The sequence below is a fragment of the Chanodichthys erythropterus genome, chromosome 12 (assembly GCF_024489055.1).
Source record: "Chanodichthys erythropterus isolate Z2021 chromosome 12, ASM2448905v1, whole genome shotgun sequence".
NCBI lineage: Eukaryota > Metazoa > Chordata > Actinopteri > Cypriniformes > Xenocyprididae > Chanodichthys > Chanodichthys erythropterus.
The window spans coordinates 10,674,679-10,745,089 of record NC_090232.1 but is presented as its reverse complement, the minus strand read 5'-3'; the positions used below and the strand labels follow the sequence as shown (position 1 = coordinate 10,745,089).

Below are 70,411 nucleotides of genomic sequence, written 5' to 3'. Positions count from 1 at the left end.
CTTGTCTTTGACAAGATAATGGGGAGTTTCTATGCCCCGCTGTCACAGTAAATACAGGGTTTAGTGACACATCCTCACACACATATGTGCCCACAAACACATTCATCAGATAGCAACCCTGTATTTTGAGGCTGACTCAGTGAGCATCTGACTTCCCCATAATTCTGTTTGAGCAGTTCAGTTGCTGCAGATTCAATTACCAGAGAAAGTTGCTCTAACAGTAACATTCTGCTCAGATCGCATCACCATCTCGTTAACACCCGCATCAAGTAATAGAAATGGAAGAAAGAAGCAAATCCGAGGAGTAATTTCACAGTGACACTGCAGTCACATCATTTAAGTTACATTGATGCAGGCAGCACTGAGACCAGTATTAAATGTCTGTGGTTTATTCTTCTTCATCTTCCTGCAGAGAAAGATTCTGGGTTCTGATTTCTTCAATAAGGTGTGTGGTCATCTAAAGCTGCTGGAGAAGGAGTACTTTGGCCTAGAGTTTCGTCACCATACTGGCAGCTATGTGAGTCCTTTGACCTGTCAGAGATGTCAATAGCAGCCCTTAAAGGAATAGTTCACCCTAAAAAATGAGCATGTTGTACCCTCATGGAGCACAAAAGAAGAAATTTTCAATAATGTTGTTGGTCGCTCTTTTTCATGCAATTATAATGAATGGGGTCTAGATCTTTCAAGCTTTAAAAAGGATGTAAAAGCACTTTGGAAATTATGACATTCGCCTAACTCTTTGTGGTGACTTCATGAGAGAAGTAGCGATGACCTTTTGAGTATGATTTTTTTAAATCGGTTTATTCAGTTCAGAAAACTAATCTGAATGGATTGTTCACAAATCAAAATCGATCAACTCAGAATAATTGATCTCATTATCTCATCAGAGTCCATGAGGTTGAACAATGACAATGTTTTCATTTGTGAGTGAACTGTCCCTTGAAATAGTTGCTTTATCTACACATGTCAATTTTTTTTTGCTGCAATAGAAAATAAAATCAATTAAATCATTAGGTCTTAATGTTTCTTCTACAGGTCTGGCTTGAACTCCTGAAACCAGTGGCTAAGCAGATCAAAAGTGAGTTTTGTAGTGGTCGTCTTGTGACAAGGTCCACTTGGTTAATTTTCAGTTGATTATTTGTTCAGCAAATGCTTGGTAACTTGGTGAATGGTGTGACAACTTTAGTTAAGTTTTATTGGCAAGGAAAAGGGATTTAAAGGTCAAATTGATACACTTAAAGGAATAGTTCACCCAAAAAATGAAAATTCTGTCACGTCGTTCCAAACCCGTAAGACTTTCATCTGATGATCTTTAATGAAATCTGAGAGCTTTCTGTCCCATTGACAGCTACGCAACTGGAACTTTGATGCTTCAAAAAGTTCATAAAGAGATCGTAAAACTAATCCATATGAATTAGGAGGTTTAGTCAAATTTTTCTGAAGAGACACAATCGATTTATATGATGAACAGATTTAATTTAGGCTTTTAATCACATATAAACCTTGATCAGTGAACAGAAGCTCAACCGTACTTACTTGATGCGCGAGAACAAACCTCATTGGCTTTTGCAGAAGCTCAAACGTGCTGCGTAACACATGAGAATGAACCTCATTGGCTTTTGCAGAAGCTCAAACGTGCTGCGTAACACATGAGAACAAACCTCATTGGCTTTTGCAGAAGCTCAAACGTGCTGCGTAACACATGAGAATGAACCTCATTGGTTCTCACATGTCAAGCAAACATGTTTGAGCTACTGTTTACCACAACTGATGTGTGCATTGAGAAATGTTTGTGAATAAAAGCCTAAATTCAATCTGTTTGAGATTGAGTCTCTTCAGAAACATTTGGACTAAACCACTCAATTCATATATATATTAGTTTTACAGTCTCTTTATGAACTTTTTGAAGCATCAAAGTGTCAGTTGTGTAGCTGTCAATGGAAGGACAGGAATCGTTTCATCAATTTCATTGATTTCATCAAAAAAGATCTTCATTTGTGTTCTGAAGATGAACAAAAGTCTTTGGAAAAAAGGGTTTGGAATGACATGAGGGTGAGTAATTAATGACAGAATTTTCATTTTTAGGTGAAATAAACCTTTAATATATTTTAGGCATCTGCAACATTGTGCCATAAAATCAGTCATTCATTAACCATTTCAGTCGTATCCCACTCTTGGTGATTATAAGGGCCATCTCTTGCCATATATGAGAGATTGTCCGTGAATTTTCTTGGCAATGATTTTTCCGGGATAGGTCACCAGGTCTTTCCCCAGCCCCATTACATGGCTTGGGACTCACACACACATGAATTCACACCTACAGACAACATTTAGTGTCTCCAATTCACCTATACTGCTTGTTTCTGGACTCCTGGGAAAGCAGAGCACCTGGAGGAAACAGACACAGGGAGAACATGCAAACTCCACACAGAAAAGCTTCCTGGCTCAGCTGAGACACGAACCAGGGAACATCTTTGCTGTGAGGCGACAGTGTTACCCGCTGAGCCACTGTGCCTTCAAAAAGAAAAAAAGTGATTCAGTGATTTAAAAAATCCAACTTGCCCCCAAAACTCTTTGACACAACACTCATTATACTGCCAATGTAGAAAACTCCATGAACAGCTAAAAAAATGCTGCTGACATGCTTTTTTTGCATGTCAGCAGCATTTTTTGCAAATGAACATACTTTTAAAAATACATTAAAATACTGAATCTTGAGAATGTACCCCCTGGCACATCTTACCCCACTTTCAACTACAGATGCTTTCTGTATCCCCTAATTTGAATATGTGGTCTCAGAAGTTAGTATTCACCAATTCCAGCAGTTCCCTAGATTGAACCTTTTATTTACCATCCCAGATGCTTAATTAAAATATCACTGTCTGCTTGATTCTTTAGTTAATATTAAGATTATTAATAAAGTAGTTCCCTTTCAAGGGAACTCACACTGCGTCCCGAAGGGGCGTTCCCATAGCGCCCCCTTCGGGACGCAGTGTCTCGTTCCCTCTCTCAGGGAACTATGGTTATAGTCATAACCTGAGACGTTTTAATGCTAGTAGGGTCAAATAAGTTTGTGCACTTCCCATAGATACCAGTGATGTGGCGTTCCATTTCATAGTGAAATTTTTCCCTCCTGACCCAGGACAACTGCAGAGAGGCTTAACCAGGTAAACCACAAGCACATGATTATCTGTTACATAGACCGATAAATAGATGGTGATAGGTGATATGCGTTCAGTCTGACTGCTGCCTCTTTTATACAGGTATCTGTTTGCCCTTCAGATCAAACAGGATCTGTCAAATGGCAGCCTCACCTGTAATGATAACAGTGCCGCCCTGCTGGTCTCTCATATACTGCAAGGTATCTCCTCTTATTTAAAGTTTACATACCATCTGTTTGATTATCATATACACTTTATCGTTTTCCCTCTCTGTCCCCATTTGTAGCAGAAATTGGGGATTATGATGACGAATTGGATGCTCATCATCTTGAAAATAAGCAATATGTGCCAAACCAGGAGTACTTGGACCACAAAATCATTCGCTTTCACAAAAAGCACAGGTAACACACAGCTACACACCGTATGAGCATACCAAAATTATAATATTCCCATTAACATGCAGCTCTTATAATGTACAATATGCCATGACAGATGAGTAATTGAACATCTTTAATTTTGTCCATTAACTTAATTTGGATTTTGGTGACAGAGGTCACACTCCTGGTGAATCAGATGTGCATTTGTTGGAGGTTGCCCGGAAAATGGACATGTACGGGATCCGTCCTCACCCTGCCCATGATGGAGAAGGCATGAGAATCAATCTCGCTGTCACACATATGGGGGTACTCGTTTTTCAGGTACTGTACAGATATAAATGTTTACACTTACATGCTCACATATTTACAACTACCTTAAATGCAGCTAAGAAATATAAATTCTCTCTTGCATGTTTAAATATTTAACATCTTATACCATTATCAGGGAAACACAAAGATCAATACCTTCAGCTGGGCCAAGATCCGTAAGCTAAGCTTCAAGAGGAAACATTTCCTTATCAAACTCCACACTGAAACTGGGGTGAGACACAAACAATCCCTCCATTACTACCACTGTTGGGAAACTGTGGGGAAAAGAAAACAATAGTTCCTCTGCAACAACTGAAATTATATTTCTCTTCATATATTGTATTTGGAACATTAGTGCTGACGTCTAGATTTACATTTAGTCATTTAGCAGACGTTTTTATCCAAAGCTGGCAGACTTACAAATGAGGAACAGCACAAGCAATTTATCATGAGAGACAACAATGAGATAGAAAAGAAAAGAAAGATAAACCACATAAAAAAAGAAGAAGGCAGATGCACAACTTTTGTTTATACTCTTATTAAATAATCAGCACCAATGAAATGGTAAAAATGTACATTTACGTGTATGCAGAAGCTTCTATCCAAAGAAACTTACATTGCATTCAAGGTACACATTTGATCAGTTAATGCATTCTCTGGGAATCAAACCCATGAACTTGATGTTGCTAGCAGAGGTCACTATTTTTGAGCTACAGGAAGGAAAAATGTTTATTGGAATGTATTTCTAATAAGCTAGCATTAGTCTGACTCTGAAGGCATTTAATTTGAGTCTGAAAATGCTTTAACAATCTTAATCTGTCATCCACTCAACTCTTACTGTGTTAGCCTTCGAGGAGGGACACTGTTGAGTTTTCTATGGCCAGCAGAGATGTGTGTAAGGCGTTCTGGAAAATGTGTGTGGAGTATCACGCTTTCTTCAGACTTGCTGAGGAGCCCAAGTCACATCAAAAGTCCATTCTGTCTAGCAAAGGATCCAGTTTCAGATACAGGTATGTGTGTGTGAGAGAGAATGACTTAAGATTTGTGGAATGCAATGAGAAGCCCCAGTTGTCTAATACTTTATGCTACGATGATCGTTCCTAATAATCTTCCATAAACCCTCTGAGAGGGTGTAATGAGGATATTAAACAGAGCAGTTCTAATCTCTCTTTTTTTTTTTCAACACATAACTAAAGACTACAGTCGTTGGTTTATATGTGTGAAAGTGCTTTCACACTGACAGCGATTTAGTGAGAGTTGACGATAACCGACGAAATGAGCAACAGTAACCATTGGCGACATTACATGACATTTGACTAGCAATTTGACAAAGTTGAGAGTAGTTTAACTTGATGCAAATGAGCAGTAATGAAGCGACATGATCAGATACTATAGTTGAATGAAGGCAAGATGGAGAAGTTAGTCACTGTGAGTGATTTTACTGTACAATATGAAATGTCTTTGCCCACATACATGAAAAATGATGGGTCAGAAACTGTCAGCATTGATTCATGTATTGACAAACATTCATCATGTTGAGGATATGATGCATCATGGACTGCTGGATTTTTTATACACACGAACATTAATTTTTAGCAGCATGAAAACTGATTGTAAAAATAGAATGTAGTCTTGTTTTTACCAGCAATATACACTACTGATCAAAAGTTTAAAACTTTTATTCAGCAAGGATGCATTAAAATGATCAAAAATGACAGTAGTCTTTTACATTGTTATAAAAAAATCTATTTCATATATAGTAAATGCGGTTCTGTTGAACTTTCTATTCATTAAAGAATCCTGAAAAAAGTTTCAGTCCCCACAAAAATATTACGCAGAACAACTGTTTTAAACATTGACAATAATGAGAAATGCACAAAATCAGCATTTAATTGTAATAATATTTCACTATATTACTGTTTTACTATATTTTTGACCAAATAAAAGCATGAGCATAAAGAGACTTATTTCCAAGATATTACCAACCCCAAATCTTTGAATGGTAGCGTATAACTCTGTTTTGCAAGCCACAAATAATGTTAGGGCATCCAGTGGCAGGAATTCCAAATATTCAAGAAAATCACTTTGAGTGTGGACAAGACTTGATGGGATTTTTATTTGCATATCAGCAATAATTGTCTTGTAAAAAATCTTTTAATGTTTACAATTGTGATATTGTAGTGGCAGAACACAGAAGCAACTTCTTGAGTGTGTGGGCTCTGGAGGCAAGAAACATTTGCCTTTTGAAAGGTAAGATGTTATGTTGGGTGTTGTGATTTAAAGAGAAAACATTTGTGCATAAATTTCTGTGGGACTAAAGGGAATAACATAAATTATACATAATGATTTCCCAAACACTCTTGCTGTCTCCTACTGGATTAGACAGTTAAGTAGCCTTAACTAACGCCAGCAGTTGGGTCAATGTTACTATATTGAGCCACTCAAGCACATTTCTGAAACCCACAGCGTCATGGATGGACAAATGATAACCAAAGTTGTCTCTGAACATTAACCTGGGATGCGTTTTAACATTTCCCCTTTAAGTCGCAAAAACAGATTCTTTAGTAAATTGGACAGTGCTGTAGGGGTTTGTTTTTCACTGCATCGACAGCCTGTTTTGCATTTTTATTTTCAGAAGTTACTGCAAGTCTGAATATGAGACTCGACAATGCAGATCCTCTCCTGACATACTAACTGACGTCTCTAAGCAGGTATTGTACTTGTTACTTACATTTCAGATGTGTTTTTGGATCCTGTTTCTCACATTTGTTTCTTTCTCACACAGCTGTACGAGCATCTACCTCCCGACCAAACTGTTGCCGGGCAACACAGCGAACAGACAGGCGTAGCAAAGCGCAGTCTATCTGCTGTGGAAGTCATGTTCACTAATGAGCTCGAGCGATCCAGGCCCTTGTCAAGAAATCCTGCCTTCTCAAGCAACTCTGCCTCACCCAAGCTTCGTTCCATGTCTACATCAGGAGTAGAACATCGTGGTAGAGGAGCCCAGAGACAGAAGGCAAAGAGACGATTGTCTCCCAACGCCCAGCATCTCGTGCTCCTCTATCCTAACACACCCCATCTCCAGTTCCACCCTGTTCTGCCCACTTTCCCACTCGCCACTCACCCGTACATACTGCAAGACCACACGTCTTCATCCCTAGACCGCCTCCCTCAAACCCATCACAACCATGTGCCTCTGCACTACTTGCCCAGACGAATTGCCCACTCGTCCTTGCCATCCTCTTGCTTGTCGCCACAACTTCAGAAGCAGCAGGAAAGGCTCCTTCCTGCTGGACTGGGATTAGCCGAATCGAGATACCCCAGAGGAGGACTAGGGCTGAGGGCTGGGTTGAATAGGAAACTGGACTTGAGTAGAGTTGAAGCAGGCCATTACAGCGACGACTCCACCTTTCAGACTGGCTTGCCGCGTCGAGCCTCAAGCCAACCAGACTTCAAATTCCAGCGACCTACACTTGCCTCAAACGCCGCTGCATATGCATCCGAGTATCGCCCGCTGGGATATTATCCACATCTTTCTCGGCACCAGGTTCCTGCCAGGCCCACCTACCTTCCTCTAAGTCCTGCCCCTCTCCCAGAAAGACCCACTTCTTTATGTGTACTTGGCACAAGTAGTTATAGTGATTCGGATTCAGACACCTTCTACCCATATTTTCCTGCACTGGGTAAAGTGGTACGTTCTGGACCACTGGCACGCATGCGCTTCTCTTCTGGAAGCCTCCAACTTGATGAAGAGGATGGAGAGGAAGAGGAAGAGGAATGCCCGAATGATCAGGAAAACACAACTCTCACCACTGTTAAGGTGATGAAGTTGTAGTAGCCATGCTCAGAATTTTGGAGCCCTAAATGATGGGGCTCAAGAAATAATATAAACAGTTAAAGGCACAATATGTAAGATTTTTAGGTTAAAATATCCAAACATTACTAGAACAATGTTATATATCTTGTTGACTTGTGTACTTACTTTATCCCAAACATTTCTAACAATGTTTAAATCCAGAGAAATCAGCCATTTTAACCACGGACCACGTCATTGCGTCGCTTGTCAACTACGTCATATCCGCGCTACCATCGATTTCAATTTTACAAATATCGATCTAGATTCCTGCAAAGTGCAACAAGTCTCTCATAGCTAGTGTTGTAGTCAAGACCACCTAATCCAAGAGCAAGTCAAGACCAAGATCAGTATGTGTTCAGACCAAGACTTTTAGGGGTTGAAACCAAGACAAGACCAAGACCAAGGTAGGGTGAAAGCGAGTCAAGTCCAAGACCAGGGGTGCGTTTCCCGAAAGCATCGTTGGTGAACCATTGAAATCTATTGGTAATGACCGAACTTGTGACCATAGTTCGCTTCGGGAAAAGCACCCCTGATTAGCACTCAAATTCACCTGAAAGATCCACATTTAATGCTTGAGAAATGTCTTATTTTTAATCAATAAATAGCTACAATTAGAATAAGACAATAAATAGAGCTGTTAAAAATCAAATGAAATCACTAGCAACAAAATGAATCATTGCACTGCAGAAGTGGCACAGAATCTGAATTGGTAAAATTACAAATGCCTAAACAATGGTTTGTATAAAATCAATATCACATTTGCAGTTGTGCTCAAATTTGTGAAAACAGCTCTTTTGCTCGTTATATTGCTTTTAAATAATTATATCGTATGTTGTTATATAAAAATCCAGATCTCATACAAATACTATTTTTGCAACAATGTCTTGAATTTTGTGGCCATTTGTATTAATCACTTATTACTTTCTTACCCAGCACAACAATAAATCAAATTAGAAATAATAAGTTATTGATTACATCTGAAGCAAGAAGTTTTACATCCAATCACATTAATGATGTTAATAAATTAGACAATTCACTGGCAATTTAGTGATATCCTCGCAGTTGTAGTCTTGACGGGTCTTGAAATAAAAATCCAGAGTCCTCATAGTCTGAGACCATGACAAGATTGAGTACAAATGCAGTCAAGACCAAGACAACACCTTCAAAAAAAATGGTCTTCTTAAGACTGGTCTGAAGATCAAGACTAAATAAAAGAATAAAAGCTCCGCTGAACTCGAAATCGGTGTGTATCGCAGGTGTCTTTCATTAGCATTTGCTCCAGCAGCCTCGTTCCACTCCCACAGCTCTCGACCCATCCTGCTTCATACTGTACCACAGTAACGTTAATAAAACTTTAATACATAATAGCTCATTCATGAATATGAATATGAATATAATTCCATGCTCATTTACGGCGTCATCAAGTTACACCTTTGTTTTGAATAAGTGAATTCTAGTGGCTAAAATGACATATTGTGCCTTTAAGAACTGCAGGCATTGCACTCTCAGAAGAAATGGTACAAATCTGTCACCGGGGCGGTACCCTTTTGAACCTTATTTAGCCCTAAAAGCCTGAAAGGGTACTGCCCCAGTGTACCTTTTTTTCCCTGTGTGGTAGTAACAAAAAAAGAGCGGCACATTATTAATCATTATTCAGGTGACAAGAGGTAATATTTTCTGTAAATAAAAAAAAAAGATAAATATTTCATGTCTTTTTTGCATCTCTGATCAAAAGTTATATTTTGTTGTAAGCTGCTTTTAATATATGTAAAGGTATAGTTCACCCAGATATGAAAATTCTGTCATCATTTACTCATGACCTCATGTCATTCCAAACCTGTTTGACTTTCTTCTGTGGAATACAAGAAGAAAAGGATGAACTGGCTCAATCGATACCTGAATGAATCATTCAGAATGGTTTTGTGAAGTGGATCAACTGATTGGAAAGATCTGAGTCAGAAAACTCAACACATGAATCAGACATGAAAAGACTTGATAGGATTTCTTTCAAAAGTGTGTTGCATGGAATTTGAAAAAAAAAAAAAAAAAAACAGGTTATGCAAATGATGACTAAAGTGTCTTGGGTAAACTATACTTTTAATTAGTCATTCTTTCTTAAAATGTACTGAGTGAATAATCATTCTGTGGTGATTCTGAGTAAATCTTAATTTTCAGGAAAAGTAAAGCCAAGTCCATGTTTATGTAACTAATAAAAATGGATTCTGTTAGCTGAAAATGAAAACAGATTTTCATATGTCTGTGTAATGGGGAAAACACTAGCAATTCTTTCTTTGACATTTGTGCTACCATAGTGAAATGTATTTAAAACATTTTTGCAAGGATGTGAAATTTTGTCAATAAATGAGATATGTAATTTATTGCAAAGTCAAGCTCATTTAGCACTACAAGGTTTGCATTTTAACCTTGCATTTTTTTTTAATCTGCCTATAATCACTTGCACACATTTCCTTTTGCTTAAAATACATGCTAAAACAAATTTAAATTGCATTATTTAAATGATTGGTTTGGCATTTTTAACCTAGAACCTTTTGAAAATGTTCTAAACACATGTCCTTTGAAAAGAACGTACACCCAATACTCAGATCTAAGAAGCAGATTTTTTTGAAGTGCATTCTCAATTAGTTTCATTCCTGTAGCTTAAACAGAATTGCATTAACTCATAAAATGTATACCCTGAATGCACTGCAAGTCGCTTTACATAAAATTAATAAACTAATTCAGCTAAAAAGAGTATCAGTTTTTAACATTGTACTCACTAAATCGCTGCTATAGCTTGGAACTTTCAACACAGTATTTCATTACGTTTTATCTGTTGTCATAATTGCGTGAATTGTCAGAACCCCAACACATACAAATACACAGAGATTGTTAAAACATTTTAGTCTCAAAGGAACATACAAAAATGATCAACAACAAAATCATGACACGGGTAGGATCGGTTAGCGCGCTAAAATGTAGTGCAACAATAAAGTTTTCAACAAATGCACAGTACAACTGCACAATCATGTAAACAAATCAAACTCCGCAAAAATAAAAGCTTACTGGTCACTTTTGTATTTCACAGAAAAAGTATTAGTATATCTATTAGTATATATCTGTATACTCCGTGAAGTGTGCAGTGCAAAGAGTACATTTCAGCTGGAAATGAGTCTATGCTATTGGTCAGCTGGTACATTTACATCTCATTACACTCAGAAAAAAAAAAAAAAAATAACTGTACCTTTAAGGGGTACCTTGTCACTGGGGCAAAACCCTTAAAGGGACAACTTTGTACCTTATTTATGCCTAAAAGGGTCTAGTAATACCTTAAGGGTACTCTAAGGTACTAATATGCACATTTTATAGGTAATACAAAGTACTGCCATTGGGGACAAGCTGTTATACCATAAAAGTACAAATTTTGCATATTTTTTTTTCTGACAGTGAAGATATAAGTTAATCACAGCAATTCACTTTGTTGAATATTTACATTCACCAGCATTTTAAAGTTTTTATATGCAGACTGTGTCAAGGAAAGAAATAGTTAAAATGAATAATCTTTGCCTGTACTAATCTACTGGGTAATGCTACAGTTATTAATAGTAAGATAGAAGGTTTGAATGCAGCTATATACATTAACTATATAACCACATACAGGTACAAATAATAAGCAGCAATGCTTGATTTAAAAACAGCATCAACAAAAGTAACATCAGAAATCTCTAGAATGTTTGTAATATTGCATTGTGTCAGATATTGGAACATTTTTTTAGTTAGAAGCAAAGCATAATTTGCTGCCTCAGCTGTTTTTGAGGGTCCAGATACACAGTAAGACATGCTGAATGCTGTAGGAAGAAGAAGAGGAAGGTAAGGGTTCGGTCTAAGCCTGGGCCACAGACATTCAGATCCACTGAATAATATCCATGAAACAGCAATAAAATAAACTGAAACAATAAATCAACTTCAGTGTTGTCTATGATTCAATCTATAGCACATTTCAATCATTTGTGACATTAAAGTGCATTGAAATGCACTTTCTAAAAAACAAAAAGATCAGCTTTTGCTTTTCCCCTTTTCCTCTAAACCTCCTAAATGCTTCAGTATGGAGTTTTAATTTCCTTTTTCTTTCTCATTCCTTTTACACCCTACAATTTTCAATAAAGCTAAAAGCTGCAATTCCCCTATATATGGCAATATTCGCTTTAGAAGTTACTTTTACCAGCTATAACAACTGACATATGAGGCACTTACTAGTTGTCAGCAATTCAGCCACAATCTAATGTTATAGTGCTTCCGTATATTTGTGTGATGCCACAGTGATGTCAATTCAAGGACCAAAAAAAAAAAAGCTGTTTCAGCAATTACTGATCCTGCAACTAAACTAGAAGTTCTACTCCTACTGACAATGCAGAAATATTTGTTTCTCTATGCGTTTTTTAATTGTGCAGTGTTTAGGAAGGAAGTTCCCATTAGGAATGTGGGTAGATTAGGTTTGAAATTTAAACTATTTGGGTGACAAGTGGGTCATACTTCATCCCAATATCAAAAGGAAGAAAATTAATTATTTAATTATTATTATCTAGAATAATAATATTTTTTTGCATTGATTTTAGGGTGAAATGTGATTTGAATATTTTACGGACAGTTCTTCACCCATTTCGACAGAGCTTCACACTATTAACATCCCTTTTGGCTCTGTTTTCTCCTTCACTTGGACTTATTCTTGTCTCTTACACTTCAGCTGGACCTCCTGCTCCTCATTGGTCTCTTCTATGAGTAGTTGTGCAGTGGTTCGCTGATTTTCATGCAGGCCCAGTGTAGGGCTCTGAACAAAGTGATGAGCACCAGGAGAATGAAGAATACCCATGATGCATAAATCCCCTTGTATTGCCGTGCATTCAACCACGTACCAGCCTACAGAGAAAGAAAGGGAACAGAGTAAAGCATTCTGAAATGGTGATGCTCTTTGAAATAATGAACTCTGAAACGCTTTTATTCTTACAATCAATCCCGCAGTCGATATGATGAGAATCAAACACAGCATAAAACATTTCAAACTCCGCTTTCTCGGGTACCTCTGGCCAATCGATGAGCTGTATGGATGAAAAGAATTTAATTTACTTGTAATCAATGTAACGGTGTGGTACTATATAAAGGATGGTCAGTGGATAGTATTTAACGTACACTTTTCTGCAGTGTGGACATCTAGCCAATGTACGATCTGTAAATTCTGTCCACTAAATCAACAACAGAGAGGCATTATGTTACAGATACAGTATTAAGGCTATTAGTAAGGCAATAAAATGAGCAATAAAATGTTACCTTGTATGAATAAGAAAAGTTCTTACCAGAAAAGTGTTTGCACAGTGGCCACATGAAACTCTGGCACCGCTAGGCTGAGGATTCGGACTTCCAGCACCAAGATGAACTGGACCTAAATTGATAATTCGCTTACTGATCCCCACCGCCCAAAAAAAAAAAAAAAAGACCCCATTAAATATCACTATTTCTGGAAACTCATAATTAAAACCACTGTTTGACTTTATCTATTAAAGTCCACCATTTTTTTTACACAACCATGGTGTATGAATACACTACCATTCAAAATTTTGGAGTCGATAAGATGTTTTTAAATTAATGCCTCCAAGCCTGCATTTTAAAATTTTCTATTTGAATATATTTTAAAATGTAATTTATTCCTGTGATGAGCAGTGTTGGTGGTAATGCATTACAAGTAATCAGATTACTTTTTTCAAGTAACTAGTAAAGTAACACATTACTTTTACATTTACAACAAAATTTCTGAGTTACTTTTTCAAAAAAGTAACTTTGTTTTGCCATTTATAGACTGACCTCTCTTGTCCGCATGTTGAAAGAAATCAGGAGTAAGGTTGCACTTCCTTCAGCCTGAGGCTTTTTCATTTCACTTCTGGTGTGAAAGGGACTTTACATTTGCCAAAAATAGAGCTTTTATTTATTTTTGTAAAAAAATCAAACAAGCAAGCCCAGCCCATGTGAGAAAAAGTACTAAAGTTACTTTTTCGCATTTTTTAACACATTACTTTTAAAGGTGCCCTAGATTAAAAAATTTAATTTACCTTGGCATAGTTAAATAAAAAGAGTTCAGTACATGGAAAAGACATACAGTGAGTCTCAAACATTGTTTTCTCCTTCTTATATAAATCTCATTTGTTTAAAAAACCTCAGAAGAACAGGCGAATCTCAACATAACACCGACTGTTACGTAATCATTAATATGTACGCCCCCAATATTTGCATATGCCAGCCCATGTTCAAGACATTACACAAGGGCAGCCAGTATTAACGTCTGGATCTGTGCACAGCTGAATCATAAGACTAGGTAAGCAAGAACAATAGTGAAAAATGGCAGATGGAGCAATAATAATTGACATGATCCATGATAACATGATATTTTTAGTGATATTTGCAAATTGTCTTTCTAAATGTACTGTTAAATGTGGTTAAAGTTACCATCGTTTATTACTGTATTCACGGAGACAAGAGCCGTCGCTATTTTCATTTTTAAACACTTGCAGTCTGTATAATTCATAAACACAACTTCATTCTTTATAAATCTCTCCAACAGTGTGTAATGTTAGCTTTAGCCACGGAGCACAGCCTCAAATTCATTCAGAATCAAATGTAAACATCCAAATAAATACTATACTTACGCGATTAGACATGTTGCATGATGAACACTTTGTAAAGATCAATTTTGAGGGTTATATTAGCTGTGTGAACTTTTTTATGTTGTTTAAGGCAAACGCGAGCTCTTGGGGCATGGAGCACGAGAATTAAAGGGGCTGCACACCCTGAATTGGCGCATTTATAATGATGCCCCAAAATAGGTTGTTAAAAAATTAATTAAAAAAACTATGGGGTATTTTGAGCTGAAACTTCACAAACACATTCAGGGGACACCTTAGACTTATATTACATCTTTTAAAAACATGTTCTTCGGCACCTTTAAAAGTAACTTTCCCCAACACTGGTGATGCCAAAACTGAATTTTTAGCATCATTACTCCAGTCTTCAGTGTCACATGATCCTTCAGAAATCATTCTAATATGCTGATTTGATGCTCAAGGAACATTTCTTATTATTATCAATGTTGAAAACTTTTTTTGAAATATTTTTGTGGAAACCATGATATTTTTTCAGGATTCTATTGCCACTTTTGAACAATTTAATGTATCCTCATTAAAAAAAAAGTATTCATTTATTATTATTACTTTTTAAAATTTGAATGGTAGTGTAGTTAAAAAAAACAGCTTCAATGTACCATGGTATGTTCCAAATACTATTGAAAGAGTCATGAATTATGGTAATGTCTCCTTTCAAATTCTCTCACCAGTAAGGTCGAGGGCAGGCGATCCTCTGTGAGGTAACTTTGCAGATGAGAAGACAGTTACACGGACACCTCACATACTTCTTTCCTGCTGGAGCATTCTTTATGGGCTAGATAAATCAGGAAGTGGTATCACGGTCTTTCACTCAAATCTAGTTCAGTTTTCATCACCTCACTAAACCATCAAACACAATCAAACATTATGCATGTTTGATGAAAGGAATCCTAAATGAATGTGCTTGTTAACTCACTGTAGCCTCATTGCAGACACCACATTTGACCACATGCTGGTGGATTTTGCCCTCCACACTAATAAGCGATTGACACACTCTGCAGCTGATGACAGGAGCACTGCCGCTCTCCGGAGAACCCAGCGGGGAATACGGTGGAGGAGCCTCGCCCAGCATCGACAAGGGAGGAGCTGACGGGAAATCTGGGATGGAAAGAGAGCATGAGAGAGGATGTAAGGTGGCGGCAGACAGAGAAAGTGAGGAAAAAAGAAAAGGACTGGCAGCTAAAAATGACAATGAAATATATAGACCTGGAGATAAACAAGATTTTGTTTCCTTATTTACTGTTTCCTTTCCAATATTATTATCCCTCTTTTGCATGCATTATCAATGCAAAGTTGAAAAGAAAAAAAAAGATTAACCTTTTTTGCACAAAATGGACCACATTACTAATAACATTATGCAAAAAAATTTAAATAAATCTCTGTGTGTCGCCAATGACAATGGGAAGAAATTAATAAATTATATATTTATTTAAATATTTGCATTGAAACACATTGAAGGCACTTTTTTTTACTAATATCAGAATGCAACGAGATAAGAATAATTTTATTGAACATTTTCTTTACAACATCATTAATGTTAGAAAATAAAATTAATATTTTAAAGAAAATATAAATTTTAGACTTAGTCTGACAATAAAGAATTATCGTATCATATCGTAAGACTTTACGCTATAGTAATGACATTTAAACTTAATTGTTCTCTTAAATTATTAATTAGGTTCATATACTGTAATTTATGAATATAATTAAATGTTAAATACAATGCTTAGAAAGTAAGATATTTTAATAATGGATAATACAAAAAAATCTGAATACATATTTAAATAGACAAAAGAGTATTAATAAATAGATGGATTAAATAATTGATTAAATAAGGGATATGTGGTTATTATATATATATATATATATATATATATATATATATAAATTTCAGACTTAGTCTGACAATAAAGAATTATCTTATATCGTAAGACTTTACGCTATAGCAATGACATTCAAACTTAATTGTTCTCTTAAATTATTAATTAGGTTCATATACTGTAAATTATGAATATAATTATATGTTAAGTACAATGCTTAGAAAGTAAGATATTTTAATAATGGATAATACAAAAATAAATCTGAATACTGAAAAGAGTATTAATAGATAGATATTCAACACCAATAAAAGGTTTATTCAACATCATCCCTTTTACTAACCATATTAACTATTTCATTGCCATCTTATGTTCATTGTTTGTGCAAAGTTAAGAAAATAGATTTGTTACCAAGACAAGCAACACTGTGTGTAGTTGGTTACATGATTACATTACCATTATTAGTCACACAGTTTCAGGTTGACCGTCAATAGTACTTGAACTGATATACTGATAAGCCTGAGGGCAAAAATCAGGATTCGTTCAGTCATGAGATTCAGGTGTACTGTCTAATATGGCACTAATCTATTAGTAGAGAGCTCAGATTACTGCAAATTAAATCACATGATCAATGTTGATCTGCCTACAGTGACATACTGTACGCTCTACATAAGTCAGATTCAAATTAATAAAATAAAGGGATCTAAATAGTTCACTGCCTGCCTAGACCGTATGTGCGCGTGGGCATCATCACACAGAAGCGTTTGAACGCTCCAGTCGAACTGAACTGAACAAAATCATACGGTCGAATCTGCTTACGATGCCATAAAATGCTGTGTAGGTAGACAGCTCAATAAGCTTTCAGACACAGCCGCTGTCATTCCGGATCAGGTTTGACTCACTCTGTGGTTTGGTCGGAGGTCGGTAGGTCTCATCTACCGGTGACAGCCCGTTCATTCCATCGCGACTGTCCGACAGCAAAGGCGATCGCTCACCGTCAGCCATGCCGTAAACGAGCACCAAAAAGTCCGCAACAAAAAGCCCGCTGTACGTTAGATGTTGGTGTTTCCTGCTGGTAAATGTTGTCACGGAGAGCAAAAGTGATACGTGAAAGTAAAGCTCCAGGAAGCGTCACATAATCACATGATTTTTGCTACCAGGAAGTGGACAACAAAAATAACAACACAAGCGCGTGATCGCGGATTGGGCCAATGAGAGACGAACTCACGAGGATTGAAAAATTAATATAATGCCGTTTTAATTAGCTCTCACTCATTTAGGCGTGCTGTGCTTCGAGTGAAATATTAATGTTCTCCGCTCTCTATACACAGCTTTTTAAAAGCTGCCTGTATTAGAGAATGTCATACATCATGAGCTTATGAACTAAATCCTTTTCATTAGTCATGTAATTTAAATTTTCTGTAATAACAAAGATGTGTTGTGTCATGAATATGTTTAATTGATTAAATAAGGGATATGTGGTAAAAATATAAATATATACACACAACACAAACACACCTCCCTTTACTAAACACACACATAAATGTGTTTATATATATATATATATATATATATATATATATATATATATATATACAGCTATGGAAAAAATTAAGAGACCACTTAACATTGATTTCTGAACTTGGAGTGGTCTCTTAATTTTTTCCATAGCTGTATATATATATATATATATATATATATATATATATATATATACACACACACACACACATACACATTTCTGCAACTCAAATCAATATCAATAATAAAAAGGAATTTTATGCATCATAAATGCATCTATTATTATTGTCGATTTCCTGAATAATACACAATGATCTATATTTAACACTATAGGTTTATTTCCACTTAAACTTATGATGTTAAAGCGAAAAAAAGACAAAATATGAAAAGATGTCTTTTACTTCACATAAGTCAGAGCAGCATTTAGACACAAAAATTCACAGATAAATTACAATAAATATCAATGTAAACATTATCAATATACATTTTCATATGTTATGTACACACATCCCTCAAGCTGTCCATAAAACAGCAAAAACATTAAAATTTCAAACAAACAAAAACAAGCACTCCAACAAGTAGTCCAGTACCCTGAAAATGCAGCAACACTTTTGTCAGAAATTAAAGTTATAAAATACATCTTTATTTACAATCCTTATGTAAAATGTACAGTCCAAAAACACACCATAAAAACAATGTATGATTAAATGAAAATTAAATCCATTAATTATCCTGGGTTATATGAAAAGAAAACATTTTGAACACAGAATGGAAAAATATCCAGGTTTGTAAAGCAAGTCCCTTTTGTAACAGTATTTATATCTCTGTGTGTGTGTGTTTTTATACACTGACTGCTCCTCTGTCTCTCTCTCTCTCTCACACACACACACTGAGAGAAGTGCCCTTCCTTCATAGCTGAAATTTGCACCTCAGTAACATAATATTCAGTGTCCTACACATGATGTGATACTGATGGAAAGTTCAAAGGAACCGATGAAAAACTGGTTAGTGTTACACATTGTAATCAGGAAGTGCTGAATAACTGATGCCACCAACAGAAGGAGGGGACGAATGGAGCGGGAACAGCCAACATAGTATAGAACCTGTAAATATGAGAGAAATACAAATGGAAAAACATTGAGCATTATATGCACTACCGTTCAAATGTTTGATTTTAATAAAAGCATTAAAAAAAAAATCATACTTTTACTCAGCAAGGAGTCATGATCAAAACTGACGGTAAATACATTTATAATAATCAAATCAGCATATTAGAATGATTTCTGAAGGATCATGTGACACTGAAGACTGGAGTAATGATGCTGAAAAAAATCTGCTTTTCCATCACATGAATAAATGACTTTTTAAAATATATTAAAATAGAAAAATGTAATAATGTTTCACAATATTACTGTTTTACTGTACTTTAGATCAAATAATTGTAGCATTGTAAAAAAAAAAAAATTAAAAAAAAAATAAACATTTAAAAATTCGTTTTAAAAAAGCATTTTAAAAAATCGTTTCGACCCCAAACTTTTGAATGGTATTATACATACAATTCCTCAATGCGTTGGATTTCTGACAGTGATGCGATTCTAACAACAAGCTAGAAGGATCAGAACAGGGGGTGTTCTAGAAAGCAGGTTATGTCACATAGCTAGGAAAGTTTAAGAATAAGTAAACAGATAACATAAATGTTTGGTTACAGAAAGGAAGTAACTTTCAGGGTAAGTAGCCATAGCAACTTACTCTCAAAAAAAACTTGCTCTGGAGCTGGAACTTACCAATAGGAGGTTGATTAAACTAACTCTTCACGGGAGCTTTGGAACCGTATGGAGCACCGCACATGACATGCATTAGTGCACGATTTAGCCTACTATTTTTTCCTGCATGTCATGCACAGGGCGCCATAGAACTGACATCCAGAGTAAGCAAGATTTGGGTGATCAGCCAAGAGTTCAGTGTGTAAGTTAAAGGGTTAGTTCACCCAAAAATAATTCCTTACATTTATATAGCGCTTTTCTGGGCACTCAAATCGCTTTACATATTGAAGGGGGAATCTCCTCAACCACCTATGTGCAGCATCCACCTGGGTAGCGTTTCCCAAAAGCATCGTAAGCCTAAGTTGATCGTAGCTCCATTGGTTTCAATGGAGCTACGATCAACTTAAGCTTACGATGCTTTTGGGAAACGCAGCCCTGGATGATGCGACGGCTGCCCGAATGCCCACCACACACCGGCTGATTGGTGGAGAGGAGACAGAGTGATGAAGCCAATCAGTGTAAGGGGATGATTAGAAGGCCATGATGGACAGAGGCCAATAGGCAAATTTGGCCAGGATGTCGAGGTTACACCCCTGCTCTTTTCGAAGGACATCCTGGGATTTTTAACGACCACAGAGAGTCAGGACCTCGGTTTAACGTCTCATCTGAAGGACGGTGCTTTTTGACAGTATAGTGTCCCCATCACTATAATGGGGTGTTAGGACCCACACAGACCACAGGGTGAGCACCCCCTGCTGGCCTCAATAACACCTCTTTCAGCAGCAACCTAGTTTTCCCAAGAGGTCTTCCATTAAGGTACTAACCAGGCCCTGCTTAGCTTCAGTGGGCAACCAGTCTTGGGCTACAGGGTGATACGGCTGCTGGCTATAAAAATAAATTTTCTGCCATTATTAGTCATCTTCATGTCGTTCCAAACCTTCGTTCATCTTCGGGAAACAAATTAAGCTATTTTTGATGAAATCTTTGAGCTTTCTGACCTCCCTATAGACAGCAAGTCATAAACAATATTTTGGAAATTGATATTGCTATTTACCCGTTTCAATGTTGTTATTTGCTTGCTTTTAAGTTAAGGCCATATAAGTTTGAATGATTATGAAATTAAGTAACTGCAATACTTCCTTTGATTGTTATAAGTTCAGATGACTAAGCAACAGTTGTGAAAGTTAAGTTTTTGAGTTTGATGTTTGTAACTAACCACAAAGGTTAACAATAAGGATGAAGAGAGCATGTTGCAACCTCAAGCGGAGGTGAGCCAGAGTCTTCGACTGAGGTGAAGAAGAGGAAGAGTGCTAAAAGAAGACAACAGCTTAAGTGAAGAGGAACTATCTGGCTTAGTAACTGATAAGCCTACAACATGAAGATTGGAGGCATTGATAAATTGATGAGTAATATGAATTTGAAATTTCACAAAAAGTATTATAAAAGTCTGGGGTAAAATGCCTCCTCAGACGCTGCCTGCATTAAGCGTAAAACTACACCTGATACCCTAACAAGGGGCGCTTAATAGCATCTCCAATATTGCTGGATAAAGCTAGATTATAGAGCTTTTATAGCTTAAGCTGATTTAAGTTTTATTTTGTTTTATTTTGCATTAACTGCTTTGTATTGTAACCAATAAAAGAGGTATTTTATTGTTACAATTGCCTTCCTAGAGACTTTACTTATAACTACAAACTGAGCCTCAATAAAGAACAACCACAAGGAAGTCTTCTACGTCATTCCTGAAGGACACACGAACAGCATCAGTTAATAATGAGCCGGCATTCTGATGTAGAACCTGGAAGCGCTGCACTGTGTTTTCTACATGAACAGCATAGGAGACTGACTGGGAAGAGAAGAAATTGTTGAATAAAGTCGTTATTTTTGTTTTGTTTTTGCACAAAAATTATTCTCGTCACTTCATAATATTAAGGTTGAGCCACTGTAGTCACATGGACTATTTTAACAATGTCTTTACTACCTTTCTGGGCCTTGAAACTGGTTGCTGTATATAGGAAGGTCAGAAAGCTCTCGGATTTCATCAAAAATATTTAAATTTTTGTTCCAAAGATGAACAAAGGTCTTACGGGTTTGGAACGACATGAGGGTGAGTACTTAATGACAGAAATGTAATTTTTGGGCGAACTAACCCTTTAACCTTGCTTTCTTGAATACCCATAAGTTGCTAAAAATAGTTAAACTCACCTCGTCCAAAAACCTCTCTCAGCAGTGCAATTTTTGGCTTTCTTGTGTGTGTAATGTGTGTCGGGTGGGTGTTGTTGGGTTTGTCTTTCATTAGTCTGTTCCTCATCTGCTCGATGGGCGTCTCATCCGTTATAATGGACACCAGCTTGGGACAAAAACAAAAGAGACAGGTGACAGATCATCGTGTTTAGAAAGCCAAAAGAGAATAGTGTTAGGGTTTTACACAGTGTCTACACAAGATGTGAGCTGCGGCAAAAGCAGATAGAAATCATTATAATCAGTGATGCTGTCTACACTCGATTCGATTCAACAAATTCCCTACAGCAAACTGATACCCCGTTCTATTTCTGATGTACTTCAAGCTCTCACACTACTCGTAGACAGCCTCAAGATGTTGTGTCCGGTGTAGAAACGGTGTTAGGCAAGCTTGTTTAGACTTTAGTTCCGCTAAAGAGACACTTTGCACTTAATCATCAATGGCTGTGCATGAGAATCAAGACACATCATCATCTTTGAAATTTAAAGGTGGATAAATGTTTAAATAAATGCAAAAATATCACAATGCAGAATTCAAATAAATGCAAAAATACCAGTAGCATTTCAATATGAAATATTACGATTATGTCACTGCTGTTCATTTGCTGAACATTCCATTAAGTCAATTCTAATATTCCTTAAAGTATTGAGTTAAAATTATTTAATTCAAAAGGACTACAAATTACAAATATTTGTTGAGAAGAATAAATATAGAATAATCTGAGAAATGTCTCAGTGTTTTTTCCCTCCTTCCAATGGAAGTTAATGGTAATCAAACTGTTTGGTTCGCACATTATTAAAATATCTTCTTTTTTGTTTTGCAAAGGAAGATTATGTATACATGTTTGAAGTGACATGAGGGTATGTAAATGATTTTCATTTTTGGGTGAACTATCTTTAAGGAATATTATCACAGCCTCCCCATGCAAACACTGCAACAAAGAATGTAAGTACAATACTGTGGCTGTATGCAAATTCACATTTTTCAAACTATTAGCCTATAATTTCAACATATGGTACAAAACATATGCTCCCACTGAAGCTATATGATGTTGAAGCATACCTGGTCATAAAATATCACCAAGACAAATACTCCAAAAAGTATTGACTCCACCAGCAGAATGATATAATGTGCCCTTCAGAACAAATGACCAAGAACAGTGTGAGAGAAGCAAAAAGCTAACAAAAGCAATATTGATAACAGTATTGATTATCATTATATAGTATAGTAAATCAGTACATAGTAACTTACACAATAAGATGTTTGCTGGGAGCTTCTTCTCCTTCTTTATCTCCATCTCCCTCTCTTTCACTCTTTATTCTCCACACCCATGCTGACACCACCAGCGCCATGGAATATAAGCTGGCCATGCCTACAGAGATATGGCATTACAGGAGAGAAATGGAAAATCAAATCTGCATCCAACAAGGCATCCTTATGTTCTTAAACAGGGGTGTCCAATCCAGCTCCTGAAGGGCCACTGTCCTGCAGAGTTTAGTGCCAACCCTAATTAAACACACCTGAACCAGCTAAACAAGGTCTCACTAGACCAGGGGTGCCAAAAGTCGGTCCTGGAGAGCCACTGTCCTGCAGTTTAGCTCTAACCTGCCTCAACACACCTGTCTGGAAGTTTCCAGTATGCCTAGTAAGACCTTGATTAGCTGGTTCAAGTGTGTTTCATTTGGGCCGGAGCTGAACTCTGCAAACACCCCATGTTATTAAAACTCACCTGTGTAGAAGAGGAACTGAATGAAATATTTCTGATTGAGCTCTCCAACACAGTTATTGATCCTATAAAAGAGCATACACATATGCAAATGCATTAATGAGAGGCATGACAAAAACTGTAATGGTCAAACATTATTATATGAGGTGTCTTTAATCACTTTGTACTTCCAAAAAAAAATAAAAAATCTTAGGTACAATGTACTTGTGTTCATGTTGGTGGTATGGGTAGGTTTAAGGCTGGGTTGATAGGTAAGGGAAATGAATTACAGCTGTAATTACATGCAGGTATTTTTTAATTAAAAGTTCCATGTGAAAACACGTATGTACACAGTAAGTGTAATGGGTTTTTATTAAAAATGTTTTTTTTTTTTTGCATTTCATTTTTTTAGTATGTAATGTAGCTGTTTGAGAAAGGTCTATTAAGTTACAAAGTCATTCCAAAGAGACTTATTCCTTTATATCAGTAAGCACTGTTTCTGAACAACATTCCTCATTTAAAGGTGCCGTAGAACGTCTTATTAAAAGATGTAATATATGTCTAAGGTGTCCCCTGAATGTGTCTGTGAAGTTTCAGCTCAAAATACCCCATAGATTTTTTTTTATTAATTTTTTTTAACTGCCTATTTTGGGGCATCATTAAATATGCGCCGATTTAGGCTGCGGCCCCTTTAAATGCTCACGCTCCCCGCCCACGGAGCTCACGCTTGCCTTTAATAGCATAAACAAAGTTCACTCAGCTAATATAACCTCAAATGGATCTTTACAAAGTGTTCATCATGCATGCTGCATGCATACATCGGATTATGTGAGTATTGTATTTATTTGGATGTTTACATTTGATTCTGAATGAGTTTGAGGCTGTGCTCTGTGGCTAACGGCTAATGCTACACTGTTGGAGAGATTTATAAAGAATGAAGTTGTTTATGAATTATACAGACTGCAAGTGTTTAATAATGAAAATAGCGACGGCTATTGTCTCCGTGAATACAGTAAGAAACGATGGTAACTTTAACCACATTTAACAGTACATTAGCAACATGTTAACGAAACATTTAGAAAGACAGTTTACAAATATCACTAAAAATATCATGATATGGATCATGTCAGTTATTATTGCTTCATCTGCTTTTTTTTTGCTGTTGTTCTTGCTTGCTTACCTAGTCTGATGATTCAGCTGTGCACATCCAGACATCCTGCCCTTGTCTAATGCTTGAACATGAGCTGGCATATGCAAATATTGGGTCGTACATATTAATGATCCCGACTGTTACGTAACAGTCGGTGTTATGTTGAGATTCGCCTGTTCTTCTGAGGTCTTTTAAACAAATGAGATTTACACATGAAGGAGGAAACAATGGTGTTTCACTGGAGACTCACTGTATGTCATTTCCATGTACTGAACTCTTGTTATTTTACTATGCCAAGATAAATTCAATTTTGAATTCTAGGGCACCTTTAAATAATTCCCACCAAAAAAAGGGACATGGCCTGGTTGAGTTGCATTGGTAGTGTGTTGAAACTCGTGGTTATGGTAAGGGGCGTGACATTTCCAAAACACACTTGTAGCGTTTGACCAATCACAACACACTGGTCCAGTCGACCAATAAGAGCACATTGTGCTTTATGGAAGGAGGGGCTTCATAGAGACTGAAACTAATGGAGTGTTACTGACAGACAAAGAAGAGAGGTGCTGCAACAATGTAAAATATGTAAAAGATTATGTGTTTTGAACATTCAAGTGTGAAAATCTATTCTAATAGACCCCAAAAACAAACTCAAGAAAAGTGCATAATAGGTCCTCTTTAAAGACACAATGTAATGTGGGACCCATTACACATGGCATATTTTATAGCACAAGTATGCAAAAAATGCTATTCTTACTTAGAATTTTTGTCTTGTTTCTAGTCCAAATATCTAAAAATTCTTAGATCAAGAAGCATTTTCTTGACAAATAAAAATTATTTTCTTGTTTTTAGGAAAAGAGTGATTTTTTTCTTAAAACAAGGAAAAAATAATCTGCCAATGGGGTAAGCAAAATAATCTTAATTCAAACTGAAAACAAGTTTATATATATCTTATTTTTGGTTTGAAATAAGATTATTTTGCTTACCCCATTGGCAGATTATTTTGCTTGTTTTAAGGAAAAACTCACTTAATTTTGACTTATTTTTCCTGAAAACAAGAAAAAAAAAATTACTTGTCAAGAAAATGCTTCTTGATTTAAGAACTTTAAGATATTTTGACTAGAAACAAGACAAAAACTCTTAGTAAGAACAGCATTTTTTTTTTCAGTGATATTACATACACTTATGCTATTTTATACACAGCCAGAAATGACAAAAAAATCTACATTCAAGTTGGCCAATGGAGAACAAGGAGAGACTGACCATGGGCAGTGATGGTCCATTCTCCTGATGCAGCGCTGACAAACTCTGCAGTGATGGGCTCGAGGAGGCCGATACGTCTCACAGCGACTGCACACTGTCCAGCCCTCACAGCCCTGATCAGAACCAACACAATGATTGAGACAAGTCACAGAGAAAATGTACTATGAAATAAGATATAATCATGTAAACAGAATATACACACTAAAAAGTTAAAAAAGTCTGCTCTGCACACTAAAAGTATGTGAACAAGCTGAAAGGGCCACTATGAAATCAATAACGACAACATAAACAGAAAAGTAGAAAATACCATTTGCAAAAGAGTTATATTTACACAATACAAATACAACTTAAACACAATTACAGTAATAAACAGATCAGTGACACTCACTCTGTCATTCATACGGTTGGACTGGGACCTCAAGTCAGAGAAGTCAATGGCCGTCTCAGGTAGAGGAACCATTCCTTTAATGGTAAATGGTAAAAGTTTTTGACTGATTTACCATGTAATACCTGGCATTTGAAATAGTCAGAATTTTTTTTATATAATTGGAACAGTTTTTTTGAACCTTAAAACTAAATATAAAATAAATAATATAAAAGTTTGTGTTTTAAGTTGTGTATCATTTTTGATGCATCTGGCTTTTATGGCTCATGTAGTATGATATAGAGAGCACAAATTCAAAGAGAAAAAAAAAATATGTAGAAGCACAAACTGAGCATAAATTTGCAATTTAATGCAGATGTTATTTATACAGCTTGCCATGTAAATCAGATTTCTTAACAGTTTAGCAGGTTATATACAATGCATATAAATATCAGTTGTCACTATATTTCCCAATAATATGTCTTAGATGATATTTAAATGATTGTTTGTATATAAGAAATTACAACTAGTATAGTTTTAATTGTGGGGGCAAAACATATAATCCAATGCAATTCAATGTTAACTGAGAGATTCAAATAAATATTCCTCAAGAGCCTGTGGGATGATATTTGATTCTTGCAATGTAACATGATTTTTCTCCAAAAATGTGTATGATAATAAAGTAAACCTAAGATACTTCATTCCAGTAAATGTTCATCTTGAAATTTTACAAACAAGATGAAAGTTATTATGTTCAAGAGTTGCAAAAAGCAACTAGCAAAAGAAACGTGCGTACCACAACCTGAAGAAACATTTTTACTACATTATACTACTTTTACTTACTAAGCATGAATTATCAGAGGACAGAAGGCAGGTAGAAGATTGAGCACAGCAAGTTTTACAGCAATGTTTTGATTAAGTTGATGATTTGGAGGGCTTTATAGGGTTAAAACACAAACAGTCTAGTGTAAAAAACAAACAGAGAAAACATGTTTGATTAACATTAAATAAGACAAAGCAATGTCAAGTTTCGGGACTCTCACCAGGGTCGGAGAACACTGCTTTTGAATGGCACGCCAGCAGTAGTAACAGAATAATATTGAACACAGATCCATGGAGAGTGCACCATACACTAAACACAAAGAAAGTAAACATACACTTTACACACTGAAATACCCATAAGCAAAAATTAACCATAGCGACAAAATATTTTGCACATCACATGTAGTCATTTTGTTTCCTGGTGTTGCTAGCTACTAATAGGACCTACTTAAAATTAACATTATCAATAAATATCAAACAATTTCTTTACATTGTGTTATGGAGTTGACATAATGGTTGCGACGGATAAGCACAAAAAAAGAAAAGAAAAAATGTAATGAGGATATTTTCTTCTATCAGGACGTGGTTGTAATGCTTATATAAAATGTGTATTGTTCCTTAAGGACAATAATGGAAAAATAAATTATGAATGCATCCCCACACGTGGGAGAGAGATTAAATTAACACTATTATTCGACTATGTAAATATTGATTTACATTAGTTGGAAAGTCTATTTGCAGTTACACTAAATACCATGCTTTAAATCACTTATAAGCTTTGTTAATTGACACTCGGTTTCCCCATGTTTGAGAAATACAACGCAATTCAGTCTACTTAATAGAACAGATTATTACTAGTAGGTAAAGATCACGTTATACTAACAAGTAGCGAGTCTAGAGACTAGGTTATACTCCTTTGCTAGACTATGCAATCATTAAATGCGTTTTACCGAATTCAGTGTATTTGTAACTTGCATTTTATTTATTTTGATCTGTCATTTTGACGTTTTCATCCAGTATGTGTAGCAAAATGCGGGACAGGTGGTCTAAAACAAAGACATAGGAGAGTGGTAGCGTTTATCATAATATGATTTGTTAATTTCAGGTGAGATAACCTACTGAAACCTGAGACTATAGAGTAACAGAGACTGAAAGTGTAGTAAACACCCGCTGAACGATGAGTTACAGCAGTCTGACGATTCTCATACTAGTTGCTAGCAGTTCGAACGCACTGTAAACACTTCTCGCGGTAAAACACCTCAGAACGAACACTTCTTTAGAACGGCTGTTGCTATGGGTGATTCTAAAAAGCCGTTGTTACAATTAAAAAGCGATGATCTCATGAGAAACGGGTGCAGTTACATGAACCAAACGCTGGCTCTTCCAAGCTTTGTTTACACGGTACTCACCTTCCAGAATACGCGGGGATCAGGACATACTGAATCACAACATAGTCTGCGTAAAAGACGCTGAAATAAGTTAAAATGAGACAAATAAAGCCGCACGGGTCTCGCCGACAGCGAAACGCAGCCATCTTTCCATCTGCGGTCTTCCTGATGACGTCATAAAAGGACGAGCGTTACGTAGCACGCGTTTTCCGTCATCCATTTATTTCTGACCACCTGTGAACGTTTGTGCATTTCTGTCAGGTTTCTGCTTATCCATTAAAAAATATACAATTTAAATAACACCACAAGCTTTGGGGTGGGTAAATAAATAAATAAAATTAATTAATTAATTAATATATTATTCACTCACAAGCTCTCAAATATTCAAGCACTGTTTTAAACAACTCATCACACAGATTGTTGGAATGACAAACATTTTTATTTATTTTATTTTAATTTCTAATCACAGAACAACTAGTTTCTCGTTTAGCGCGATCTGAGCTTGAGTGAGATTTGCCAGGTAGGTCACCATCAACAGATCCTGCAAAGAAAGAGAAGAGTCTGAGAACTTCAGAAGCACAGACACACAACTTTAGTTTAATCTGAAAGCCATTACAGGGTTCCTACTTTTTTATTTTTAATTTACCAGTTATTGGTGATACATTTTAAAAATAATTTTAATTTAGGCAGACTGGCTAAGGTATGCAAACACGGCAGCCTGCACTACGTTCACTACGTCAACTGCGTATGACAATTCAAATAGTTAGTTATTTTTGTTTTGTTTTTGCACACAAAAAGTATTTATCGCTTCATAACATTAAGGTTGAACCACTGTAGTCATGTTGACTGTTTAAACAATGTCTTTACTACTTCTTTGGACCTTGAATGTGAAAATTTCATTGCTTTCTAAGAGGAACAAAAAAAAAAAAAAAAAAAAAAAAAAAAAAAAACACGGATTTCATCAAAAATACCTTAATTTGTGTTCTGAAGATGAACGAAGGTCTTACAGGTTTGGAACAACATGAGGGTGAGTAATTAATGACAAATTTCATTTTTGGGTGAACTATCCCTTTAAGTCCAATTCACACTGCACTGCCAAACGCTGCCCAACAGCAACATACTCTTTGCCATGTTTTGTCAGATCAGTGTAGTACCCCTGACACTGTCCGTTACCGCTGGTCGGCGCTTATTTTCGCTGATTGAACATGTTGAATTGCTTTTTGGAACATCTGAGAAGTGACGTACTGTACTGTCACTGTCTGTGTTGGTCGGTGTCTGTCAGTGTGGTGTCAATTTGCCTTTAAAGACCATTTCTGACTAACTAGTTGATTTTTTTTTTTTTTTTTTTTTTAAATTGTACATTCATGTTCATTATAGGAATTTCCATGATCTTTCCAGAAATTGAAATCAAAAACAAAATTCTGTTATTTCCAGATTTTTCATGACTGTTAAAGCATGTCAAAAACATATATACTATCATATTGTACTGAATGTCACTCACATTAATGTTGGAGTTCAGCATGCTCTCAAAGTCTTCTGCTGTGATCTTGGGCACTTTGTTCACAAGATCCATCAGGAAACGACCAACACTGTTATCTGCCATCACTTTACCAGACTAGAAAAAAATAAAAATTACAATACTTGTCATATGTATAAAGAGTTTGTGAGAGTTTTATAATGAAATTAAATTACTCTATTAGGGCTTTTGCACCAGGTAGTTATATACAGGAACTTAGTTATAGGAACTTGCTAGTTCGCCAAAAACTAAATGTTTCCCAAGGGCCATTTTCCTGGTTGCATTTGCACCGTTAGCAGGAATTCTGAAGCGACGTAAGCCGGCTGATAGCGTTGCATTCAACAATGTCAACATGGATGCCGTGATCGGAGCTGCGTTTTTGTTTTGTTGTGGGATTCGTTACAATGGAGATGGAATGTGGATGTTTAAGTTATGCGATGGAAAGAACAAAACAGAGGACTAAGTGACTAAATATCCTACAACAAGGGTGTTGCAGTGCTACATATCATCGAGGCTCAGAAAACAATTCCGCAGACAAAGATGACAGGTAAAAGCCGTTGACATTAGCTTTCTGTATGTTTATTGTGGAGTAAACGGAGTTTAAAACGGCAAGTGTCAGTGTTTCGTATGGCATGCGTTCAACCTTTCAACATACACTTATGGCACTGGTAGTTCCTATTGTGCTGTGTTAGACCCTACTCTGAAGTAAGAGCTAATTTAGTCTCCCAAAAGGTGCTCCTAGAACTAAATTCATTCCTGCGGTGGGTAGATGCCAAAAAGAGGGTACTTCCATTATTAGTTCTAGGAATTATGAAAATGTTCCTCTGGTGCAAAAGCCCCTTATGAAGGTATAAGAAATTAATAATTCTCAAACCAAATAGGTCACCAAAAAAATTTATGTTATATCCCAAAGAGACACTCACCAGCACATCTTCGATGTATGCAAGCACTGTGGTCAGCATTTCTTGTATGCGTCCTGCTGCACCACCTACCTGGGCCAGGTCTGTGGTCAGTCCGTTGGTACGACTGGGAGATGCACGAGTTCTCTGTAGAAGGTCAACTATAGAGAGATCCATTATAAGAATGTGCTCAAAAGAAAATATGCTATTCTTAAATCACGTTCAAATCCAAAATATTGCGTCAACCAGTAAAGCCATTCAATTTAAATAACTGAATAATCCACAAAATGTTTATGAGAGGGGGAAAAATAACTGACCTCCAATGCGCTCTGTGTCGTAGTAAACGTACTTGACTGTCAGTGGGGTGAACATGACACCAACTGTCTTGCCCGGGACACCCATCTGTGAACTAACAGCACAAAGAAAAACTGTTATTGCAGCAGAGGACATCAGGTCAGCAGCCAAAAAATAATCTACCTTTGTCAAGATGACAATACCTGACATAGGCACGGATGTTCATTTTGTTGCTCTGCAGTGCTGTGTCCACGGTGAGGTGAATGGGGTTTGGAGCCTCTCGGCTGTAGTACTCATGGATCAAAACGGAGTGCTCTGTGATGTCATATCCTGTGGCATACCTGCAAAACAAAAGAACATTTATTATTGTTGCGTCCCAATTCGACAGCAAGCTTTGGGACATACTACTTTGTCATAATTTTGTCTTTTTACGGACCACTCTGAGGCTTAGTTACGTGTGCCCTGTCACTGTTTAAAATGCCATCAATCATCTTTTCACAGTTAAAATCATCCACATTTAATTTAACTTCCTGCCATATCAGAGAGAAATGTAGTAGCATGTTGATCTGCCAGTTGTGTCTCTCATGCGGAAACTCTCCCCATGTGTTTGCATAATTATGCATTTAAAAGTTAAAGACTAAATTTATCTTTATAAAAGTGCACAATGTTGTTGCAGATGTAATGTGGATAATATATTTTGACTGATTATTAATCAGTCAAACCCCTCTCTACTGAACCGTCGGTCTCACACATCTGCCATGTTTGTAGCTTTTTTCATTTTTAGTCATCGTGATAATTAAATGAAAATTCTGTCATTAATTACTCACCCTCATGTTGTTCCACATCCGTAAGATTTTCATTCATCTTCGGAACACAAATTAATACACTTTTTGATGAAATCCGAGGGGTATCTGACTCACCCATAGACAGCAATATAATCAACACTTTCAAAGGTACTAAAGACATTGTTAAAAAAAAAGTTGACATGAGTGCACTGGTTCAACTTTAATTTTATAAAAGCAATGAAAACACTTTTTGTGTGCAAAAACAAATCAAAACGAGTGACTTTATTCAACAATCTCTTCTCTTCGCTGTCATTATCCTTACGTAATTGCCACAGTAAGCAAAGTGAAGGCTTCCGTGTTTACATCCTAACGCTGGCTCAGTATTGGCCAAAGCAGATCACATGAGCAGCACGATGCATGCGTGTGATGCTGACGCAGGAGCTGGCCAATAATGAGTCAGCGTTCCGATGTAGAACCTGGAAGCACTGGATGTAAACAACGTATGAGAAAGACACAAAAGAGAAGAGATTGTTGAATAAAGTCGTTTTGTTTTTTTGCACATAAAATTAAAGTTGAACCACTGCAGTCACGTCGACTGTTTTAACGATGCTGTCTATGGACGAGTCACATACCTCTTGAGTTTCATCAAAAATATCTTAGTGTTCAGAAGATGAACCAAGGTCTTACGGGTGTGGAACGACATGAGGGTGAGTGATTGGTTGGGTGAACTAACACTAAGTTATACTAAAATAAAGTTTATCATATTTTATTTTAGTTAACATTTATTTAATTTTAAGTAACTTTTTTAAAGTTTACTAATAACATTGCTTTGAAATTAATCCTTAGGAAACCTAAGATGATGTTAAATTCATTAGCATGAGTGGCCACATACCATCCAATAATGACTTCACTCGGTGAAACCTTCTTATGAAGCTCATACATGTTCTTGGCGAACTCCATGTCAACAGCCACCTATGACACAGACATTATAAATAAGGATGATATCACTTAGCTTTGTATTTGAACGATGATGTTTTTGAAATGAATGTACAATGATATTTACATGGGAATTCTCTAAAGCATATCAAATAATACGTCCAAAAATATAGTGATAGATACCATGGTATTTTCTAATAATGTTTTCCAACTAATCTCTGGCATATATAAAAGTACCATGGTATACCACGGATACATCACTGTATTTCGAGGGGAGAGTGGGATGATGCAGTTTATCTCACCTCGTCTTCAGACTCATTGTGAGGAACGGAGAAGCAGTTGGTGACTTCAACTGAATGCTTGTCTGCTGTTCCTGTGACACACAAATTAAACCAGTTATTAAGTGATGCTGATCTTTTAGTGCGGATGCGCTCTCACCCACTCCAACCATCCTGCTGGACTACAACACATGCTTCACAAGACCAAACAACGATCCTGTTGTCTTTATTAAAACAACTGTCTCGAGTTTCACTCAGAGAAATTACACGACCCACCTAATAATGTTCCGATCACACGACTTGCTCCCTCATTCCTACGCTCGTATGAGTCCGCAATCGATGCCAAAACCACCGGGTGGATTTTCACGACCGGGCCGTGAACTGCCATGATTTCGTAGAGGAAGTGAAGGATGATGATAACCAGAGAAGAAGAGGGCGAGTGCGGAAATCACCACAGGATTTGTGCTTCTGCCCCCTAGCGGATGTAGGTCGATGACAACAAAATGACAATATAGTGGCGTGTCTGAGACCACATTGAAAATCTAGAATTTAAAGGGTTAATTCACCCAAAAATGAAAATTCTGTACTTAACGTTACCCTCATGCCGTTCCACACCCGTAAGACCTTCATTAATCTTCAGAACACAAATTAAGATATTTTAGTTGAAATCCGATGATTCAGTGAGGCCTCCATAGGGAGCAATGCCATTTCCTCTCTCAAGATCAATAAAGGTACTAAAAATATATTTAATTAGGTTCATGTGAGTACAGTGGTTCAATATTAATATTATAAAGCGACGAGAATATTTTTGGTGCGCCAAAACAAAACAAAATAGCGACTTATTTAGTGATGGCCGATTTCAAAACGCTGCTTCAGGAAGCTCAAATGAATCAGTGTATCGAATCTGCTGTTCGGAGCGCCAAAGTCACGTGATTTCAGCCGTTGGCAGTTTGACACGCGATCTGAATCATGATTCGATACACTGATTCATTTGTGCTCCGAATCTTCCTGAAGCAGTGTTTTGAAATCTGCCATCACTAAATAAAGCCGCGGTCACACTAGACTTTGAACATGCCAATTTTTTTCGGATGCTGTAACGGTCGTGATATGACGTCACGGTCTACAGCGTCTTTTTACATGAATTCAACGAAAGTTTTACGGGTGTGGAACGGCATGCGGGTAAGTAATAAATGACAGAATTTTCATTTTTGGGTGAACTAACCCTTTGAATACAATTTATTCCTGGGATAAACGCATTCTTAATAATTTTTCCTTATTTCTAAGCTGCAAATCAAATGCTTAAACATTTTCATGTGAACTCCAGATTTCCTTGCTTCCATGCTCTTTGTAACAGCTATAAAAAATAAAAAGTGTACACTCTAAATCCAACAACCTTTAAATTCAAGGACAAAGACAGACAAAAAGTGACAGGTACGTGCAAGAAATGAGAAAAGCAACAGTAAAAAACAACATAATGTTAATTGCCCAAGTATTAATTGAATATTTGACGATGCTAGCTTATACTAAAGATTCGGATAAAGATGAATTTCCCTTTAAAATCATCCACAGCTAAATTCAGCCAGTTTATTCTTGAGGCTATCAGAAGTTGCTGTGCTGGTGGTGGATATAAACTGTAAAACATGTACAGCAGGTGGCGATAAAGTTCATTACTTTTACTACCCAGTTTTCCTAGATACATCAAACTGCATCAAACCATAGAAATATATACATAAAAGCCTAATTAGTGTCTGTTTCTGTGGGCTGTAATACGTAAGCTGTCCGCCATATTGGAACGGTCAAATACGGCCTGTGACCCCTCGAGAACAAAAGTTGACTACTGCATCGGCTCGGCAACCTAGTTATTCAAATGTATTTATCTGCAATAGACATTAGCAGATGATTTTCACAGCATTTAGTTTATCATTATTATGATAAATCTGCAAATGGATATTTGTTATTGAGTTATACATAAAAACACAAGCCACCACATTCACATCTCTGAAAGGTTAAGCCTATCCCATTTCATCTGGAATTTACAGCTCGGTAGTTTTTACAGCCATAGGCTGCACAAAGCTGTGACATTTTAGATGAAAATTCATTGATTTTTTTAGTGTGAGTTATGAACAGCGTCATGTTAACCGTTCCAACATGGTGGACGCGTTGGCGTGTCTGGGCCTGGAGTGGTCGAATGTGGCATCCCACGTATACATATATATGATCAGACCATAAATACATAGGCTGTGTGTGAAATTGCCCCTATACCCTTAAATAGGGCACTATTTGAAGAAGCAGCCATTTGTAGTGGTGCCTGAAACCATAGTGTATGTTATCGAGTGCACTCATTCAGTCCCATAATGCACCATAATAACTAGTGTACAACCGCTGTACGCTAAACCAACAGCTAGAGAAAACCCATAATGCACTGTCGGAGTCACACAGCAAATGAATTCCCGTGTCTGACCTGAAGATGGCCTCCGCAGCTGAATCATCCATTGATCCGTTGATCCAAACCTCTGGTTCAATGTGGCTAAAGCGTAATATCATACAGGAATATATTCCTTTTTAATGGATTATTAATTTGTTTAATTAAGGCAGTGTACATGACAGAGATAAATCTTTTCATTACTACTAGAGATTCCAGTTTGCTAAGTTTCAAAAAACGTGGCAGTTTTTTCCAGCGCACTCAGTGTTTCATTTACTCCTTCAAGTGGACTATATTACTGGAGTAATGTAAGGAAAATTGAATAAGGGTAAAGGGAGCGATTTCGGCCATATAGACGTCTCATTGGCCACTTAATTGTACGTCAAAGGCGCGCGCCATATTGGACTGAGTAAATTGCAATTACACCCATAAGTGGAATGAAGAAAAGATGGCTGACTATTTTGATGTTTTAAAAACCGTCGTACAATCCAAACCGTCTCAGGGAATTATAGTTATTTTTGATTTATTATAGCATTATGCTGGTAGCAGCTGGTGTGTGCGGTGGTGTTTTAAAATGACCAAGAAAATATATCAAATGTAGGCATGTGACGGTATCAAATTTTCATGTTGCGATTAATTGCTGAAGCTTTTATCACGGTATACGGTATTATCACGATAATGAAATAAGTTGCAAAAAAAAAAAAGTGTTATAGTATAACAGGTTTAAGAACTCTTTTTGTAATAACAAAAATAACTCTAAATGTTTAAATACAATAATACAATACACACACACACAAAAAATATAAAGTCAAATTTTCAAACAGATTAAAGTGCAAAAGAATTAGGCTATAAAGAACAACACTTTACAATAAGGTCTCATTATTGAATGCATTAACTAAGATTGAGCAATAGCTACATTTGTTACAGAAAGTATTATTTTTTGTTAATGTTAGTTAAGAAATACAACTGATCATTGTTAGTTTTATCTCAGGTCCATTATATAAGTTCTTTTGATTTTAGTAATGTTATTAAACAGTATGAAATTAACATTAACTAAGAATAATTAATGCTTTATTATTTTTCATTGTCAGTTTGGTAGGCTAATAATGAATTAACATGTTAACTAATGAAGCCGTATATCTTTAAGTTTTACTGAGAAAAAAAAAAAAAAAAATAATAATAATCAGAACATTTCTAATCTTTAGGGCATGTTGTACTCCAGATTAAAATATTGTTGAGGCATTTTAAAAACTTCACTAGCGCAGTTGCTTTGTTTATGGGGTTTCCAAGGTAACCGTTGCACTCTGCTGTTCCATCAGTGCCCTCTGCTGTCAGAGAGTGAACGCGCACTTTCATTCAGCTCGTCTCCTTCACTGGTTCCGCCATGTGCTTCTCGTGCACGTTGGGCTTGTTTACATCTGAGTGCGTGTTCTTTTGACGCAGAATACAGCGGTGTTGTGCATTTTATACAGTTGATGGGGAAAGTATTTTGAAATGCATTATAAAAATTTTAATAGTTGGTAATAAATTATTATTTACGGTATTTTGAAATGCCCACGATAACAATATCGTGCATATTTATTATCGTGACATATCGCATTACCGAATATCAGCACAAGTCTAATCAAATGTAAATTTATGTCCCTGTTACACTTAATTTTCCTGGTTAAATAAACATTACATAAAAAAGAGAGACTACATTCAATTCTATTTTGTATTTTTACACTAACTATGTAATGTGCTATTTATTAAAAACAAGTATAAATTTCATCAAGTTAGTGTTTTTATGCATTTTTACATTTATTCCAAAATAATAACTAAAGGCAGTAACAATTTAAACAATATACATTATTTGTGAACTAATGTTCAGCTTTTCTTTTTAACAGTCAACTTATTTTCAGCAGTCATCAAGCTTGTACACACTGGCCACAGACACGAATCACCAAGCTGATTGCTCACTAAATCTAAGTGTCTGAGTTGTTTACTTACTTTTTCCCATTAATGCCATCATTGTCTTCATTCAGGCTGATTCGAGAAGTGCACGAAAACGAGAGGCGGGATTTATTGCACAAACCAATCATATCCAATCACAACCGATCATATCCAATCATAGCGCGATGGAGGCATTGCCTCCTCTCATGTGACTTTCCCCAATTCATTCTCAATTACCCCTGACTAAACCCACTGCATGCTTTGGGTCTAAGTCAATGGGATAAGGGCAGGCAAGCCTCCCGCTGTAACTTTACCTGCGGGTGTCGCTGTTGGACAGTATTACTTTATGAAAAACGAATGACTTCATATTATACTTTTTAATGTCACATTTTGAAATTATTTGCGTTTTATTTTTGTAATATTGATTATTTTCTTATCCAGTTTTTTTAGTATACACTGGCCTCCCTTGCCTAGTCGGACCATTAGTAGCTAGCAATAACATTAGTTAGCTTTGAAAGCTGAGGTTATTATGATTCTCATGAAATCTAAACTTATATTATAGTTTATAGTAACTAATTTAAATGGCAAATTACTCCATGCAGATCATAAATCATTGAAAGTTTAGAAATGTAAACGTTGTTGTGCTTTTTGTCTGAAAAAAACACAGCTCACTGTTTGGGGCGGGACACCTTAATAAAACACTCATTATTTTATTCATTTCTGTTTGTTGCCAGTACTGGATTAGAAATGGTTTACAGCAGCTTTAAACATGAATCTAATATGCAAATTACTGCTGCCTCTGGGCAGTCAACTGTGTAAAGTGACTTAGTAAACAACTATTGAGATATCGCAGCCTGAACTATTAAAATCGCCATTTTGGTTCTCAACAAAATATGTTGGCTATGTTGCCCAAAGCAGTGTCATATCACTCATACAGAAAAATGCACTGCATAAATAAATAAATAAATAAAAACTTAACAACTAGCTTGTTGTGCAGTTGGTTAATACCTGCCAGTCACATTGAGTTTAGCTCACCATTGGCAAACGTTGCCTAGGGGCATCATCATTTTGCATATATTATTTAAATATTTAGTTCTATATTTAATATTTAGATATAGCCCTACATTAAAAAGTATAATAATAATAATTTGACCTAAATCTGGAAAACTTTAGCGATTATTTCAGATGCATTGTTTAATAATTATTTATATGATTGTCCATGGGTTTATTACTAAAATGATTCAGTTATTCCATTATACATGCCATATTAAATAATAATACCACTGAAATGAAACTTCTGTATTCATCAAAAATGCATAAACCTCAGAACAATTAATTCTAGTGGTTGATGCTCCTTGTAACTAAAAGCACTGCATGAATGGTATTAATATTTGTAACTGAAGCTATTGTTTAAAATGCACATGGACATTGACCTATGTTGAACAAAGGGTTAGTGTAAATGCCACATAATAGTTGATCTTTTCATTTTACTGTTACTGTTTCAGACCAACTACTATTCCAACTTTTTTGCTTCTCTGAGCTGGACAACAACTCCTTAAAGATGGCACAGCCTCTTGTCCTGCATTTGACCATCTGTCTTTTTGCACTGCCAACAGCCTGTTCTTTTGTGATTTCAGCTGGAAGATGTCTTGGAAGATACTGTGTTCTTTTGGGATCTGGCTTAGTTAGTTGGATAAATCACGTAGGGTTATGTCAGTCTGATGACTGCGGGTCCAATTATCTGTATCCAGATTTCACACATCACAGCTCAGCTCAGCTCATTTCCAATAAGGTTTAAATAACCAGAAAAAGATACAAGTAGCGTGTACGCACACACACACACACACACAAAATAATCCATCATCATCTCTCTGCTAGTGCGGAGACGTTGCTGCACACTTCTAACACAATATTATTATTATCTTGGAAAAGTGTATGATCATTATTAATTTAACAGTTCGTAGCACAAATCTTTTTCCTGATTTTGTTCAAAAAAATACTGAATATATGTAAGAATATATTGTTATATCTGTTCAATCATTTTGACAAGTCTGGGTGAGTAAAGGCACAAGATACAGTACCTTCAATACCCTTTGATGGCAATATCCCTTCTTTACAACAGAAACAAACTGCTGCAGAAAAAGTTAGGTGCCATTGTAACGGAGGCCAGCTAGCAGTTGCTGTGTGAGTAAACCTCACTTTTCTGATCTCAACAGATGCTCTAGTGATTGACGCATGAGGTTGAAGACCCAGGTTCGAGGCCCGTGCAGAGCGGGGTGAGTAAGACCTGGGTAGAGGGGTTACATTGGTGCCGTGACCCGGATGGGAGTGAGGTTTAGGGGGGTGAGTGTAACGGAGGCCAGCTAGTAGTCGCTGTGTGAGTAAACCTCACTCCTCTGATCTTGAGATGCTACAGGTTGCGGCCTTTAGCCTCCTTGTTAGAGCGTCCGACTCTCACGCCGGAGACCCAGGTTTGAGCCCCGCGCAGAGCGGGGTAAGTAGGACCTGGGTAGACGGATTACACCATGCATTATGTAATATGTAACTGCATTACTCATCACAAATGTATTGGATGAAATTTACTTATTCAAAAATGTAGTTAAGTAGAGAGTAAATGTTGCCAATATCTTTGATACTCAGTAAAACTACAAAGTAGCCAAAAATATACTTAAGTACAGTACCTGATTACATTTCCTCAAATACTTTACACACCACTGGCTCCAACCTCAATTAAACACACCTGAACCTTACCTGACTTACCTACCAGACTGCCAAACAAAGAAGCGTGATTTGTCACTCCACAAAACACGTTCTCACTGTTCCAGAGGCAATTTGGCCATCTTGAATTGGGGGGATGTCCTCCTCAATGTCTATGGTGGTTACACCCTGTTCTGCTTCTTGACTGAGTTGCTGCTGTTCTGAAATGCTTCCAATAACACCACTTATAGTTGACCGTGGAATATTTATCATTGATGAAATTTTATGAACTGACTTATTACAAAAGTCTTATCACAGTACCATTTGAATTCACTGAGCTCTTCAGAACGACACATTTTTTTCACAAACGTTTGTAAATGCAGACTGCTTGATTGTATACACCTGTGGCAACATGTCTTAGTGAAATACCTGACTTCAATAATTAATATCTCAATACTTATACTTAAGTATTGAATACAATAGTATGTATTGTCAATACAATACTTAATACTTACAATACTTATAAACAACAAAAAAAAAAACAGACACAACAGCATATTGCGTATACACACTTCACACCTTTTTTCACACAGTGTTGGTGTCTGTTAATGTGCTTCACAGCACACTGTCGCCTCTTTTTCCCATTTAGTTGAGTCATCCTCTTAATGTCTGTTCTGAGAGCCATAATAGTGGCAAACACGTAAAGTTAAGTGTGTGTCAAACAGCTCAAATCAGTCTAGGTTCGATTAAATGTATAGGCAATGATGGTCGCTGACCCCAAATAGACACCCACACCGTAAAAAAATATGTTGGTTTAAAGTGTTGCCATACAATTTTGAGTTCATTGAAATTAAAAAATTTTAGTTAGGCAATTTAGGCAATTGGTTTAATAAACAGAAACTCAAAATATCATGTTATCTGAACCACATTAATTATCTAAGATAATTTGAGAAAAGAAAAAAAGTTGTTATAATAAATCATGAAAGTAATTATTTACAATACAATCCTATACTGTGATTATGGTAGTAAAACCAATCAAACATTCTCCATCAAAAGCCAAAGGTTGTAGATGTGCATGCAGTAACTTAAAGTGAGAATTCAAAATGACAATTCTGTCACCATTTACTCACCCTCATATCAAGAATGTATATAAAAGTAGCCAAATAAAACCAGTGAGGTTGTTGAAATTGTTTTACTACAGTTTATTCAGCAACTGAAAAGTAAATCCTACACCAATATATTTTCAGTGTATATGCATAGATGCGTAGAGAAAGAGAGAGAGAGAGTTTCAGTGCAACATATTGACAGATTTTTTTGTGTTGGTGCATGAAATCATCAAAGCTTGCAGCAAGTTGTCACGGTTACACTGCAGGAAACACTTTGCATCATTTGTGATGTACCCAATAAACGTCACGGTAAACACGGATCGCAAGCGTTATCACTATCACCACTGTAACCAGACTCAAAAGGCCAATCCGCCAATCACCAGGCCGAAAAACTGATAAGAACTGTCATTGTCACTCACGACAACGCCAATTATCGATTTTCAGTTTAGTGCACTAAGTGCCAGCAAGGCTACCTCTGTACGACACAGGCTCTTATTGGCAGCCCAGAGACAGTCCAGCAAATCCCTGCTGGTTCACAGATTGGCCTTAATGTATTTTTAATGGCCCTGAATGTCTCATTCATGTTGTTGATCAGTGCCTTAGCTCTTATTGGCACATTGATTCTGTGGAACAAATTGCTGTCTCCCTCTCAGGCCACAACAAACGTACATTTTCCCCACAAGAGAACTATTGAAGGATGCATAGCCACTTAAAAATCTCCCCTGCTACCAAGGACAGCGCTGATGAGTGAGCAAATGTGGTCGCACAGTCTAATTTGCTAAGCATGGAAGGCTTGCAGCTTTGATTAGTATAATAATAAGACCATCGCCTACTGATACATCTACCAAGTGTCTAGGGAAAATAATTATGCATAATGTGTTTTGCAGAGACCGACATCCAAACAAATGATAGAATAATATGTCCAACTTGTCAAAATCCATATCAGACAGTTTTACTGTCTTATCTTCTTTTAAGCCAATGTTCTCGTCACGCTCCATTGCTTCATTAGTTGAACATTTATCTTTAGCATTAATTGAGTCAAGACAGATGTGGATATTTGAGCAGGTAGATTTTGTGCATTAGTTGTTTGTTATCATTATTGGTCTGCCGTTAACATATTAAGAGAGACACTCAAAACATCTGAAAATGTTATTATTAGGGCAGTATTGTGTCAAATTACTATCATCTGTGATATAATTTTTTGTTTGACTTGCAAGAAAAATAAATAAATTGTGCACACAATATACTAAATCACTAATCTACTATCGGGTGCACGATTTACTCTTTCTTTCCCTCGATTTACTAAATCATGCGCACAATTTATTAATTCGTTCCCTCGATTTATAAATCATGTGCTGGATTTATAAATTGAGGGAATGATATAGTAAATTGTGTGCACGATTTAGTAAATAGAGGGAACAAATTAGTAAATCGTGTACACGATTTAGCCAACTATTTTTTCCCTGCATGTCATATAACATCAAAATGTTGTGTTGGTTATACTCAAATTAGTCCTTAATTGGCATTCCCATTTATCTTAATGGCAGTTTGCTTGGCTGGCCTATATAATTTTATGTTTTTATTAACCATGTTTAATTGACCATTAAAAATTTAATTTAGTTATTTTTAGAAATAAAAATATATTAGGGCAAACTACTTTTATTACAAGATTTTCTTTTTATTGAACTTTTTTCACTATGTAGTTACTTTAAGCCATCATAAAACCACAAATGCCAAATTTGATTCAGAAATGTAGTAATTATTAATCATAGAAGAGCTTAATTTGTCTGAATGACTGAAATGCATTTCAAATAATTTTTCAAGTAAGTTCACAAAAAAATGAGCAGCATGTCATATCAAAATTAATTCATTTCATTTACAGTAGTTGATTTCAAGTCTGAAATGTATTTACATTTTTGATTGTTAAATATTCACTATATTGCCAAAAGTTTTGGGACGCCTGCCTTTATGTGCACATGAACTTTAATTACATCCCATTCTTAGGGTTTAATATGGAGTTGGCCCACCCTTTGCAGCTATTACAGCTTCAAATCTTCTGGGAAGGCTTTCCACAAGGTTTAGGGGTGTGTTTATGGGAATTTTTGACCATTCTTCTAGAAGCGCATTTGTGAGGTCAGGCAGTGATGTTAGACGAGAACGCCTGGCTCACAGTCTCCGCTCTAATTCATCCCAAAGGTGTTCTATTGGGTTGAGGTCAGGACTCTGTGCAGGACAGTCAAGTTCCTCCACACCAAACTCGCTCATCCATGTCTTTATGGACCTTGCTTTGTGCACTGGTGCACAGTCACAATTCCCAAACTGTTCCCACAGAGTTAGGAGCATGAAATTGTCCAAAATGTATTGTATGCTGAAGCATTAAGAGTTCCTTTCACTGGAACTACGGGGCCAGGGCCAAACCCAACCCCTGAAAAACAACCCCACACCATAATCCCCCGTCCACCAAACATTACACTTGGCACAATGCAGTCAGGCTACCGTTCTCCTGGCAAACGCCAAACTCACACTCGTCCATCAGATTGCCAGACAGAGAAGCGTGATTTGTCACTCCAGAGAACACATCTCCACTGCTCTAGAGTCCAGTGATCGTGTGCTTTACACCACTGCATTAGGCGCTTTGCATTGCACTTGAAGTAAGGCTTGGATGAGCTGCTCGGCCATGGAAACCCATTCCATGAAGCTCTCTACACACTGTTCTTGAGCTAATCTGAAGGCCACACAAAGTTTGATAGTGTAGAAATGAATAGGAACATCAGGGTTATGTCATTGACCCTAATTCTTTGGTCTTTATGAATGTGAGAAAAGGACTGTAATCCTCTCTAACTGTACATGTACTTCAGTATGAATCACAATCATGAATCACAGAGATCACAAAGGTTTCATTTATATGGCCCACATAAGTGTTTAATTTATTATTTTTCCAACCAGGTCAGGATTAAAAACCATGTTTAAGTGATGATTCATGTTAAAAATTCAATATTTGATATCTGGAGCTTAGTGATAAATGCTTCTGCTCCAGGGCAAGTTGAACGGCATCATTTCTTGATCTTAGTAGTTTCATCTTTCTTTCCAATAAAAGTTAAATGCTGTTATGTTTTTGTAAGCTTATTTAGAGGGATGCATCATAGAATCTCCGATCTGTTAATATGCAAAAACAAAATGCTTTTTTGGAGCACAAGGAGAAACAACACATCCTCCCAAGGTTTCACTTCAGTCTGTCTGTGTTTTTTTTTTTTTTTTTTGCCAGCTGTGTTGGTAGTAGCCATCTGCCATCTTGTAGTATTACTCTAGAGAATCTCTTGTACAAAGTTCCAAGAAAAGCTTTGCTTTGCTGTCTTGTCCAGCAATGCGGATTGTACGACAGTGCCTCTGGAGGCATTTATTCCATCTGTCCAGGGGACAGATGGCACGCCTCAGTCCACTGTGGTCACCCTCCGTTGAATAGACTAGAGCAGGTGTACACACAAGGCTGATAGCATAAAGTGCTGTGGCTTCAAATATTAAATGCAATGCAAGATGAAATCACATGTGTTCCGAGTTCATAGTTGCGTCCCAAATGACACACTATACACTATACACTTATCCACTATGTACTTACAGTTTGCACTATGTACTCATCCATGTAGTGCGTGAATTGTATAAGGTTAGTTTGTTATTTAACATCGGAGTCTGACAGCCCCTTCCCCTCCACTATGTAAAGCTGCGACAGTTGAGTGCATGAAGTGTTCAACATTCCACACTTTGTTTTTCTGTTAATTTAGTGCATCATCCGGGTATTTAAAGAGTACCTTTTCTTTTTGGAATTTTCAGTGTGAACGCACTACTCACACTTTTTATACTTAAAAATGTCATAGAATAGTGCACAAGTATGCAAATTGGGACGCACCTCATGTGTTATTTCCTGCATTCCTTAGTTGCTCCAGTTAGCTAGTTGTTTGTTACCATAGCAACCAATTGTGTAAACCTGCCCCGTGTTTACACGACAACGATGTACTAAAAACAGAATTTTTTTTCCTTTGCATTTTGCGAAAATGACTAAAAATGCTGTATTATGTTGCCAGGCCGGTAGTTGGCGATGTCATTTTGTAAAGAAACACTAAGCGACTATAGAATGAACATGTAATGTGCATGATGTCACCGTTTTCACACGTTTTTGTAGTTTGCATGATAATAACACTATCTTTTTCAAACACTTGTACTTTGAATCCAGTTTCAAAAGTTTGCATTTTCAGGCCCCCAAAATGCACAGCCAAATTGCCTAAAAAAGATTTTAGTTAAAAATGGTGTAAAGTATCGTTCCTTGTCCGGTCTGTTTTGAGTGATTGTTCTGTTCCTGTGTGTTGATAATCTCCTGAGTGTTTTTTTTTTTTTTTTTTAGTTATTGTTTATTAAAATTTTACTGCTGCATTTAGATCCTGCCTCAAGCTCATCTTTGCTGCAACCTACCGTAACAGTCACATTAAGCTTTTAAAACACTGGGAAAAGGACAATGTTGATCCCATTTGTGCAAAAATTAAAGTCAATGTGAAATGCTGTTCACAAATGCTGTATTTTACCTCCATAATCTGACATACTTTGTGTGAAACAGCTTATTCAATGAGAAAAACACATGATGCAGGACTTGATTTTATCCATCAGTAATTGACTGGATTTGTTTTTAACAGAAATGAACTGTTATTCAGTGAGGATGCATTAAATTGGCTAGTAAAGACATTTATACTAAATAAAATATATAAAATAAATGCTGTTCTTTTGAAGTTTCTATTTATGAAAGAATTCTGAAAAAATAAAAAAATAAAAAAATTGAGTTTCCACAAAAATATTAAGCAGCGTTTTCAAATCAGCTTTGCCATCACAGGAATAAATTACATTTATTACAAATATCTTAAAATAGAAAAAAGTTATTTTAAATTGTAATTAATTGCAACCGTGGTGAGCATAAGAGACTTCTGGAGTGCCTGAGATGCTGTTCTCATGCTGGATCCTATAGGGATGCTCCTATGACACAGCATCCTGCCTGCTGGTGATGGCCTTCATAAATATACAGGTAAACAATTACTGCCTGCCGCGATGAATTAGGTAAATGAGAAACATGCTATTCCCAGCAGACAGTGGGGGAGGTATGTGTAAAGGATGAGTCCTATCATTTCATTATGGTGCATGCCAAAAAAGGTGACTATTTTGTGCAGAAAGAAGAGCTGAGGCAAATTTTTTACTTCACACATGCAATGAGTCATCTTTTTTCATGTATTATATATGGAGATTGGATTTTACAAACAACTGTTACAGCTCAGTTCTACAAGCGCAATGTTAACAATGTTACATCTTCCACAGCAATCGTCATTGTGCAATCGAATTTGTCAATCTGCCCAAGGTAGATTTAGGATGTCTATATTTAATTTATTGACTGTAAAGTGTTTTATAACTCATAAATATTCAATTATATACTAAATATACCAAACTTAACAATATTATATTTGAAAAATATTGAAATATATTTTCAGACAATGATGAATTTAAACTGCTTTATTACTTATGCAGTAAGTTTACTGTGTTTTCATGTAAAATTGAATGCAGTAAGTGCAGACCTTTCAGAATGGGCTAAAATATTGAGCCATTACTTATTGACTTTGTTGCCATAGAGACAACAAAACACTACTAAACATAATTTGCTTGTCTTTGAAGTGTGAAATGGACACAAAACCAAAGCAATTTTTAGCCATTTGTTTTGTGCTTTGGTATTATGGAGACAAGGGGAAAACAAAGGACAGAAATAAAGTTCATAAAGTCAAAAAAATAGAACAACACACTATAACTTACTAACAATTCTAACTTATACATTAAATTACATTTAATTTCTTGCATAATGTCATTAGAAAACAAACACACCAGCTGATAGCATTGTTTATTCATTTATTATAAAGAAATTAGGTGTCACTTTCTTTAAAGGTGCTGTAGAAAATCTTTTTAAAAGATGTAATATAAGTCTAAGGTGTCCTCTGAATGTGTCTGTGAAGTTTCAGCTCAAAATACCCCATAGATTTTTTTATAAAGTTTTTTAACTGCCTATTTTGGGGCATCATTAAATATGAGCCGTTTTAGGTTGCGCCCCCTTTAAATGCTCACGCTCCCCGCCCACGGAGCTTGCGCTTGCCTTTAACAGCATAAACAAAGTTCACTCAGCTAATATAACCCTTTAATGGATCTTTACAAAGTGTTCGTCATGCATGCTGCATGCATACATCGGATTATGTGAGTATTGTATTTATTTGGATGTTTACATTTGATTCTGAATGAGTTTGAGGCTGTGCTCCGCGGCTAATGGCTAATGCTACACTGTTGGAGAGATTTATAAAGAATGAAGTTGTTTATGCATTATACAGACTGCAAGTGTTTAATAATAAAATAACGACGGCTCTTGTCTCTGTGAATACAGTAATAAACGATGGTAACTTTAACCACATTTAACAGTACATTACAGTACATTTAGAAAGACAATTTACAAATATCACTAAAAATATCATGATATGGATCATGACAGTTATTATTGCTCCATCTGCCATTTTTCGCTATTGTCCTTGCTTGCTTACCTAGTCTGATGATTCAGCTGTGCACATCCTGACATCCTGCCCTTGTCTAATGCTTGAACATGGGCTGGCATATGCAAATATTGACTGTTAAGTAACAGTCGGTGTTTTGTTGAGATTCGCCTGTTTGTCGGAGATCTTTTAAACAAATTAGATTTATATAAGAAGGAGGAAACAATGGTGTTTGAGACTCAATGTATGTCATTTCCATGTACTGAACTCTTGTTATTTAACTATGCCAAGATAAATTAAAAGTCATATTCAGATTTATCTACCTATTAGATCTGGAGGATCAACTTCTCAGTCTTCTTTGCTACTATGTCTTGAGGAGGTGAAGAGCTGGCTAGAGCAAAACTGCCAGCTTAATGAGAATAAATCTGAAGTAATCATTTTTGGGTCAAATAAGTTTGACTGTGACATAAATGATGTGTTAGGTTCATGGACAACAAATGTGCAGCCCCAAGTAAGAAATTTGGGTGTAATTTTTGACTCTGCTTTAACGTTTGATCGTCAGATTAAAAGTGTGGTGAAAAGTTGCTTCTTTCAGTTGAGGACTATTGCAAAAATGAAATCCTTTCTGTCTGCTGCTGACCTTGAGATAGTGATACATACATTGTTTGTTGTGTTGCTGTACAGTCCTTTGGTCTACTTTGTAGTGGAAACGGCTCTATAAATAAAGTAGACTTGAGACTAAGGGTGCGTTCACACTTGTCATGTTTGGTTCGGTTAAAACGAACCCTGGTGCGATTGCTCGGTTAGTGCGGTTCATTTGAACATATGTGAACGCTGACATCCGAACCCTGGTGCGCACCAAACAAGCAGACCGAGACCGCTGAAAAGATGGGTCTCGGTCCGCTTCCAAACGAACTCTGGCGCGGTTCGAATGATATATGAACGCAACATGGACCAAAGACATGTAACCGAACTAAAAACAGGAAGACGAGACCCTAAAAAGGACAGAATCCTCACGCATGTCGGTTTTTCTTGTCATAGTCGGGAGTTTGCCCATCACAGGCATCAGATGCGCGTCTCCACGCAGCAGATCATTTGTGTGTGTGACGGATGGATTCCCGTCGCTGTTTTTACTACTTTACACATTTTATAAGTTCTTCACGAGTTCCCAGCTGGCCAAAAAAATTCCATCACATGCAGGCTACGCACCGCTTCACACACACAACGAGCGCATTTACCTCAGAAAACAGCACTGTTTTGGATGTTCGGTAAGTTCCGTCTCAAAATAGGCAATACGTCATAAAATCCGACCAATCATGTTGTGAATGTATCACTATGCCTTAAGGTTCGGTATCTTTTGGTTCGGTGATAAAATTGCTGATGTGAACGCTAATCGGACCAGGACTAAATGTTTTTTTTTTCTTCTTTGGTCCGGACCAAATTAACCAAACGAACCAAACTACAAGTGTGAACGCACCCTAATATTACTCAGTACTTATTTGAGTATGTTCAATGTAACTACGTCACCTTAAAATAGTGTAATCAGAAATTGTGCAAAAATATTCTATTCTATTCTATTCTATTCTATTCAGTCCTTATGTATCTCTTCACCTCTGAACTCTGTCAACAGGAGGGCAGGACAAAGCCATATCATGTGAATGTTTGCGCATTTGTAAATCCATATCTGTGTGTGCACAAGCATGTTTGCGTAAGAGTGATTGTGAGCGCTTGTGTGTCTGGCAGGGAGACTAAGGGTGATTTGCCTCCAGGCTGCAGCAGTCGTGCTCGTTCACTGACCCAGCACTGACAAACAATGTCTGCACACACTGTCAAGCCAACACCTGCTGAACACTGACAGCACTTTGACAAACCTCTTCCACCTCGTTGCATACTAACTTTGGGCTTCAGTATCAAAGCGCATTACAATGCACCGTCCACTGCATAAAGTATATTGCTTATAGTTCACAGTTAGGGATTTGAACAAATCACTTGTTTAAGTATTAAACTTTTGTTGACCAAGGCTGATCAAAATGAAAACAGCAATTTTGTGAAATATTATTACAATTTCAAATCATTGTTTTCTATTTTAATATATTTTAAAATTTAATTTATTCCTTTGGTGTGAAAGCTGAATTTTCAGCATCAGTGTCACATGATCCTTCAGTAATCATTGTAATTGGCTGATTTGATGATCAATCAAATTGATGCTTATTATTATCAATGTTGAAAACTGTCCTGCTGCTGGAAAGTGTGATACATTTTTTTAGGATTATATGATGAATAGAAATTCAAAAGAAAGTTAAAATTTTTTGCGAAACTTGCAAAAAAATTACCTTTGCAATACAGTGTAAATCATACAGCTTGTTAAGAAGAAGTGAGCTTTTTTGCAGCAATCATTAAATACATTGTCTCGTAAACAAATCGAGTGAAAAAAAATCTAGACTTATCAAGTATCTTTTCCTATTCACTATAGCATGAAAAACATGCTGAACAGGATGTTATGATGAAAGATATTGAAATACTCTTTCATCAGTCGTTTATTCAGATGTGGAAAGGCTCTAATAAAACATCTTGTGAACAAGTCATCTGATTTTACCTTAGAAAAGTCATTCAGTGTCCAAAGCTTGTTAATTACTTTATCAAAGAATCCTGAAAATAAATGATCACGTTTCCACAAAACATTAGGCAGCACATCTGTTTTCAATATTCATAATAATAAGAAATGTCTCTTGACATCAGCACACGTAACAGACATAGGCTAGTAAGAGCTGTGCGTGTAAACCTCACTCGACTGATACTAGAGGTTTCAGCCTTTAGCCTCCTTGTTAGAGCATGCGGACGGGCCCGGGGTTCGTGTCCCACTTGGAGCGGGCAGGTGCGAACTGGAGGGGCTACACTTTTTACACTTTTTTACACAATTTCTGAAGGATAATGTGATGCTGAAGACTGGAGTAATGATGCTGAAAATTCAGCTTTGCCATCATAGAAATAAATTACATTTAGAAGTAGAAAACAGTAAATTTACAGTAAATTGTAATAATATTTTACAATAAGAGAACACAAGTTCACAATAAAAGACTTTCCTTTTTCATCCAGCGCAAGCATTTCAAAAAGTGTTTGATTGGGTCAAAATGATTTAAAATATGGAACCGGTCACATATAAAAAAGACCTGGGAAACCACCCACAACATTTTGGATTCTTGGCAGATGATTATCAGGATGAGGTATTGAGGAATGGCTCGATTGAAGGGCACATCAGTCATCATCGTGTGTGTTTGTGTAAATGTGGGTGAGAGAATGATTTTTTAAATTGACATACGGAGGGAGTGTGGTGGTGGGTTTGTATAATTTCTGTTGAGAGGGCCTGCTGGGATCATCAGAAGATATGATACACAATCAAAGGGAGGAAACTGCGCTCTGCTGGGAGTGTAAAGTTAGATGAAAAGCAAACTGACTTGAAGCCTAAAATGCAGAATTAATTAATCTCCAGGGCAGCTTCTGATGAGCTTTTGTTGCCACCTGATCAAGATCGGCCTCTGTGGGGCAATTTTCGACAATGTGAAAGTGGTATAAAACACACTTCCATTCTCAGGAAACTTAAGGACATGTGAGAATTACAAGAAAAGATCTAGTGACAAAAAACGGGATAAAAATAAAGAAGTGATGGACGCAGGCTTGAAGATTCTGGCAGCTAATGGTCTGTGCGGTTCTGTTTGTTTTGATGCTTCCTTATCAAGTCCTTCCGTTGGGACGTGTTTATTTCCATTTATGCATGTATTACATTTCACCACCCCCCTCCCCCCCATGCATCCACTCCCAATTAGAGTGATGTATCGTTGTTATCTAATGATCTGTGCTGCTTCAAGTCAAAATAACGGCTGGGCAGATTGCTCGTCTTACATTTTCACAGAAACAACCATTTTTCACCTTTGTGACTTTTTTGTCCACATCGTCCACTATTATTAGTGGTGTTTGCTAATGCTCGGGATAGAAATTTGAACAAACCCCGAACCCTAAGTATTAAACTTTGATGCATAAATCTCACACTATTTATGCAGAGGACAAGAATGATAATCAAATCAAGTTCACAATAAAAGACTTGAGGAGAGATGTGCTATTATTTTTCAAAGTACTAGGGATGACATTGAATATCACAGAATAATAGAATAGGCGGTTTAAAATGTTACAGAACGATGTGAACAATTTTATTCCTTGACAAGTAATTTTCTGGAAATGTAAAAAAATAAAAATAAAAAGAAATAAAAAAACTGTTATATGAAACAGAGCTATATATAAAATTTAAATACAAACACACTCAGCGTGGTATGAGTATGAGTAATGAGTAATTTATATATAACTAAAATCATTATATAGCTGATGTATGCACAACTGTGCACATTAATTGAATTCTATAATATTGCAGTTATACATGTTCATGCCTTAATAACAAGCTTTTCATCTTTCTTCATTGTTCTAATATGACATAAAGCTGCCCAATGATAGCCGTGCAAATGCCTACCGTGGTATAAACAGTATTGCTAAATCTCCATCAAATCACCCAGCCATATACTAGCACCAACAAACAGCCACTCATAACCCATAGAAACACCCTGGCAACCCCGCTAGAAACACATCAGTAAGCTTTGAGTGGAGAAGCACAACTCATGTTCTCTTCAGTAGATGTAAAATTCTTTTTTTATCTTCCCATGATCCTAATTATAAAAAAACATGACATGCCTTTCTTCTGATCCGGTAAGGTCTGTGGCGGCTAACTGTCGCTATTTTTCCTGTTATCGCAGATAATTCTTTTGCAGAGAGGACAGAACAGTTGATGACTCCAGTAGAGTGTGGCTTGCCTGGGGCTGTTGGCAAACATTACAGTGCACAGTCATCTATAATATTTACAGGGTTCATCGCTCATGAAAACCAATCAAAAAATTGCCATATTTCTGCCAGCGGAAGTCATTTTCACCCCCTCTGATGGAATCAATGAGGTTTGCATTTACATTTTCAGGAGAAGTGCGATTCTTTGTGCGAGACAGCTCAAAGTGACCTGGTTGCAGTCAAAATGAAAAACAGAGCTTTAGAAAACACTTCACCATTTCAATCATATATTCAAATTTTGTCCATATAAACCAATCCAAATTTTATTGAACCTTAAGCTTTTTGTTTTTGCGGTAAGGTTTCTTCTCTCTATTTGAAATGTAAGGACACCACCATGGGCATTATATTAGTAGCAGGAAGTTGGCATGGTTCTGCTTTAAATTAATCACATTAGGACTAAGATCAGACGGATTTCGCTTACAGCACAGACATTTATATAAGGTCTGATTCTTCATTGTGTGTCATCTTATGCAATGTTCCTCTTAAGCCATTTCAAATTGTGAATTACATCTTGATGACAAATAGCCAGAGATACAGAGCTTGAGTTGGGCTCAAATTTCAGAACGATATGCTCATCAAAATGTAATCTAATGAACCACAACTAACCAAAAAAGCCTAAGAAAAAATGGTGGCTGAAGAATGAACATCCAATACCCTCTGGATTGAAATGTTCAGCATCAGCATTTTCATGTGATTAATGTGGCACGCTGAGCTCAAGAATATCTTCAGAAGGTAATAAATAAACGTTTTTAACATAAATAACATTCAAATATCCTATTTGAGAGTAGTTAAGGCCTTATAGATATGATTATGCTGTGGCATTGTCATTAATTATCTACTTCAACAGAAAAGTCACTGTAAAACAACAGCTGTTACTGTATTAAATTAGTTTACTGATCATCTATTTTTGTGCATATAATTTAATATCTGTACAAATTCTCATCATCATCACCTGAGTACAAGAAGCACAATGTGATTTAGGTATAAAAGACAGGTTTCTGTTTTGTCAGGTTCATTTGTTAGTCTTTGAATAGTCTTATGTAGCCAGACTTTTGACTACAATGGTTAGAACCGATTATTTAGGCAGGGGGAAAAAAATGTATAAAAGCAATATTACATTTGCAATTTAAAAGCTAGTTCACAGAGAAATCGAATACTTCTCTACTATATAGTATAAAGTATATATAGTAAAGTATCCAGATGGCTTACTACATCCTGGCGAGATTCTGAAGTGTGCATACGATGGACACTATCCCATGAGGCCACGGGAGAGGATTTGTAAATAGTACCTCAGAGATGATGTGTTTTTGTAGGCCAACCCGGAAGTTAGCAGCGCACGGGTTCCCTCGATCGAAAGCGTATGCATTTTTCCCATAGACTTTTGGAAAATCGCAAAAAATAAGCTCTGTGTTTAACAAAGGGTTTTGACACTTTTGTTTATCGAGATAATCTTTACAAGTTAACACAACATTTATACATTTTGAAGCCTAAATAAAGTCGTTAGATATAAAAAGCTAACAATAGGCTATAAATGGACTACAGCACACCATGGTCGATCAACGTCACCATCACCAAGCTTCCTCAAACTTTATTTAAAAACAACTTTATTTAAAACATGCTCGATGATTATGATCTGCACTGTGTATGAAAACTTATCCACTTTTTCATGAGAAATGCTGTCCAAATGTCCTGTTTGTCATGATAACGTCTAAAGTCCTCGCCAAAGGAAGTATACCCTTTTAGCACTTTGTTAGCAACCACCATTTTTAAACACAATAAAGGTTATGTAGTTAGTAAGTTACGTAGTTATGTAAAATTGCAAGTAAAGCATTTACAGAGCTTTTTTTTTTTTTTTTTTTTTTTACCCATTTTGATATTTACCCACTTTAAAATAAACTTCTAAACATCTGTTCAGCAGTCCCTATGGAACAGACACCAATTTAAAAATTGTGACGGCGCCAATTATGTGTTGAAAAGTGTATACGTTGCAAGCATTTTTTAAAATAGACACTCTTTTCTGCACCAATAAAATGTGCAGACTTTACGTTCTAATGCCAAATCATATGTAATAACTAATTTAACTTACTGGAACTTTTCCTCAAATTTAAGCAATTTCATGCATGAGTTATTGAATGTGATGAATGAGGAATAGGTTTATCGCTTCAAATACTGTCCTGAAGCAGTAGAGATAGTGTGGATTTAGTGTGAATTAAGGTCACAGCTTTGGCATTTTTCCGATCTAGTACAGCCATGCACACTCACTTCCTGTCACCTGCACATGCTCCCAAATGGCCAAGATCGCAAGTATTTGGACAGGCCCTCTTTTCTAAATAAATCGGTTTTGTTTAACAAACTGATCAAGATAATGATTCAATGCTTACAAGGACAGTCGCTTGTATTTTTCCAGAATGAATCAGCATGTTTGAACGAATCGGTTCGGTTAATGATTCAATGAATCCTCAAGACATTTACTTGTCGCCACCTACTGGTGTACTGATATAAACTGCATAATGTAGATCACTTGCTACTAATTAACTGAATACAACTTCTGAATAGAGCTTGTGATTTTGCCAGTTTTGTGTGCAATATGTAGCCTACCCTTAACCCTAACTACTGTATAATGCTTAAAATTAGACCTAACCTTAAACCTGACCATAAAATCCTGTTGGTTAATAGGAATGCTGTTTCAAAACCAACAAGGATGTTGATCCAGGTACATGTCCTACTAGAGGAAAATCACATTAAACAGTAGGATGATTCATGGCTTTAGTTTATGTAGTCATTTTTATCAGCAGGCTGATTTACGAACCTCTGCAGCCTTTCGTGTGGTTGTAGATCTCCTCTTTTGCCTGGATATATTATACAGAACAGTGCGTAATAGCCGGTGAATTGTCTGACCTCCACCCTATCAATGTGTGCTGTGACCGGAACTTCTGATTTATCTATTAGTGGTGACGATTCTTTAGCTGTAAACAATGAGGTACACCATGTCCTCTGCACACATAAATAAACCTCTGTTTTGGAAAAATGGTTTTGTTTTGGAGGTTGTGCAGGCAAATTCTTGTTCTCTCCACAGAACTGAGGGAAATTGTCATACTTCATTGTGAAGGAGACCATGTGTCCTCTGTACTATAATTTTCAGTTTGTGATTCAGCTGTTTAGAGAAGAAAGAATGTGTGTTTCCTTAAAAGGCATCTTATTGGGCAGAAAGAAATGTTTGATGAGTTAGGATCTTCTATCATCTTTTGTTGGTCCTGAAATAGTCAATACTAGATATTTTCTGCAGCTTTTTCTTGCGTATGGTTTTGAAATTGAACTAAGCTCATATTTTCACTATTGTTTGAGACTGAAATAGATTAAAGAGAGGTGAGAAATTAATCTTCAGTAATTAAATTCATTCATCAGTTATTGTTCATTTCATTGGTCTTTAGTCATGTTTAAATACATCTATCAGTCTTTATTAAATCAGCCTATTCATAAAAGCGTTAATTTTCCAGCTTTCACAGGCGGCCGTGAAATACTGTTAAATCACTTGGCAAAGCCAAGTTAATTTGATTATGTTTAATTCTAGTGTATTTATACTGGAAGAATTAACAATTTAAACTGATAAATTGGCAGTATGTCATTATAAAGTCTCACAATGTCAATTATCAAAACAACACAGATGCTGAAAACATTAATTAACACTAAAAAAAAATCAAACATCAGAGTCTTTTATCATTCCACTGACAATCAATAACTAATTAATTCAAACTCAAAGGTTAGCTGTAATGTGTGATTAAATTCTGCTGAAAGTCTGCTAGACTATTTCTAAAACTTGCCTATATACAGAGTTACCTCAATCTGTGTTTATCAGCTAGGAATGATCCCAGCTGTAATTTATGGCTTCCTAAATTATTTTCACCGTCTGCATTGATTTTATAATCTAAGCAAATGTAAATCTGGGTACAAACAAGTTTACCACTGAATATTTATAAGGAATTCTGGTTCAGCTACAGTGTCATCTTGCACATCACATTAAAGCCATGTAATAATGGCTATTGTTGTGTAGCAATATCAGGAATTGATTTGATTCAATTTGGATATGAATTTCTAATTTGAAGAGCAATTAGCATTCTGTGATAGCTTGTTATGTGTTTCTGTTTAAAATGAGAGAAAGATGAAGAGAGTGAGGGAGATTGGTTCAAGGGGGTTATGACTCGTACACTCGTACGTCATCTTTGATTCATTGCCTCACACAGTCATTGTCCATTCTGTGGAGACAATTTTTTGAGCCAATCACCTGAGCCATAAACGCCATAAGACTGATCGCTCTATATTAGAACTCCTTGCAGCAGACAGGGAGCAAAACTATTTCTCTCTGTTACAAGGCCTTCTACTTGCAATTTATGTTGTTCCAAATCCTTTCTTCCAGCTGTGGAACACAAACGTAGAAAGGTTAAAGAAGGTTCGCACTGCTCATCATTTGCAATTCCAAGGTTGCTACAGGGACAGATTAATTCACGGGCCTACCAGGCATGTTCCCTGGGCACTAGACCAGAGGGGGGGCCAGATAAGCTGCCGGGGGGCCCAGTCGGCACCAGCCAACCACCCCTAAGAGATTGGAGCAGCACAAGGGGCTCCACCTGCATCATAATCCATCCCTTGGTTGGTACGAAAAAGCAGTTTGTAACTTAAAGTAGAAAGTATACATTCCTTGTCCACATTCTGGTCGAGCTGAGAAGGGTATAGCTGCAAATGGGGGTGAGATCTCCAAAATGGGGTCCTGGATACCCTAGCTATGGCACTGCCCAAGATGGAGCAGAGAGCAGAAAACTAAGTATAACTGAGCCTTAAAGGGTTAGTTTAACCAAAAATGTAAATTATCTCATGATTTACTCTCCCTCAACTCATCCTAGGTGTATATGACTATCTTCTTTTTTTTACAAGAACACAATCAGAGATATATTTAAAAATATCCTGGCTCTTCCAAGGTTTATAATGGTAGTGTCATGATCACCAGTGAGAGTGCCCTTTCAGCCACTAGAGGGCACTCCATCCCGGACTCTCATTTCCACCTGTTACATGGACTACATATCCCAATACACACTTCCCGGACTAATCATCTCACGTCATTGCACTCACCTGTTTTGTATCATGTCATTAGTGTCTGTCTATTTATAGTGAGCTGTTTCTGTCTTTGGGTGTTGGTTCGATGTTGATGTTGTGTGTACTTCTGTTTCTCTGGTTTTCTTGTGCCTGTTTTGTATGGACTGCTTTACTGGATTTTGACCCTTGCCTGCTTTTGGATCACGACCTTGGATTACCCAATAAACAACCGCTGCAACTGGATCCTATCTTCTTGTTTTTGTGTGCACCGTGACAGAACGAACCACCACACAAAGGATCCAGCAGCATGAGCGTTCGGATTCGTCCCCCAGTCTCCATTGGAGAGCGGATGGCTCTGGTTCGGGCAGTGGTGGCGCTGCGTCAGGAGGGAAGTGAGGTAGGATGTTTTGCCCAGTTTTTCTGGACAATGGCAAGAGGGCTGCGCTATAACGATGAGGCACAGAAAGAAATATTCAATGGATGCCTTGATGACCCTCTTCCTCAGTGGGAGTTACAGGGGCTCCAGATCCTGGATTTCTGGGGCTTTGTCAGCTATCTCTCCCACAGAAGTCAATGGGCAACCCATGCTCAGCCAGAGTCCGCTCCAGCTCATGAATCCGTTCCTGAGGTCACTGAGGAGGTGGGCGCTGAATCTTCGCTTCCCACACGGAGGAGGAGGAAGAGGAGGAGGAAGCCTCCAGCCAGTGAGTCCGCTCCAGCCAGTGAGTCCGCTCCAGCCAGCGAGCCCGCTCCAGCCAGTGAGTCCACTCCAGACCCCGCTCCAGCCAGTGAGTCCACTCCAGACCCCGCTCCAGCCAGTGAGTCCACTCCAGACCCCGCTCCAGCCAGTGAGTCCACTCCAGAGCCCGCTCCAGCCAGTGAGTCCACTCCAGAGCCCGCTCCAGCCAGTGAGTCCACTCCAGAGCCCGCTTCAGTCAGTGAGTCCATTCCAGAGTCCGCTCCAGTCAGTGAGTCCACTCCAGAGCCCGCTCCAGCCAGGGAGTCCGCTCCAGCCAGTGAGTCCACTCCAGAGCCCGCTCCAGTCAGTGAGTCCACTCCAGAGCCCGCTCCAGTCAGTGAGTCCACTCCAGAGCCCGCTCCAGCCAGGGAGTCCGCTCCAGCCAGTGAGTCCACTCCAGAGCCCGCTTCAGTCAGTGAGTCCATTCCAGAGCCCGCTCCAGTCAGTGAGTCCACTCCAGAGCCCGCTCCAGTCAGTGAGTCCACTCCAGAGCCCGCTCCAGTCGGTGAGTCCGCTCCAGTCGGTGAGTCCGCTCCAGTCGGTGAGTCCGCTCCAGTCGGTGAGTCCGCTCCAGTCGGTGAGTCCGCTCCAGTCGGTGAGTCCGCTCCAGAGCCCGCTCCGGCCGGTGAGTCCGCTCCAGAGCCCGCTCCGGCCGGTGAGTCCGCTCCAGAGCCCGCTCCGGCCGGTGAGTCCGCTCCAGAGCCCGCTCCGGCCAGTGAGTCCACTCCAGACCCCGCTCCAGCCAGTGAGTCCACTCCAGACCCCGCTCCAGCCAGTGAGTCCACTCCAGAGCCCGCTCCAGCCAGTGAGTCCACTCCAGAGCCCGCTCCAGCCAGTGAGTCCATTCCAGAGTCCGCTCCAGTCAGTGAGTCCACTCCAGAGCCCGCTCCAGCCAGGGAGTCCGCTCCAGCCAGTGAGTCCACTCCAGAGCCCGCTCCAGTCAGTGAGTCCACTCCAGAGCCCGCTCCAGTCAGTGAGTCCACTCCAGAGCCCGCTCCAGCCAGGGAGTCCGCTCCAGCCAGTGAGTCCACTCCAGAGCCCGCTTCAGTCAGTGAGTCCATTCCAGAGCCCGCTCCAGTCAGTGAGTCCACTCCAGAGCCCGCTCCAGTCGGTGAGTCCACTCCAGAGCCCGCTCCAGTCGGTGAGTCCGCTCCAGTCGGTGAGTCCGCTCCAGTCGGTGAGTCCGCTCCAGTCGGTGAGTCCGCTCCAGTCGGTGAGTCCGCTCCAGTCGGTGAGTCCGCTCCAGAGCCCGCTCCGGCCGGTGAGTCCGCTCCAGAGCCCGCTCCGGCCGGTGAGTCCGCTCCAGAGCCCGCTCCGGCCGGTGAGTCCGCTCCAGAGCCCGCTCCGGCCGGTGAGTCCGCTCCAGAGCCCGCTCCGGCCGGTGAGTCCGCTCCAGAGCCCGCTCCGGCCGGTGAGTCCACTCCAGAGCCCGCTCCAGTCGGTGAGTCTGCTCCAGTCGGTGAGTCCGCTCCAGTCGGTGAGTCCGCTCCAGTCGGTGAGTCCGCTCCGGTCGGTGAGTCCGCTCCGGTCGGTGAGTCCGCTCCGGTCGGTGAGTCCGCTCCGGTCGGTGAGTCCGCTCCGGTCGGTGAGTCCGCTCCGGCCGGTGAGTCCGCTCCAGAGCCCGCTCCGGCCGGAGAGTCCGCTCCAGAGCCCGCTCCGGCCGGTGAGTCCGCTCCAGAGCCCGCTCCGGCCGGTGAGTCCGCTCCAGAGCCCGCTCCGGCCGGTGAGTCCGCTCCAGAGCCCGCTCCGGCCGGTGAGTCCGCTCCAGAGCCCGCTCCGGCCGGTGAGTCCGCTCCAGAGCCCGCTCCGGCCGGTGAGTCCGCTCCGGTCGGTGAGTCCGCTCCGGCCGGTGAGTCCGCTCCGGTCGGTGAGTCCGCTCCGGTCGGTGAGTCCGCTCCAGTCGGTGAGTCCGCTCCGGTCGGTGAGTCCGCTCCAGAGCCCGCTCCGGCCGGTGAGTCCGCTCCAGAGCCCGCTCCGGCCGGTGAGTCCGCTCCAGAGCCCGCTCCGGCCGGTGAGTCCGCTCCAGTCGGTGAGTCCGCTCCGGTCGGTGAGTCCGCTCCGGTCGGTGAGTCCGCTCCGGTCGGTGAGTCCGCTCCGGTCGGTGAGTCCGCTCCAGTCGGTGAGTCCGCTCCAGTCGGTGAGCCCACTACAGAGCCCGCTCCGGTCAGTGAGTCCAGTTTGGGTGAGCCACTGCCTCACTCTCGTAAGCGGAGGAGAAGGAGGAAGAGGGCTTCCTCCGAGCTGCAAGACCCTCCGACCATAGAGACTGCTCTGGCTTCACCGAAGCGCCTTGCCCTGCCGGCGCCACCGAAGCGCCTTGCCCTGCCGGCGCCAACGAAGCGCCTTGCCCTGCTGCCGGCGCCAACGAAGCGCCTTGCCCTGCTGCCGGCGCCAACGAAGCGCCTTGCCCTGCTGCCGGCGCCAACGAAGCGCCTTGCCCTGCTGCCGGCGCCAACGAAGCGCCTTGCCCTGCTGCCGGCGCCAACGAAGCGCCTTGCCCTGCTGCCGGCGCCAACGAAGCGCCTTGCCCTGCTGCCGGCGCCAACGAAGCGCCTTGCCCTGCTGCCGCCGCCACCGCCCAGGCCGCCAGCCCTGCCCCCGCCGCCCAAGCCTCCTGCCCTGCCGTCGCCGTCCAAGCCTTCTGCTCTGCCGTCGCCGTCCAAGCCTTCTGCTCTGCCACCGTCCAGATCTTCTGTCCCGCCGCCATCATCCAAGCCTTCTGTCCCGCCGCCGCCGCCCAGACCCTCTGCCCTGCCGCCGTCGCCGCCCAGACCCTCAGCCCTGCCGCCGTCATCCAAGCCTTCTGTCTTGCCGCCACTGCCCGGGCCGTCCGAGCCGCTGGAACCAGCCTGGTCCGTTCCTCCAGCGCCGCCCTGGAAATCAGCCAGGACTCCAGTCCTGCCAGTATCCGCCTGGTCAGTTCCTCCGGCACCACCCTGGCCATCAGCCAGGACTCCAGACCCACTGGAACCAGCCTGGTCAGTTCCTCCAGCACCACCCTGGCAATCAGCCAGGACTCCAAGCCTGCCAGCGCCCGCCTGGTCAGTTCCTCCAGCACCGCCCTGGTGTTCAGTGAGGTACCCGGGATCTGGCCCACCATCCCTCCCCCTGATCCTCCTCCGGTCCACCTCCCTCCTGAGTTTTTTGTGTTTTTGTGTTTTGTCTGGTGGAGCGTCTGGTAGCCGCTCCTTTGAGGGGGGGTAATGTTATGATCACCAGTGAGAGTGCCCTTTCAGCCACTAGAGGGCACTCCATCCCGGACTCTCATTTCCACCTGTTACATGGACTACATATCCCAATACACACTTCCCGGACTAATCATCTCACGTCATTGCACTCACCTGTTTTGTATCATGTCATTAGTGTCTGTCTATTTATAGTGAGCTGTTTCTGTCTTTGGGTGTTGGTTCGATGTTGATGTTGTGTGTACTTCTGTTTCTCTGGTTTTCTTGTGCCTGTTTTGTATGGACTGCTTTACTGGATTTTGACCCTTGCCTGCTTTTGGATTACGACCTTGGATTACCCAATAAACAACCGCTGCAACTGGATCCTATCTTCTTGTTTTTGTGTGCACCGTGACAGGTAGGGTTAGGGGGGTTGCAGATTTTGAAGGCCAAAAAAATGCATCCATCCATTATAAAAATAATCCATACGGCTCCAGGGGGTTTAAAAGATGCCTTCTGAAGAGAAGTGATGGGTTTTTGTACGTAAAATATCTGTATTTAAAACTTTATAAACTAAAATAACTAGCTTCTGTCAGAGGACCATACACATACTGCGCAAGTCGATTTGTGCCTCAAGAGTAACCCGTGACGCGATGTATGACGTAGGATGGAGTAGCATAAGCTTAGACGCCTTTCGCGGTTTAAACAAATAGAGCTGTGCAACAAATTCAAGCTCCTCTTCTCTTATTTTGAAAACCCCTGACATTTCTCTTAAAAATTTCTCATTATAGACTTCTAATTTGTGACCGGTGTTTTGTTTTGCTCTCTCCTCTACGCTTCCTTGTTCGTCATGCGTTAGGTCAGGGGTTACTCTTCTGCTGCAAATCGTTGTGTATGGCCATCTGCCGGAAGCTAGTTATTATAATGAATAACATTTTAAATATGGATATTTTTCTTACAAAAACCCATCACTTCGCTTCAGAAGGCTTTCATTAACCCCCCTGGAGCTGTATGGATTATTTTTTATCATGGATTGATGCATTTTTTTGGGCTTCAAAATCATGCCCCCCATTCACTACCATTTTTTCACTACAATATTTTTTATAAATATATCTCAGACTGAGTTTATCTGAAAGAAGATATATTCAGATACACCTAGGATGGCTTAAGGGTGATTAAATCATGGGATAATTTTCTTACCCTTTAAGCCCAAAGCATACTTGTACAAGGTTCAACGCAGTTTTTCCATGTTGATGAGAACTTGAGTGAGGGGGATAAGAGATCTCTAGTTTAAATAAAGAAATAGCAAAGACACTGGTCAAGGATGAAACTTTGTTGTGCGCATGTGTTTGTGCACTATCAAATGGATTATTTTTTTGGAAAAAAAAACCTTCTGTATTCTTTGGACTTTACGGTAGAGAAATGCTTTTGTTGACATGTATAATTTGCATCACTATATTCTCCTGGTCACACTTAATAAAGAACTAACAGCCATTCATACAGAACATGTACCAGAAGGTACAGACACGCTTTTTTTAACTTATGTTTTTAGAATGCTGTATCCTGTGCGCAATGCTACAAAAGACACGAGTGAAGCTGTCAACACACATCCATCCAGCGCATGTTTACATAGAAAAACACTGAAAATGCACTGCAGGCAAATTAAAAAACTATGCATTGCTGCTGGTCTATGGCTTAACTGCTTTTGGAGTACAGCTCACATTCTTTGCATCCTTACAATGCATAGTTGAAATATAATACACAGAATTGTGTTCTCTGTGTATAAAGTTTTGCTGATAAATCGGAAGGGAAAAGAACTTAAATTAAAACAGTAAAATCATCTTCTCTTCCAGTCGATGTCTAGTTACAATTAGTAAACAACTGCCACTACTCACTGTGGCACTCATATTGATGACGCAATCGTACTGTGATTCAGTTCCAAGGGCAGAGTGAAATTGAATTTGGGTTTGAAGTCTTTGAACCAATCAATCAAGAAACAGCTTCAGTCTGTGAAAAGACATAGACAGAGAAGGAAAGATCATGAGCGTGAAAGAAAAAAGCCTGTCATTCTCAGCTACATATTGTGACATTAAACATATATAATGGATTGACCAGATAGCATGGTGACTTTGATACAATGTTGAGTTTTGATCCAAACCATCATTTTGGTTGAGATTGACATGTCAATCTTTAATGTATGTTGGATCAACATTGAAATTTTGATAAAAGTCGACAGCACACATGTAGTTGATGACCACAAGATTCAGCAGGTATGAATTAGTTGGTTTAAAGTCTGTTGGTTGAAATGGTTGAAAAACATCTATTGATCTATTGAAAAACATGTAGTTTGAAATTGGCCAGTGATCTGTGAATGCCTATTTTGGTTTTGCATGTGCACTTCTCAGTAGTCTAATCAATTCTTCATTTGAGGGAAAATGAAATGGTCAGAAATTTGTTGACGTACCATTGAAGCGTAGCAGAAATATTGATGTTGTTCAGAACATTATTTTATGTTGACATTTTAGTTCAGTCAACATCACATTAACAGTGATCAAACAATATTAATTTTTGTAAATTTCAATGTTGCCTCATCATCAGTGATGTAGAATCAATCATAGTGTAATGTTGATTCAATAGCGTTACTGTTGATTTTTTGTTCACTATTGTTTCAACATTAAATGTTGGTGCAAACATGACATTGAACCAACATCACCTCATAATGTTGATTCAATTATATAATCATTGATTTATTATTGAAATCTCAACATTGTTGAGATGTTGAAAAAAGTGATGTTGAAAAAATATCACTTCATAATGTTGAATCAATAACATTACCATTGATTTGAGGTTGAAATCTCAACATTGCTTCAACATTAACTGAGGGTGCAAGTGTGATACTGAAGCAACATCACTTTGTAATGTTAATTCAATGCAAATAGCGTTGATGCATCGACACTGACTCGACATTGTTTCAATGATTACATGCTATCTGGGGATCCACCGTTTATTTCAAAATACATTTTTGCTTCAGTTTTTGATCAGTCAAGGAATGTGATAGCCAGATAAAATATGTGTTAAAGGGATAGTTCACCCAAAAATGAATTTACCCATGATTTACTAACCCAATGTGTATATGACTTTCTTCTTAAAAACAAATACATTCATAGATATATTTAAAAATATCCTGGCTCTTCCAAGCTTTATAATGGCAGTAAAAGGGGGGCCAGATTTGAAAGCCAAAAAAAGTGCATCTATCCATCATAAAAGTACTCCACATGGTCCCAGGGGGTTAATAAAGGCATTCTGAAGTAAAGCAATGGGTATTTGTAAGAAAAATGTCCATATTTAAAACTTTATAATCTAAAATAACTAGCTGGCAGACGACCGTATGCACACTGTGCAAGTTGACCGGTGTTTTGTTTTGCTCTAACCTCTGCGCTTCCGCGTTCGTCATTGCATCATGCGTCGGGTCAGGGGATACTCTTCCACCGCAAATTGATGTTACCCACCATAAAATCTTATCCACCAGAGCTGTGTGGTTTATTTTTATGATGGATGGAAGCACTTTTTTTAATTCAAAATTGGGCCCCCCATTCACTGCCATTATAAAGCTTAGAAGAGCCCTGATATTTTTAAATATACCTGAAAGAAGATAGTCATATACACCTAGGATGGCTTGAGGGTGAGTAAATCAAGGGATAATTTTCATTTTTGGGTGAACTAACCCTTTAAATGCAAATAAGGATAGACTCAGCAAGAAAAAGTACATGTGTAAGTGGGTAGGTGTTTGTGTCGGTACCTATGCGCCTCAGAGTGACAGATAGGATTTATCGTTCCACTGAATCAAATCATTTCGTTTTCGCAAGGCCATTATTTCATGCAAATCGCTGGAAGAGGGTCTTAGAGAGGAATGCTTTATGTCTGCATGTATTAGAACTGCATGAACTGTCATCTAAAGCCCAGTGTGAATACAAAATCCTGAGATAAGGACAACCGGCATTAGTAAAACACCTGACTTCAATTTCTTTCGTGAGATTCAATTCAAATAAGTTTATTTACAAAGAACATTTGAGCCATTATCTCCATTTTCAACCACTAGCACAAATAAATTGCGAATTACACAACATTCAAAAATAATTTGAATGTATCACAGCACAATTTGGTCGGCATCAACCAAAGTTTTGGTACATAATGTAGCCTATATACAAGTCTCTTTTTGTTTTTAAATGTAAACACATCTGTTAATACAAACACTTGCAAGTATGACATTTCACAAAAACAGATCCACAAATATACGTTTATAAGTACTGTATGTTACATTGAAAATGGTTTGCAGAGCAAAAATTTGTTGTTAGCCTTTTCTCAAACTATGCCAGCTAAAAAGCTCATGTAAATATAATGATTAAAATCTCATATAAATAAAGCTGGCTGATCAACACTAGCGGCTGTTTTTGTAACACCCTCACACAAACACATTTTGATGTGTGAAATAAGATCCCTGAAGAAAAACTGGACTGCTGATTTTGTTGACTTTGTGTGTTTGTGCTGCATTTGGAACATAAAAGAAAAAGTCAACTAAATAATTAGGCACCACTTGACTATTTGGCGTTCTGACTCACAGTAACCTTTCTCTTGTGAAGAAATGTTTCAGTAGCGGCATGCTGATAATTGCCACAGACTATAAGTTTGAAATAAATTGTAGGCCTATATTTTTACACTGTCCCAGAAAGACGCGAAGTGATTCATTGAAAGGACTATTGGTCCAAAATCACACTCATATATTCTGATCATGATTTTATCATGATTTTCATTCTGTGTGTTGGGCAAACTGCTTGATGCTATAAACTTGCTGCATCATACTTGGTTGGCACAACAGTAATGCACATGCATATTTCTCTGAAGCCATTTAAGAAGCTATTTTGAAGCCATTCATGTCAACATTAAAAGTCCTAGCAGTGGAGTTTTTTCTCATCAGATGAATGTCTGGTTATGCATTACAGATGTAATTCCTATGAGTGGACTCATGTAAACAGTCCTTTTCTGGTACCTTTGTATGTATCTTGTGAATGTTTGACATTATTAGCTTTTACATGGTCAGTTTTCAAATCTACAGTTTTTGGTAACACTTTACATTAGTTAAACATTAGTTAATGTATTAACTAACATGAACTAACAATGAGCAATACATTTGTTACTGTATTTACTAATCTTCGTTAACATTAGTTAATGAAAATACAGTTGTTCATTGTTTGTTCATGTTAGTTCACAGTGCATTAAGTAAAGTTAACAAGATTTTAATAATGTATTAGTAAATGTTGAAATTAACATTAACAAAGATTAATAAACGCTGTATAAGTCCAGTTCATTATTAGTTCATGTTAACTAATGAACCTTATTGTAAAGTGTTGCCCAGTTTTTACATGTTTATCCTATGTAATGCCTCTTAGACCTCCATTGTAAATTGTAGTTTTTACATGCTGAAGAACATGTCCAAATTATTTTCTATGGCAAGAAAGCTTTTAACTACTATTAAACCCAGAATATTCCTTGAACACAAATGACACTATCAACATTTAATGCTGGTATATCTTATTAACAATTCTCAATTCACATCCCAAATTGAAGTGAGATCCACACAGAAGCCCACAATGCTAATTAAATGAGGCATTTTCATTTCCTGCAGACAATGTAGGTTAAAAGGAGTAATTTGGTACATCAGTGGGCAGGCATGTCCCTTCCATGTCAATAGAAATACATCAGAAATCCCATAACTTGTATGAGTCATCAATTTTTGCAGCTTTGCGATCGATTTTCTTTCAGGAAATTGGAGAACATAGGGAAATATTTTCATGTTGGTAGATTAATTCCTATAATATACATATTGTGTGTCAGATATTTAGATATATAAATAGATTTGCCATGTAATTACATTCATCTGGCATGGTGATTGTAAAAGTGACAGCTTTACAGAAGAGAACAGCATACAGTAGAAAGCATATTTCCGTTACAAATGTTGTTTTTTCCTTTTTTTTCTGCTGTCATATTTGCACATTACTAAGGTGAAGTTTTTAAAAAGTGAACTAGCAAGTGAACAATACACTTTGATCCATCAGGTACTGTCAATGATAACTGTGCTGTATTTTAGATTAAACACATTCCTAATAATTTAATATGAAAAGTACTGAATTGACAGAATGTCCCTCAAGGTTTTAATGGAGAGGATAATACAGATCTATGTGTTGAAACATTCATACCGCAGGGATAGAAACATCTCCCTGTCTTTGTGCTGTTGTTAGTCTAAAGGAGTGCCGGCACACTATTCCTCGGTGCAAATTACTTTCAGCTGAAAGGAGATGCAATTTGCTGTTAACAATTTCCAGAACCATTTGAGTGTTCGACCTGCCTGTAAGTCCACACGAGATGATGGCTGCTTACAGATTACAGAGCCATTGTGAGGTTGAAGATCTAAGGTGCACAAATTCATTCACCCAAAAGTCATCATGATGAGGAACTTTATTCCATGATAAACAAAACTGCGTACAGTCATCCTTCCTATGAATGGAGTCATTTTCCAGGTATATTGTTTAAAATGTTCTTTTTTCAAGTATATATATATATGGGAGATTATATACCTCCCACTCAGTCACCTCATAGATCTTGCGGAAGATGCACTGATGAAGATGATGAGAATCTGTGCTCTTTTATTGAACTTAGTTCACAATGCAGAATTTAGCTAGGTCACACTGTTGCGAAGATGCCACCAGCACAATTTCATTTAACATCGGGACATGGATAGAAAGACCTTGAGTATACAGTAGAGTGAAATAAAGCACTTTCAAACTCCATTCCCACAGTGTGGTGTAAACCAGCATAGATGGGAAACACCATGATGACAAGCAGATCAGCCATGGCAAGGTGTGCCAACAAAAAATTAGTGATGTTATAAAGTGTCTTAAATTTGGAGACCACATAAATCACTAAGGAGTTGTGATGAATCCACCAGGATGAATCCTTGACAGTGCTAAGTTCACATCAGAAATCCTTTCTGTATCCTCACCTAAACCATATAAATGGAAAGAAACACAGTTTAGACCAACAGACAGACAGACAGATAGATAGACAGACAGACAGACAGACATTTGGTTTACTGTTGTCACCTCAGACATCTGTTGCATTGAGATGTGTCGTCACCATATCTTGGGCTTCCAGAGCCTTTTTTGGTTTGCTGCGAACCCCTGGGGCAGCCTGGCCCTCGGCGTGCAATAAATCAAGCCGTTCCTTGCAACGAAAGACTGCAACAAAGGCGCTGCGGTAGTTACGGTTCATCCAACCATACACCAGAGGGTTGGCGAACGTCGAGCACATGGCCACAATGTGGAAAACAGTGTAAAGAAGCCGGAAGTCCTTCATGTCCAGCACGCTGTGGTCAATGTCAATGGCGAGCTGGAAGGCGTGAAAAGGCAACCAGCTGACTGCAAACACCACGACCTGCAACAGACAGGGGGAGAGGTTATCTGCATGCATGCTGCATCACGACTGGTCAAGCTGCCATTAAAAGCCTGATCTACATGCTGGTCTAATTCTCTATTTATAATATTGGCTACTATAACCTCTTTCAAAATAACCATGAAGAAAATAGCTCTAAATATTTGGGTTACAGAAGACTGCTTCTAATGTGGAAATGCTCTTGGGAAATATACATGCTGTTCTAGCAGTCCTGGCTCAAGGAAATAAAAAGAGAAAATACACACAATCTAAAAAGTCTTTGTTGTGAACATCAGAACTCATCTACTGTAGAAATCCAGGTTTTAAATTTGATAATGATAGGCTGACATAATGGCAGATGCAGGTGATATTTGGCCATGTAAAGAATATTGGAACGCTTTCAATAATCTTGAGGGTGAAACTCTAAAAAAGTAATGAATTACTAGCTACTAGTTACATCTTTAACAGTGTAATATTACTGTACTAATTACTCTCTCTAAAATGTATTGCATTACTCATTACTAATTGTGGCCTAATGATTAAAGAGTCAGACTTGTAATGCAGAGGTCGTGGGTTTGAGTAATTAGATAGATAGATAGATAGATAGATAGATAGATAGATAGATAGATAGATAGATAGATAGATAGATAGATAGATAGATAGATAGATAGATAGATAGATAGATAGATAGATAGATAGATAGATATTGGCAGGGTATGTAGGTGGGGGAGTAAATGAACAGCACTCTCCTCTGCACTCATTACCCACAACTGAGGTGACCTTGAGCAAGGCACCTAACCCCCAATCGCTCCACGGGCGCCACAACAAATGCACTTGGATGGGTGAAATGCAGAGCACAAATTCCACGTATGGGACACCATACTTGGTTACATGTCACTTTCTAAATAACTAAATAAAAAGTAATTTCAGTTGAACAATACAGGGATAGACATGAAACTGTTGTTTTAATTCTTTCAAATAAATAACATAAAATGTCATAAACTATTGTTGAACTGGTCAAAGTATTTAAAGGGAGATGATTTCATTAAAAACATACATTTTAAGATTAGACGTTAAATTTTGATGTTAAATCAATTATTGTTTTATATACAGAATTGTTCTATAGTCTATACAGTAGTTCATTACATCAGAAGTAACTGTAATTAAATTAAATAACAATTGAAAGTTCA

General features: G+C 38.1%; 5 protein-coding genes across 9 annotated transcripts in view; 1 reads left to right on the top strand and 4 right to left on the bottom strand.

Annotated features, from left to right (window-relative positions):
• The window catches only part of LOC137032920 (FERM domain-containing protein 7), an 11,074-nt gene extending 3,392 nt beyond the window's left edge, over window positions 1–7,682 (top strand). The window contains exons 2-12 of the mRNA XM_067404941.1: window positions 413–517; window positions 1,036–1,078; window positions 3,089–3,167; window positions 3,264–3,361; window positions 3,448–3,562; window positions 3,712–3,859; window positions 3,984–4,079; window positions 4,694–4,857; window positions 6,029–6,097; window positions 6,483–6,558; window positions 6,633–7,682. Of these exons, the coding sequence (XP_067261042.1) occupies window positions 413–517; window positions 1,036–1,078; window positions 3,089–3,167; window positions 3,264–3,361; window positions 3,448–3,562; window positions 3,712–3,859; window positions 3,984–4,079; window positions 4,694–4,857; window positions 6,029–6,097; window positions 6,483–6,558; window positions 6,633–7,682 (2,043 nt within the window). The remainder of the gene's footprint in view (window positions 1–412; window positions 518–1,035; window positions 1,079–3,088; window positions 3,168–3,263; window positions 3,362–3,447; window positions 3,563–3,711; window positions 3,860–3,983; window positions 4,080–4,693; window positions 4,858–6,028; window positions 6,098–6,482; window positions 6,559–6,632) is intronic.
• Window positions 7,683–9,838: 2,156 nt separating this feature from the next.
• pip4p1b (phosphatidylinositol-4,5-bisphosphate 4-phosphatase 1b) lies at window positions 9,839–17,323 on the bottom strand. The gene is made up of 8 exons (XM_067403106.1): window positions 17,127–17,323; window positions 15,324–15,505; window positions 15,076–15,182; window positions 13,052–13,157; window positions 12,888–12,940; window positions 12,706–12,796; window positions 12,438–12,617; window positions 9,839–11,548 (listed from the first exon to the last, which is right to left on the bottom strand). Exons 1-7 carry the CDS (start codon window positions 17,227–17,229, stop codon window positions 12,474–12,476), a joined length of 786 nt encoding a protein of 261 aa, XP_067259207.1. The 5' UTR covers window positions 17,230–17,323; the 3' UTR covers window positions 9,839–11,548; window positions 12,438–12,473.
• An 844-nt stretch (window positions 17,324–18,167) lies between these two features.
• zgc:77880 (zf-DHHC domain-containing protein) lies at window positions 18,168–28,677 on the bottom strand. The gene is made up of 9 exons (XM_067404359.1): window positions 28,461–28,677; window positions 27,273–27,361; window positions 26,254–26,327; window positions 25,866–25,978; window positions 23,480–23,541; window positions 23,002–23,122; window positions 22,813–22,885; window positions 21,714–21,858; window positions 18,168–18,848 (listed from the first exon to the last, which is right to left on the bottom strand). Exons 1-9 carry the CDS (start codon window positions 28,583–28,585, stop codon window positions 18,757–18,759), a joined length of 894 nt encoding a protein of 297 aa, XP_067260460.1. The 5' UTR covers window positions 28,586–28,677; the 3' UTR covers window positions 18,168–18,756.
• A 154-nt stretch (window positions 28,678–28,831) lies between these two features.
• Window positions 28,832–33,566, bottom strand: eif3f (eukaryotic translation initiation factor 3, subunit F). The gene is made up of 8 exons (XM_067404360.1): window positions 33,424–33,566; window positions 33,172–33,242; window positions 32,826–32,905; window positions 31,352–31,489; window positions 31,172–31,263; window positions 30,879–31,015; window positions 29,941–30,054; window positions 28,832–28,980 (listed from the first exon to the last, which is right to left on the bottom strand). The coding sequence occupies exons 1-8, from the start codon at window positions 33,533–33,535 to the stop codon at window positions 28,903–28,905; spliced, it is 822 nt and encodes a 273-aa protein (XP_067260461.1). The 5' UTR covers window positions 33,536–33,566; the 3' UTR covers window positions 28,832–28,902.
• A 32,245-nt stretch (window positions 33,567–65,811) lies between these two features.
• Window positions 65,812–70,411, bottom strand: part of npy2rl (neuropeptide Y receptor Y2, like) — an 8,119-nt gene continuing 3,519 nt past the window's right edge. For 4 of the 5 annotated variants that reach the window (XM_067403699.1, XM_067403698.1, XM_067403697.1 and 1 more), the window contains 2 exons: window positions 68,894–69,224; window positions 65,812–68,793 (listed from right to left, as the gene is read on the bottom strand). In XM_067403699.1, the coding sequence (XP_067259800.1) occupies window positions 68,895–69,224 (330 nt within the window). In that variant the 3' untranslated portion in view covers window positions 65,812–68,793; window position 68,894. The other variant, XM_067403701.1, reaches the window with a different exon arrangement.

Coding starts and splice junctions, on each gene's coding strand:
- zgc:77880 (XM_067404359.1), bottom strand. CDS start 28,585: ATGGCTGCGTTTCGCTGTCGGCGAGACCCGTGCGGCTTTATTTGTCTC. Junction 27,362..28,460: donor ATCCCCGCGTATTCTGGAAG/GTGAGTACCGTG, acceptor CTTTGTGTTTAG/TGTATGGTGCACTCTCCATG. Junction 23,542..25,865: donor ATGGACCATCACTGCCCATG/GTCAGTCTCTCC, acceptor GCTCTTTTATAG/GATCAATAACTGTGTTGGAG.
- eif3f (XM_067404360.1), bottom strand. CDS start 33,535: ATGGCAGTTCACGGCCCGGTCGTGAAAATCCACCCGGTGGTTTTGGCA. Junction 31,264..31,351: donor AACATCCGTGCCTATGTCAG/GTATTGTCATCT, acceptor TTGTGCTGTTAG/TTCACAGATGGGTGTCCCGG. Junction 31,016..31,171: donor CGACACAGAGCGCATTGGAG/GTCAGTTATTTT, acceptor ATCTCTCTATAG/TTGACCTTCTACAGAGAACT.
- pip4p1b (XM_067403106.1), bottom strand. CDS start 17,229: ATGGCTGACGGTGAGCGATCGCCTTTGCTGTCGGACAGTCGCGATGGA. Junction 15,506..17,126: donor ACCTCCGACCAAACCACAGA/GTGAGTCAAACC, acceptor TTTCCATCCCAG/ATTTCCCGTCAGCTCCTCCC. Junction 12,941..13,051: donor ACTGTGCAAACACTTTTCTG/GTAAGAACTTTT, acceptor TTGTTGATTTAG/TGGACAGAATTTACAGATCG.